This window comes from Pelecanus crispus, chromosome 7 (genome assembly GCF_030463565.1).
Source record: "Pelecanus crispus isolate bPelCri1 chromosome 7, bPelCri1.pri, whole genome shotgun sequence".
NCBI classification, from domain to species: domain Eukaryota; kingdom Metazoa; phylum Chordata; class Aves; order Pelecaniformes; family Pelecanidae; genus Pelecanus; species Pelecanus crispus.
In genome coordinates, this window is record NC_134649.1 from 19024015 (window position 1) to 19096103 (window position 72089).

A 72089-nucleotide genomic window follows, 5' to 3' on the forward strand; every position below is an offset into this window, starting at 1 on the left:
CTGAAAGTCACTCGGACTGTTCATAGTGTTTGCAAAAACCATTTGCACAACCTGTCTTTTCTTTAATATGCATTAATAGCCATCAGATTACAGCATTAGAGTAAAAAAAAAAAATCATGTTCTAGAAGCACAACCCATGAACACAAAGGGAGAGTCTCATGAGAGGTGGAGGAATCATCTCTGGGAAGACAGATCAGTTCAGTCCCTGAAAGGCAAAATGCAGTAACATTTATTCAAACAAGACTTTGATCTTTTCAGCTGAAGTCTTGTGAATTTTTCCATTTTTTTCCCCAAGTATCAAAATATTTTCATTACAGCCTGGTTCCTTGAACATGGAGACTACTGAGAACTCCAGATTATGAAGACCTGTGGGCACTGGAATTTCAAACCACCATTTGCACTTAAGTCACTCCCTGGCAAAATCCAGGAGTTCTGCATGCTCCATTTATCCTTAGCTTTATTTATTGTAGCTGGCTTTTCTCAGCAAGTGTACTACATATCCACACTGAAAATATAAATGAATGATGAATATTTATGGTCTGAATTAATTATCTAGGGGTTTTCTTAAATAACCATAGGGAGGAAAAAAGCAAAAAAAAATTATGGCAGCACTACTACATGGAATGCAGAGAGAAGCACATTAGATGTGAGGAAGCTGCTCTCAGTGGAAAAGAGGAACCAGCCTGAACTTTCTTCAAACTTAACCTGCTCACGAGTATCTGACCAATCTTCACTGTCTTCTGATGCCACCTTGGCAGAAAGCAGAAATACTTTGTCTCACTGGAAAGCATCTCAATGCAATCTTTAGTCCAATTTTGCATCTGTAACTGGGCTTATGTAGCTTTTTCTATTTGTTGCTAGTCCATGCCTGTGGACACGCACTCATGACCATTCTTGAAGACAAAGGCAGTTGCAGGTGAATGTCAAATGAAAGAAAGGGGCTAGCTGCTAGCTTAAAAAAGTGTGCTCAAACATGCAAGGGTTTTGCATAAATTGTCAAAGAAAAAGCACAGACAGCTCTCAAAGCTGAAACCCAACAAAAGGAAAGCAAGTATTTCTTCATGTGGAAATGCTGGTCTGCAGCCCAGCAGTCAGCAGGAAGATGGGCCATTTACAGGACCAACATACTGCAGCAAAGTGCACCACAAATTTGTACAGTATTCTTAAGCAAAAATTGTCAGTTGTGGCCAGGTTGAATCAATAATTTCACTGTTGAAAAGAACTTCTTTCCATAGTTTCTTCCGGAAAACTCCTAAAACAATACCAATTAACTTCAGAGAGGGCAGTTTATAGTAACAAAGATCCATTTGTTTTAGTGCTTAACAGCTGTACCATCAGCATCAAGTATGTTCTTCTTAAAAGCAGATCTATTACACACAGCACACTGTATAATGGTATGATGTACCTTGCTCCATGAACAGCAGTAAATTCATAAGACATCTAGAAGTACTTTTGGGCCTTTGAACTAGGATGTTAGGGATTGCCATTTAGAATAACTTGATGCCAACTGGGGCTGAAGACATATGCCTTATTTCTAACTTGCTTCAGCTCTGGGGAATCATAAATTGTAGTTGAGAAATATAGAAGAGGAAACAAAAAAAGCAGCAACAAACAGATTAGTGGAAAACAAAAGTAAAGGATCACGAATCAGAAAGCCGCGTAACACCTAAATGGGCAAATACTGGCATCCTGGTGAGGAATAAAATGAGAGCAGATAAAAGAAAGATCATTAATCAAACATGCAGCAGCTGGGCAAAAATCTCTTTCAAATTATAATGGAGTTAGAGGAGAAAACAGGTAGGGGACAAAGTAAAGCTTTAAATGGAAAAATGTTTATGCAGATGAACTATTGCAACAGCCAGTTACCACCAGTTCTGCCCATCCCATCTCTCCCATGTTCCATCACATCTTCTTGGGATTCAAACACTAACTTGCACAGATCTGTCACGGATAGAATACAGGTGCACACTGTGAGAATATATCGAACTCTAGTGACAGTTTTGAGAGACATTATTCCTGCAGGTCACTGCTGTGAAATGGAAAAAAAAAATTGGAAATTATTATAGTAGTTGCAGAGTATTTGGAATAGCAGAATGTCTAGCTGAGAAGGTGTTATTCTGCCTTGGAAAGTTTGCCATTTCTGACACAGCCTTCCAGTAAGGAAGTAAAAGTTCATGTTTTCTAGGGCACACACCATATGGATATTTGCCCCGATGCAGTCTGGCCTCTGGGTGTAACTAACAAAACAAAACTACATAAAAGCATGCATGAGGAAATGACAGAACGCTATTAGCACTCCTTACCATGCTGCTTTGCAAATATTGAAACAATGAGTTGGAAACACACACAGTATTTCATCAGCAAGTCTCCAAGTAAAGTAACTGTTCAAATACTTTCTTTCCCAATTAATCTAAACCTCAGTAAAAGGAAGAGTGTTGCTGAGCGGCTGTTCAGCATCCTTGCTTGCAGTTTTCCTTGGGCCTCTGAGCAGGAATCAGACTGTGCAGAGACAGAGAGATAGTTTACTGAATTCTCAAGGACAGACCATTCTCCCAGATTAAACACTATTCACTCTCTGTCAAAAGCTCAGCTTCAAAACTGCCAAAGCATGAGGAGAATGAGGTGCTGCTTAGACCTTTCTGTGCATGACAGGATAAAACGCAAGACTTCTCTGCCTAAAGGAATCCAGATAATGAAATCATATTTAATCTTTGTCCCTTCAAGGCACTCTCAACACCTGTTATTCTTGATACTATCACAGGCAAAAAAGTGTGTGAATTCATCTCAAGGCTGGTAATTATTTCAGCTAATTACTCATTTTGATGTGGGGTGATTACCAATGCTCCTTCAGGTGCAACACTGGCCACTTTTATTCCAGCTGATGTTTCACAAAGCAGGAGTGTTGCTGTTCCCCCCTTCTCCATTCTCACAGAAAGATGAGCTCCCATGCTGTTAAAAATCTGTACTGCAGTGAAACAGCCTGGCCAAGTGGTTAAAACCAAATCTTCAGCAATTCATTTTACAGCCAAACATTACTGATTTCATTCAACCTTGTTACTTGCAGCAATATCTTGGTGTTCAGTATCTTTCTGGATGAGTACTTTTATTGTACCCCATTCTCAAACCACCCTTTTCTCAAGCCAGAATCGCCTTTACTTCTATAAACATGAACCAGATGTCTAACTAATGTGTTTTAATTTGCCTTTTTTTTTTCCTAAATCACTGGTGGTTGCAAATCACAAATACTCGTGATGAACAGACAACAAATATGTGCTGGAATCAGGCATTTTGGTGCAGCTCTGCTAAGGCACAAAATGTGGGAAGTTCAGTTTTATGAGCACAAAGATGCCAAGACAGTGACTCTTCTTCTTAACTTCAAAACTCTTTCAGACAAAAATTCCTTTCTAGGCCCTTCTTGGGACCACATGCTAAAACCAGCCCAAGTTGTTTTCTTGGTCTGATGAAGAACTCAGACTGCTGCTCTACTACAAGTTATGTCTTCAATAACTGCTTTACCTCTATCCACCCCGGCAAACATCGAGCAAGTGTTTCTCAGCCTTCAGCCAGGATGAAAGTATATATAACCATATTGTAGTGTGGAGACCGCTCATTTGTCTCAGCTACTAATTTCCAATTTGCAGCAGTTCAGATGAGTTGGTGGTTGTTATACCCGCACCCAAATAGAGTTCAGTGCAACCACAGAAGTATTTATGAAGACCACTACTCATTTCTGAAAGGTGATGTTTGGTACTGGTCTTGAGGGAAGATTTTCTTTTTCCAAGTTCTTAAATTCTGGCAGACGCAACATTGAATCCAGACTCTGAAACAAGTGTTCATGTAAGAGGAAGAGCACAAGAGTTTCCCCAATTATCAGACTCTCTGATACTGTAGGAAAATTCACAGATCCATCTAATGCAACCACAATGAAAGACGATCCTCTTCCCTCACCTCACTGCCATGGAACAAGGAATCCTCCCTCTTCCCTCTCTGTGCCAGAGGAGGGCTGTGGAGTTTCCAACTCTAGAGATATTCAAAACTTGACTGGAAAAGGACATGAGCAACCCTATCAAGCTCTGAAATCAACCCTGCTTCCAAAGGTTCCTCTCAACTTGAATTATTCTGTGGTATTCTGTGTTTATTGGAAGTATTGGTATTACTGGAGGTGCACCTGCCTCTTCTTGAGGCATGGATATAAATAAGGCAGTCAGTAGAAGGTCACGAGCCTCTTTTTCCAGAGTGTAACTGCTGGGGGCAGGAGGGAGTGGGCAGGAATATCCAGGCCCCAGGCAGGGAAACTACTCAACAACCAGATATTATTCTATCAGCACACAGCTAACATTCAATGAAGGAAAGGCAGCAGCAATAGTGGTTCTGCTCAGCTTGACTTTCCATTCATGTGTCTGTACAAACAGCAGCACAGGTCTTTCAGCACTGCTTTTCTCCACAGTAGGCCAAGCTTTTTAAAATTTGTGTCTCAAAGAGAAATAAAGGAATAGTATATTCACCATTTCTGAGTGAAATCTCCTTAAAGTTTTGTTCAAAATAATAATAAAAATATTTTTTTCTTGGAAATAGGAGAAAACAAATTATTTTTTATTTATTTAATTGTCTTTAGTTTTCTAAATGTTAAATTACATAAAAACACAGTACCATAAACCAATCATTTTAATGCACAATATAGCACACTGCTTTGATTTTTCTTTTTAATACTCACCGCTCAGAGACTGCTTCAGGTTCTTAAATAATTGGAAAGACAACTGTAGCCCCTCAGAATCCAGTGGTCATTAGCAGCTAAAGATTCTAAAGAGCCGCACTGCTCCAAGCAGCAGAGTGGTTTTATATACTCTTAAAGAGGCAATTAATACTTCTGTATTGTTTTGTTCTCATCAGTTTGAGAACTGTCTGTGCTTTGGCAGAGGGCATTATTTATGGTCTAGTTTGCTATCAAGCGGGATTCTTTGCTGGCTGATTGATGTCTTCTGACATGTCTCATACAGAAGGGATACAATATGGGAAGAGAAAAGTAGCAAATAGTCTCTAGGCTCTAGTTCTGCTCCCCGTAAAATAAAAAAGTCCTTTGAGAGTCACCAATCAGATTCCCTCATCATTAGCATCACTGCTACATTCTCTACAGCACCTAGTTTTGCCTGGAAGATAAGTATACAAGGGTGGAATTCTTTATACTACATTTAGGCAATTAATATTATACTTATATCACCACATATGTCTTTTCAGGACATGATCTAAAAAATGATCTCTGCTGTCCCCATACTTCCAGCTCACATTCTGACAAGACCACAGGAATTCCTCCTTTTTTCTGCTTACTTTCAACAGTATAGATTCACTGCCATTTGATCCTCTGGCTATTCTTCCAGTAATACTAAACACATTCATCACACTGCTTCTAATGGTTCTTCATCTGTTAGCGGGTCAAACGAGTGAATTGTGGCCACTGCCATCCATATCCAATTCTTTCCTCCGGAAATTCTCTCCAACCTGCTAGTGCCTAGAGTATTCCTAGGGACCCTCAATCTCTTCGTGTAATTATTATCCTTATTCTGGTCTGCTTTCTGCTCATCTGCCCGCTGAAGAAGTACCTTGGGACTTATAAGGGAAAGGCCTATTTATTCCTTGCCAGGAAACCTGTTTTCTCTTTTCTGATCTCACAACTACAGACATCACAGGCTTTCAGTTCCAGTGCCTTACTCCCTGTTCCTTGCTTTCAATTTTTATTAATCAGCTGGGAGGATTTTCTGGAATCCAATCTCCCAGTAAAAAGTCTACATTTTCTCAGTATCTTACCTCAGAAATTGTCCCTTTTGTCTTCTTCAGCTGTCAAAGATTTGGTTGGTGTCCTCAGGATTCTTTAACCTGGTCTTTCTTTGGATGTTACCTTGGTCTTATTTGGTCAGAGTATTAATCAGATAGAACACTTATCAAAAAGGCTTTGTTTAACAATGAGTAACTTACTAGGGGGGACAGCTCAAATGTAAGTGTAAACCAAAGTGGGGGCACCTGTTCATGGAAGATAAGATAACACCTTCCCTGAGTAACATGAAGACAAGGCTAAAGTGAGTCCTGTGGGACACCAGGAAGATGGAAGCAAGTGTACAATGCTAATCTATAGATGTCTGAAACAGAGAAACAGTCAGTTCTCTGCTCTATAATGAACAGTAGGTCCCAACTGCTGTGTGATGAAGCCCTTCAGCATTGTAATTCAGCTGGAAATATCCCAGTTTTCAAATTAATATTCTTCACTGACTGAATGAACTGAGTGACTGAGTTCTTATTACGTCAGTTCTACGACTGCATGGTCACAGCTCCTCATACATCACACAGAAAGGTGTCAGGCAAGTTACTAACAGGGGATGATCCAGATGTGGAAAATGTGTATGGGTCAACTGAAGATATTCCTCTATGTATTAAAATCTGGGACGTGTGTATACACAAATACATTTTCCTTAGTTTGCTGAATAAACATATGAAATTCTGCTTGGGGTTTTGTTTTCCAAATAAAAGAAGCAACCTTAAAGAGAAAAAACACACATAAAAAAACTCATCCTAGATTACTACACAAGATCTCAAATGAAGACTGTAATATTCAACCTGCTAAATAATACTCTTTGCGCTATAGGTTTAAAATTATGAGATTTCAGGGAACTGCTTTACTGACTTCTAAATTATTACAGTAGCAGAAAAAAAACATGAGGTCAAGCTGACACATGAAAAATATTTACAGCTTCTGCTTTTTGCTTTTACCATCAAAGAAATTATATGACATGTATAAAAATCCTAATATAAAAGTTATAATCCCATAGTCTCTTGAGATGACTTATAACATGCAGGTGCACAACACCACTCTTATCAGCTGCTGCCTGCAATCTGTTGATTGAGATACATAGAAAATACTGCAGCAATATTGCCTGAGTATCTAAAGACAAGTTAAAAAAGTAGATATTCCCCATTTCTTGAGCCTAGTGACAACGCGTTCCTTTTCTACCTACAGTGCTGCTCCTCAGAAGCACTCTGCATCCTTTAACGTCAATCGACTACACCCCTCAGGATATTACCTTTAGCACTTAAGTGAAATTTTAGTTTTTCTTTCCAGAAAACTTTTCTTGGCTCAGCTTTTCATTGCAAATTCTTACTCTGTTTCAACTGCAGTTCAACAAAGCAGATGGATGAGAAAAATTTGGGGTTTTAAATACAAGAACAATTTTCAGCTTCCTGCTTAGGACTCAAAATCATTCATTCCAGTCCAATTGGTTTGAGCCTACAACCCAAACCAAAATCCCAAGCAAGGCACAGGAGGTAGTACGGCAAGGCATGAACTATGCTATGTGCTATTCCAAAGCTAAGCAGTGGCTTTTATCCATCAAAATTAAAAGGAGTCTTTAAGAGATTTATGAAAGGAATAAAGTTTTCTCCCCACAAAACAAGAATCTAGGAGAACAAAATACATGAAAGGCCAGGTGTGTCTAATCAGGCTTGTTCTCCTAACATGGAAAAAGGCATTCTTGGATTTAGGTGAATTTTCAAATGAGTAAAATGAGGGGTTTGACCCATCTTTTGGCTCATAAAAGGCTCTCAAAATCTTGAAAGCATAAGGCTCCAAAAAGATAATGACACTCATCTCAAACAGGCCTTTACTTTGGAAGCTGATCCCACCAACCCACAGTTAAAGGCAACTGTAAACCACTGACAGCCACAGAGCATTGGAATATGAGGACTGTAAGCAAACACCATAATCTCTTTGTTCATACAGCAATATCATAGCCATACACTCATGATACCACAGAAGTGGTTTAAACAACAGATAATCTCCTGCTTACACTAGTTCTCACAGAGCCACAAAGATATGTTGTGATGGTGTTAATGTTTCAAAACTGTTTGCACTAACAAGCACAGTAAGATGATTTAAGCAGATATTTTCACAAATCTAATGGGGCTTTTTTTACTCAAACTGTCACACTTCCGTAATTCAACTTTCAGCTTTCTGAACTCAGGTACCTTTTTTCTTTTCATATATCAATACAGTCTTTCTGTCCCTGGATATATCTATTTGTTTCCCTCACCATCTTTCACTTAAATCCCTTTTTATTACCAGCATGTAAACAAAAAACATTGAGTTGCTGATTAACAATAAGACAATCTATATTACTTTGCTGCCTTTTATGGAATTACTTGAACTTGTAGAAAAATCTGAGATCATAATTACATAGCAAAAACAGTAAAAGAGGCAGTGTCTGACTTGACTGCATTAATTAGACTAGACAAATAATAGTATCTAATTTATTAATATTTTGAAACCAAAGTTTGCTGTTAGTAACTGCCAAACTCATAATCCAGACGCAAACTGCCCATTTAAAAACATCTGTGTCTGATACCTTTGTAAACCAGAATACTGAAAACCTCATTCACCGCAACTTGTTAACGTGATACACTGGTGTTACAAATTGAAAATACTTTGACAGCTTTAATGTGTCCTTTTCCAGTGTAATGGCTTGGTGCATAAAAATGAATGTTTTTCTCCAACATGATCCCTCAGCTCCTTACTGAAGATTTCAACTCATTTTACAACACATGATGAAGCATCTTCCTTGTTATAATGTGACAATGGCACTACTGAGCACAACAATTTGAGTCTGAATGTGCCACTGCAAGACAGAAAAAATCTGAAGAGGCAATTCCACCTAGAACTATACAGCAAATGCATAAGAGGAAGAAGAATGATTAAAGATGCATTAGCACAGTCTGAAAAACAATGCTCTCGACAAAAGAACCCTTGGTACGTCTGGTAAAAGGGGAACAGCACAGAGATTAGGTGAATGAGAGACAGACGAAGAATTTGAGCGATTCTGACGGAATCTCTGGAATACTTGAGATGTAAATGTCTCTGTTCAGACAAAGTCAATTTTAAAACAATCTCGCTATAAAATAAATCACTTCTGAAAAGGTTTTTAAGTCTAGGAAAAAACCTTTTCCTAATTAACCAGCTCAAGCATTAAATTTGACATGTGGAATAACCAAAAATGTATTAAGTATGACCCAGATACTTTTATTTCAAGTAAATTAACATACAACACACTGAACCTCCCACACACACACTACCGCTTTTTTTCCCCCTACAGTGTGGTTGCTCTGAAAGTTTGGAGTGAGGTTTTGTAATCTGTGCTGAAATTATTCATTGCCTCATACCATCTCACAACTTGTCACTTCTCCTGCAGCTTGTATGTTCGGTCTCAACTCCTGGTCAGAAAAAATCCCAACCACAAAAATCAGCAGCTAGTGAGATTTTGATTCAACCCAGATCACCCCCCTAACAATTAGTGTGTTTTCAGAGAGAAGCAGCTGTTTGGATCTTTTGTTTTAGTATAGACCAATCTTGGCTTACAAAGTACCTTTAGAGAGACTGCCCTCAGGAAAATACAAGTAGAGCCATATCTGTATTTGACACATTAAACCCCATATTATTCCACCCCCACCCCACCCCCCCGCCAAGTTCTCACGTCCACTATTTTCCAAAAATAAACACCAGATTGAATCTCCTCTGCTGAACAGACTAAACCATTTTCTGTATTGCAAAACTGCAGGAGAACCCATATGTGACCTCATAAAAGGACCAGTCCTGTAACCTTTATTCATATATTTGACAGGAGCTAACCATCACAGTCACTTGTACACTGGTTCCTAACATATTTGGGAGCAGCCTTATTACTGTTTGGCAGCCTTCATTTAAGTCTCTGGACTTTCAGAAAGGAGTACATTACTGACTGCTGAACCAAGTTAACTATTTCTTCACAGTTTCAAAATGAAATTGAGAATTTTTGAAGATTCAAATTGTGAAAGACACCTGCTTTAATAACATATTCTAATGAGTTTCCATAAAGATCTAAAATAAAAAATTTTGATAAAAGCACACATTTTAAATCTGATTTGAAGTTTGCAAATTGACCACATTAAGACATCACTTGCTTTTGCAGGGTTTATGGACCCTTTAGAGTCATAGAATCGTTTAGGTTGGAAAAGACCTTTAAGATCATCAAGCCCAACTATTAACCTAACACTAGCAAGTCCACCACTAAATCAATCAAGGGTAGATTAATAATTAATTTCACGTTTCCTGGCTTGGTGGCTGGATTATTTTTTAATGAAAGTAAAACTAGGAATCATTAAGGTTGGAAAGGACCTCTAAGATCACCAGTCCAACCATCAACCCAGCACCACCATGTCCACTAAACCATGTCCCAAAGTGCCACGTCTACACTTTTTTTGAACATCTCCAGGGATGGTGACTTCACCACCTCTCTGGGCAGCCTGTTCCAATGCTTCACCACTCTTTCAGTAAACAGATTTTTCATAATATCCAATCTAAACCTCCCCTGGTGCAGTTTGAGGCCATTTCCTTTTGTCCTATCACTACTTACTTGGGAAAAGAGACCAACACCCACCTCACTACAACCTCCTTTCAGGTAGTTGTAGAAGGTGATAAGGTCTCCCCTCAGCCTCCTCTTCTCCAGACTAAACAACCAGAGTTCCCTCAGCCGATCCTCATAAGACTTGTTCTCCAGACCCTTCACCAGCTTTGTTGCCCTTCTCTGGACACACTCCAGCAACTTGCCCTGGTTTTTTGGTGGTGAGCGATTGCATTGTGCATCACTTGCTTTGTATATCATTATTACTATTATTATATTGTTACTATTATCATTACTATTTTACTTTATTTCAATTATTCAATTATTAAACTGTTTTTATCTCAACCCAGGAGTGTTTCTCACTCTTACTCCTCCAGTTCTCTCCCCCATCCCATCGGGGTAGGGGGAGTGAGCGAGCAGCTGCGTGGTGCTTAGTTGCTGGCTGGGGCTAAACCATGACACAACTCAATGTCTTTCTTGTAGTGAGGGGCCCAAAACTGGACACAGTATTCGAGGTGTGGCCTCACCAGTGCCGAGTACAGGGGGACAATCACCTCCCTGCTCCTGCTGGCCACACTATTCCTGCTACAAGCCAGGATGCTGTTGTCCTTCTTGGCCACCTGGGCACACTGCTGGCTCATGTTCAGCCGGCTGTCAACCAACATCCCCAGGGCCTTTTCGGCCAGGCAGCTTTCCAGCCACTCTTTCCCAAGCCTGTAGCATTGCATGGGGTTGTTGTGACCCAAGTGCAGGACCCGGCACTTGGCCTTGTTGAACCTCATATAATTGGCTTTGGCCCATTGATCCAGCCTGTCCAGGTCCCTCTGCAGGGCCATCCTACCCCCAGGCAGATCAACACTCCCACCCAGTTTGGTGTCATCTGCAAACTTACTGAGGGCGCACTCAATCCCCTCATCCAGATTGTTGGTAAAGATATTAAACAAGACTGGCCCCAAAACTGAGCCCTGGGGAACACCAGTTGTGACCGGCTGCCAAGTGGACTTAACTCTATTCACCACAACTCTCTGAGCTCAGCCACCCAACCAGTTTTCTACCCAACAAAGAGTACACCTGCCTAAGCCATGAGCCACCAGCTTCCCTAGGAGAATGCTATGGGAGACTGTGTCAAAGGCTTTACTAAAGTCCAGGTAGATGACATCCACAGCCTTTCCTTGATCCACCAGGCGGGTCACCAGGTCATAGAAGGAGATCAGGTTAGTCAAGCAGGACCTGCCTTTCATGAACCCGTGCTGGCTGGGCCTGATCCCCTGGTTGGCCTGTACATGCCTGTTGAGCGCACTCAATATGAACTGCTCCATAATCTTTCCTGACACCGAGGTCAGGCTGACAGGCCTGTAGTTCCCCGGGTCCTCTTTCCAGCCCTTCTGGTAGATGGACGTCACATTGGCAAGCCTCCAGTCATCAGGAACCTCCCCTGTTAACCAGGACTGCTGATAGATGATGGAGAGTGGCTTGGTAACCTCCTCCTCCAGCTCCCTCAGTACTCTCAGGTGGATCCCATCCAGCCCCATAGACTTGTGAGCATCCAGGTGTTGTAGCAGGTCACTAACTGCTTCCTCCTGGATTTTGGGGGCTGCTTCTACTCTCCATCTCTGTCTTCCAGCTCAGGAGGCTGAGTACCCCGGGGATAACTGGTCTGACTATTAAGGACTGAGGCAAAGAAGGCATTAAACAGTACAAAGCACTCACATGCATGATGGAATCATTCTATTTTAAACAGAACCCAGTATTCTTTCAGTTTTTGTAAACTTGAAAATCTTACTGCCACTCCAAATCTGTACTGTACTTTGCACATAGCCACACTGAGTACCCCTCTCAGTACAGGGAAGCAGAACCGTGCAGATTCCCAGCCCAATTCATTACTAAGTTCTGCATCGTTTACTTGTCTTTTCTACAGAATTAGCTTGCAAAAAGCGTGGGAGATTTCAGGAGTGATGAAACACCACAGCTATCCCGGTTCTGCTGCAATGTATGAATGCCTAGCACCCTGGTGTGTCTCACAGGGATGCATAGCCCAAAGAAGGCAATCTGAACTGATCAAGATATTCCTGAGGGAACTCTTCATTAAATCCTAGCCATTTATAACACTAACTCATTACAAGAAATAATTACCATAGCAACCACTGCACACCATGCATTTGCTAGCATGAACAACAGTGTGTCTTCTTGGGGGAAGAAGTGGGAGGGAAACAAAAACCAAAAACTTCTAGAGATGTTTAGCATAGTCAGTCACAATTAAATTATGTTTCTATTTTCATCAAAAGAATATTTCCTGTATTAAGTATACTGTTTCAAACAAGCAGCAAACATTTCAGAATGTATAAATACAACAAAGTGTGTGAAACATTTCACAAGGCTTTGTGCCAAAGCCCTTTGGTGCTCTCACTTAAAATAGCACTTTACATACTCCAATCCATCTGATTTCACTTAGGATGCAAAGGCAAGGTAGTCTCCTAGCTGAAGACTCGAGGAACTGGCTCTGGGTTTTTTTTTTTCTTTTCCTCTCTGTATCAGAAATCCTATGTAACTCCCATTTTAACCTAGAAGCTCAAAAACATTTAGATGCCTAAGTCCCAGTACCTTAGAAGACCCAATCACAGAAAACCAAATGCAATTTATCGTCCATAAAAATGGAAATGGCACTGCCCTAACTGCTTTATTGCAAACATGCTATAGACTGTGACATGGTTAGATGCTCAGAGCAGTGGAATCACACAATAGCATGATAAAGACTGATGCAGAACCAGGGCCAAAAGAGTTGTACAGAAGACAGATTGGGGGAGTTCAGATCTAGACAAGACACCTTCACCGATATGACAAACAGAAGTAGAGATAAACTGGTAATAGCTCAGTTGCCTTAAGCTACCTTAGCCATCATCACGAAAGATCCCTTTATGCTCCTATGGAACTCACTGAGAGCTTTTTTTATTACCTCCTAAGGGCCAAATCTGTTTCCCACTGGCCAGGATTTCAAAGGCTGCAGGACCAACTGTGAAAGGCCAAACTCTAATACCTTGTGAGATATTTAAAGTGTCTAAAGAAACCTAGACAATTCTAGAAAGCCAGTTAAGCTTCCATCTGCTGTTTTTAATGCCTAGTTATCTCAGAATTGGTAACAAGACCCAGGATTTGTCAGGATGGTGCTTATCATCTGCACAGAGGAGTGGAACTGCTCAGCTGAAGGTTGCCCAGCCAGTTCTAGCACATTTTTATACTTGACAATTATGAGGCTTGCCTAGGAAGAAATGTTAGCAACATAACTTTGGAGGTTCTGGCCTCTGAAAAGACCTGGAAGAGTGTCTTTCATCAGGAAGTTTTATAATATCAATTACAGATTTCAAAGAGCAATAAAGCAAAAGGTTCTGCCCCCTTCTGAGCTCCTCCCACTTGTCAGGCTTTCCCTTCCTTTCTTCAGAGAAAAATCACTATTATTTTACTTTACAGGATTAAAAGAAGCAAGAACGTGAAACCCTGGGGGCTGGGAGACTCGGACTTTAAAGGACTCTGTAATGAACTGTTTCATGGTAGTTAATCACTTTAATCGTGCTTCCTTTCCTCAATAAAAGTTTCCCTGTCTGTACTCTCCAAGTGCTCTCCAGTCCTTCTCTAGTACAATGCCCAGAGGGTTAGAGTGTGTTCCAGCACTGGAACCTTGGCCTGGGCAAAGAGCAAAAATCCCTTACTCTTCTCGCTGATTTTTTTCCAGATGCGTTCCAGGATTACCACCACATTTTAACTCCAGCACCATGCAGAACATGCTTTTGCTAACAATTATGACAAGATCTTATTCTATCGCTTTTCAGTCATTAGCCTTCCATTTTGTATCTAGGTTTTTCAGTTAAATTTCACAAATGTAATATTTCTTTAAAACTCTGGATAAAATTCTGGACTTCTTTCATGGCTGTAACTCTATTTTGGAAAAATAAGCTTGGGATAAAAAGACAGAAATATGGATTTCAGACCCACTCCAATGGTTTGGGCAAAAGGGAGAAAGGAAGAAGAAAATGTCTTATGAGTTTTGATTCTTCTATCCCACTGAAAAAGAATATGAAATTCCTAGTTAGATGCTACATGCACCTACCCAAATTTGATCATCAGTGCTTTTCTGTAATGGGAAGAAAGGGTTCCCGACAGTACTGGAGGCTTATTGGCCTGGTTTGGCATCTTTCTGACCTCCTCTTCTAAAGTGTTTGGTTTGCACGCAATTACAAAGCATGATCTTCCAAGCATTTCTTGGTATTAAAAAACAATTAACACTGTGTCTATTTGTAAGTCAGTGATAATTTGAGGGGTTGCTATTTTAAAAATGTGTTTCTTTTAAACTCTTCCTGTCTTCAGTCCTATTTTGAATTCAACTTTTAATTTATTATCCCATTGAAATAAATGCATCAGTTCACAGCATTGAAAAGAAGCCATTTCCCTCCAAATGCTATGAAATAACTGTTCACATAGAAATAAACACTGAAACTTACAGCAATGTCTTACGCCTCCACAACCCCTTCCTCCCCCTGCTTTTGCTTCTTGCCAACTACTAACAATAAATGTAAAAGTAATCCTAGTTTTTATTTGAAGCTATCTCAGCTTTAAAAGAACCTTCCAAGAATGATTGATGCTATGATTTAAACCCATAGGTAACCCCTGAAATCTGCTTTGAATAGCAACAAATGCCTAACAATATCTTGAGCGCTTGTAGCAAAGAAATCTAATCTCTGAACTCCTAAAGGTCAAGATTTACTGCCTGGTAACATGGCTCAAGTGTAAATGCTCTGTAATGCTACACTAGGTGATTGCTTTGCTCTCTAGACAATGTCAATTTTGTCCAAGTAGCAGCAGATGTGTCTAGCATTAAGTCAGAATGGTGTCAAGAGCCCTTCTTGAACAGTACCTCTTCTCAGAGAAACTGGTCCTAAAGCCCTAGTCTATTAAGACCATACCCAAAAGACAGACATTTAAAACTTAAAGGAGGCTGGAGAATCAAGGTGCATTAGAGCTCTAATGTTTCACAGTCAGAAAGCCCAGGAGAAGAGATTCTCCTGTGATACAAATGCATATCCTCAAAACGCACAAACCTTCCTAGCTTCTCCATAACCAGTGCAGCTAAGGTAACTTACACCAAAAAAGTATTTGGCTCCAAATATTCTTCTCTCCAAACTTCTTCCTCCTGAATTTCCTCAGTAAGGTGCTGCCATGCTGTCACAGTTCAGTCTCCTCCCACACAGGGTGCCCCTGCTTCCCCTGGCTCCTTTACGCAAGCCATTTATGCCCAATACCCATGGCAGCTATGCAATCCTACTCCAAAACTATGTTTTGAAACCATTCATCATTGCTCTGACCTCTCCAAGCTACAGAGACACAATAATCAAAGACTTCATTAAATTAAATACTACGTATTTTATTATGAAACGTCCTATGTCCAAGAATAAGAAGATAGGGGAAGCACATCCCATTTGCAAATAAATAGCTGTTATCACTCTGCAGAGGATCCAGTGCCCTTTAGTTCTACTTCTGCAAAAGAAGCAACACAAAATGGTTCTAAAAACAACGGTGGAAGTTCCTCACACACTTTCCCATTTCATTCTGCCATCACTTGTAGTTGTGTAACAAAGCAGGCTGAACCCTGTTCCCAGCAGAGCTTTTATACACCTGATGACAGCCCTTCCCACGTTGGTGTTGCAGACCAGAGCAGCGACTAGCAAGATACCAAGAAGGCCTCAGGAAACACAAAACAGGCCTACAGTATTTTTCATGTCTGCAGTGTCTAAAGAATATTCATGGAGGAACTTAAGACAGCCTGAAGGTTAGCACTAGCTAGCTAAAACTAAGGACAGCATTTCCCAAGAGTCTGAGTTTCAACAAAGACTGAAGCATCCTAGTTAGATGTCAGTCCCTGGGCCTGTAGTTATTTTCTACTTATTTTTCCCCAATGCTTACTAACTGTATCAGAAGGACTGAACCAGGAATTTCCACTTTACAGGCATATTGTCTTTATGACAGTAAAATAGAATGCTAATAATAAGCACTTTAAGCCTTTCCCTCTTTCCACAATCATTTCTCTAAGGGTTTATCTAGCACCCACCTTATTCTGCTGTACTAGAGCTGGGCTTTCATTGATCACAAGCATTGCTAAAACCACTCCAATTTCTCAGCACCAGGAGACAGAGGTTCCTTTATCTCCTCCCTGAACACATTCTTCCAGGGATCATCAAGCGCCAAGTCTCCAAGAAGACAAAGAGTAACAAAAAATGCATAGAGTCAATTTTGAGGAGGAGGCAAAATAGAAAACCAAGATCAAAGTCAACTCCTTCACTGTGGTGTGCACCCACCATTCCGACTGCCCAGCACAGAGGGCACTTGCTGACCATACTGTGTTCCGCAGCCGGATGATTTCAGCACTCCACTGAGCGTTGTGGTACAAGCAGAAAAGCAGTATAACCAATGTAATAGTGTAAGTGGCAAAGCAGGAAGCCAGCTGAATTCAGAGGAAAGAAGAAACCTCTCTGAAATGTCTGAAGGGTCAAACCACGGGTCAGTCAGTCAAGTGGCCCAGTGTAGCTCTGTGTCTCTAGCTAAACCAGCATGCTCAGGAAATCAGGTATACATGATAATAGTATAGGCAGAGCCTCCAGACACAAATGATCAAACTGCTCCAGGGGAAGGTAACTTTTAGCTGCCGGAACACACACCAATGAATTTGGTCTTTCTTGCATTTCAAAACAGGTCAGTGAAGGTAAAGAGGGAATGCAGGTATGAGTCTCAGATGTTGCTGAGGACATTTTCCTTCCATGCCTTGATGAGGACAGATGATTTTACTTGCCAAAGAGATGGTACTAAATGCCTGCACCTGGGTTGAACAACACAGAAACAAATTGGCTGCCAAAATAGAACTTAGCCTGTTGAGCACGAATTTGAGTGGAATATTCTCTGCTTGTTACAGAGATTAAGTTGCCTTGGATAACTTGAGTTTTTCATTTTTCCTCCAAGAATATTTAGAGGAGGTTTTCAAAGGATTCATACATGATTAATAAATATTTTGACAGCTGTATAACTACACAATACATAGTCCAACGAATCATTTAGCCCATCTCTTATTTCACTCAGCTGAAAATTCTTTGAACTTCATCATAATACATAGTTTCCCAGATGGGGCTTCTTTGTGCCACAATTCCTGTCTGGGGTGCTTTGTGCTGACTTAGCATACACACACTTCACATCTGTAATATATTTCAGATATCTAGTAGGCTTTTACACACCAGTTATACATGAAATTCAGTATTACAGTGACTGAGGTCTTTACAGAAACATTGCTTCTGCAAGTCTGATGCTTGTATTTCAGGATTCCCCAAGAGCAGAAAATGTTCTCTCTCTCAAATTAAGCTTTCATGGAGGGCAGTAAGCAGAATTTTGAAAAAGATCTGACAGAATCAGACTCTGTTTACGTGCAGAAGTCATACTGGGGTAACTAAAAAAATCAATGTAAAATCCTAGTGCAAACAACAGAGTTCAAAATTAATTACATTGGCTGAGTTTCTGGCTTTAAATCATACGAGTAATTTCACCAGTGCTACTAGAGTAGGCATTCCTGCCAGACCTCACTGTGAGCTTACTCACCTATATCATTTGAAGTAATCCTTTTGAAGTCTTATTTATGGATGCGTGAAAAGCACGATGCCATACAGCCTCATGCTGGGCATGCCATCATTAAGCCCTGAATGGCAGCAAATGTAATTTAACTTCTCTGAACGGCATCATTTGGAATAGGCCCAGGAAAACCTAGTATAAAACTAATTTCTAGCAGCATCAGATATGTAAGTATTTACAGAGCTCTTTGTAAACACACTGCAATTAAAAACATTTAATAGAGAGCAAACCCACTTTACCATATGGCAAATCATCTTCAGTTAAGGCAAGAGAGCCTTAGTGTCTGACAAAGAGGGCAAGGGAGACAGACTGTAAATTCCAAAGACCTGACAGAGAAGGGGCCCCCAAAATAGCTTATCTATGTTGGAATTATGACAACGACGACACAGAAAAAGTAGCCCCATGTCTCAAATCTTTGCCATGGGATACAAAGGCACCTGTAAAAATGCCTGTGTTAGGACCAACACATCTTGCATGAAAAATAATTGCTTCAAGCAGCAGGAAGTATGAGGTGCAGCATTATCCTAGAAGAGCACAGCCTGTTAGTGCTGTCAAGAACTGCATCAGGAGATTAATCTCCACCTATGCAAGGCTTTCTCTTGAGTTAAAATTTCACATGCAAAGTCAATATGGAGGGTAAAGGCTAACAGTGGAATGGAAAATAAAGCTGATCCCTAGAGCAAAACTCTTGGAATCCTCCTTCAGGATCCGTTTGATACAAGGTGAAGAAAAGGGGACTTAACAGATTTAACCGAACTCTTGAAATTGCTAGGAAATAGATTTTTCCAAAGCACATACTTGATTTTTTTTTTAAGATAGAAATGTGATATAGTAGCTTAAAGAAAAGAAACATTCCTCTTCCTTTGTTGCCAAGTTGCTTGCAGGAATCCTGCCTGCAGAGGCCACCAAGTGACCCTAACTTTTCAAATTAGGCCTCATAGAAGTTAAATACAGAAGTTTTCAGGGAGAAGGTGAGATACTTACCATTCCCTGAAAACTGCTAATGAACAGAAACATCTAGAATTATAGTAATGCTGTGTCCTTCTTTCCCACAATACAATTCTATGATTCTATGATCTCTCCAAATAAAACTATCCAGAAAACCTGCTTCAAATAAGGCAGCTTGTGAACCAGGGTAACTGCACCTCCAGCTGCTCAGTGCTGGAATAGCTCTCCCACTGTGCAACGGAAAGCACAGGAAGATATCGTCAAGGCTAACACACAATACAGTCAAGCTCTGGAACTCCCTGTGGCAAAAATTCAGATGATGACCTCAGTAAGATTCAAGTATAGACTGACAATGCAGATGGGGAAAGTACAGTAAAGTACAACAGAAAGAACAAACAACAAGAACAAGTCTCCTTGGCACAGGCAGGTCATAAGCCAACAAAAGAAGAAGCTGCCCCACTTCATGCAAATGCCAGCCCACTATTATGGAACTTTTGCATCGGCAGGGAAGCACACCTGGGCAAGGCTTGGCACAGCAAAGAAAATACCTCCAGAAGCCCAGTTTAGAATCTGCAGTGATCCTGGTGATCAGAGGTTCTGTACAGAGTCCATTTTTTACGTAGCTTTTACAGGATGTCAGACACCAGAGTAATCAAATGGCTCAGAAACACCTGAGTAGTCTTCAGTGGGTTAAATGCTGTCATAACAGGTCAAAGTTGAGTGGCATTTTTAAGCTTCAATTTGTCCTAAGTGAGCCAATATGCAAAACTAATGAGATCATAAATTCTTCCTCCAGTTAATGTGCTAGGTGGAGGATGGAGAGCAGGGAGAGGCAGGAAGATGAGAGGCTGCCCAAACTCATGAACTTGATTAAACTAATTTAATCTGCAACAAAGAATAAGACCCATAAAAGAAGAGACATTATTCACTGGGATACAATATTCACACAGAGGATGGCTTCAGCTGCTCTGCCTGCCCAGGATTCAGACTAACCTAGCCCTTTTAAAGTTACAGGAAGAAACTAACACACAACGTTGTTTAACAAGAAAACCACATGGGTTTACAGCTGTTTTTTTTTTTCTTTAAGGTTCAGTACAATATGTGCTCCTGTCACAACCCAAGAACTGTAATTTTCTCAATATACCATCTTTTTAAAACCATAGGGATGGTCTAGCAACAGCTGTAACTGCATGAAGGCTGACAAGTTACACATGTATACATCGACTGAACTGCTACTCCTACAACCACAGCAGAGCATCATCCTGCAATAAAGCAACATAATCTCATACCTTATCTCTATTAGCAGATACCATGCATCAACAGGTACAGAGGAAGACTGAAGAAACAGCAGGTAGATATGAAGAAACCCAGTCAGAGAGCAAAGCTTCAGCTTACCTTATTAGTTACAGTCATCACATATACTGAAGCATGAGACTGTCTCTCTGCCAAAATTCTTGGGGTTTTTATTTTTTTAATCCTTGCAGCTCTCATTTGAGATTAATCTGATTGGCGTTTTCCAACCAGAAAGTATTGTTTTGATTATATGTACATACACACACACCCCCAATCTAACAAAATTAAACCTATGCACATCAAATTGCTTAGTTTGATTTTTTTTTCTAAATATACCTTATCTTAGTAAAAAACTAGCTGCTTGTAAACTAACTGCTTATTTCAAAATTCAAGTTCATTATATTAGCAAACAGTTGTGAAAATCAAAACAATATATAATTAGATTTTTTTGTAAACTAAATTCCTACTTCCTTTTGCTTGAATTTGAGAGTGGATAATAAACATGTCAAATGTATATCGACTCAAAACTGGATAGCAGGAATATTATTTACTCTAAACTTATGAGCGTTGCTACAGTAAGCCCAAATCTTGTCACGTTTGTGACAAGGCTATATGTCCAGCATCCACCAAAATTCTGCCTTATCTTCAGGGCAGAAGCACCAAGCACTGCCACAAGACTGAAAGCCTGACAACGTAGGGAACAGACTGGCTTTGCGCAAGGTATATTGTGGCTGCTGCGAGACAGGCATACACAGACTTTAAATGATCTATCTGCCTTATACTTTCGCTTGGAAAAACTCAACAGCCCCTAAAAACCTGGAGTGTTCAGGTTGGGACTTACTTACCTGTTTACGGGTTTCTCCAGTCATGGGATAGAAGAAATATTAAGCATGGTGTAATTCTGGTGTTATTCATATGGCAGCTGGGGAGGATGATCAGTTTGTGGGTTCATCAGGACTTCAGACATGCGTAAGATAAATACAAGATAAACAAATTCCATGTTTATTTGAAAGCTAATCCAGTTTCCTCAAATACTCCAGTATGGGCTCATGCCCATTAATGTGGAAACAGGCATGTTTACTCACTGCAACATCTTCTTTTTGGACTTTTTCCTTAGGGACAGACAAGGTGACAAGTCACAAGGAAGCTGGAATTCTCAACCAGCCTGAATTGAATACTTGGATCTTTAAGTCTGATTGTGAGAATTGCTTTTCTGAATCCCCCTCAGCAGATTTATAAAACCTCCTATGTTTCTTGTATTTCCTTACTAATTTCTTATTTACTTTTCACAGTTCAGGACTGAAAGAGCATTACGCAGCACGCTCTTCATCTGCTCCTTCTTTCCCTGTTAGTTAATACTGGTTTGAGTTTCCTTCCATGACAAGGTTTGTGTGCCTCAAATTCATACTAAAGACAGAGAAAGTCCCCTAGCTGGCATGCAACCTCAGAGCACATGAAACCAGATCAGTCCCAGATTCTTTCATGAATTCTAGTAAATTAGATACGGCAAGATTCTCAAAAATCTAAGCTCCAGCCTCTGTGTCTCAGCTCTTCCTTTTTCTTTTAAAAAAACACAGTGTTTTCCTTTTTTTGTAGTGGGGTTGGTTTTCTGAGGATTACATTGAAGAGTGCAAGGTCCTCAGCCTTTAGTAATGTGGGCAAAGTACTTAAGAGACAAAGTTAAGGTAATAAGACCTTCCAGGGGGGTAAAGCTAGAATACATATACTGCTAGCTGATGAATGACATTTGTTAGCCTTCACTTCCCCCATCGCCCAAGACATATGATTTCACATTTTTCATAGTAACCCAAATCTTACCTTAAACATACCTTTTCCCTGATAATGCCTAAACTCTTACATTGCCCACCTGTAAATCATTTATTTGCTTTGTGCTCTGCATCACTGACTATTAAGGATTGAAAGCAGACCAACCCATTTCTCTTATATCCTTTGATTTGAATCACAAAAGTGTTATAACTCCCAGCATGTGATCACCACTGAAATGACCTAGTCCTTAATTAAACAGAGGTTGAAGCTCGTTGTTTAATTAAACAGATGTAAATGCCTAATCATTCAACTATTCCGAGCATACACTGCATAACATTTAGTCTCACCACCCACACGATGAAGGCACAGCTCTAAGACTTCACTGCAATCAAACTATTTCAAATAAGCCGGCCTATGCTTTTAACAGAGGAATTTTTCTGATGAGTAGATAAGCAGGTAAAAGAAGAGCGAACGTGAGTTTATTAAGAGAGCCATTTCCAGTAAAGTGTGTGTGAAATGAGAATCTCTGTATGGAGCAGGAAATGGCCTTGCAGCACACCCACACCTCTTGCTTGTTCTGACATACAGAGGCCACACCATGAAAGGCTTTGTAACACCCCGTATGCTTTTCAAACACCACTCCCGTAACATGTAGGATACTGCATAGATCCTTGTTTGGGCAAAGAGGGTAAATTTTACTTAGAACACTTGAAGAAAGCCTGAGCTGTATCTTCATACATACAGTCAATAATTCAAATATCTACGAGATGAACCTACCTGCAATGCTAGACAGACCCTTCCTTAGACGTTCGAAGCGAGATGCCTGATATCAGAGGAGGCAAATACTTTTCTATATATCCTTTTTGTGTACCACTCATAAGATAGCTACTTCCTGGAGCAAAAGAGTTTATCTGAAAGGATTTTGCTGCATGAAGGGAAAATAAAGACAGCAGTCGGCTTTTTACCCATACCTGACAGATCCAATTGTTTATGAGGAGAGCAGGCGGAGAGACTGACAGATTTCTCCAGATTCCTCAAGCCACCTGGCAAAACCAGGACAGATCCCAGCACGGATTAAAAAACGTAGACGGAGAGTCTGAATTATAATATTTAGCAGTGAAAGGAGCTTAAGACACGGGCAGAGAAGCTGTAGGTGCACTTCTATGTTTGACAGGATATTCACCACAAAAGGACCCTGCTGACTTTCTGCCTCCAACCACCTGTTTCCATCCTTTGTCCCAGTGGCTACTGTCCTCTTAGACTGCACTTAATGTCCTCTTAGACTGTACACTGCAGGTGGCAGTGCGACAGGAAGAGTAGCCCCTTGTCTCCCTCATCCAGTGATTTCAATGTTAAACCTGTGTTGCCAGCTGACATCCCAGCACAAGACTGTTTGTTAGCTGGATCAGGAGGAAGGTTTGGCTGAAAATAACTCCCTCACCCAAAAATAAAGGTCCCCTCACCCAAAAATAAAGGTCCCTGGCCTTGTCTGCAGAAATGCCTACCCCAGTAAAGCACAGGGAAGGTGTGAAGATGAGGAAGGTGTTGGGGATTGGTTTGGTTTCTTGTTTTTGTAAGATGCATCCATGCAGACTTAAATGCACGTCAAATTATGGACTCAGTTTTGTCCATTCCACTGCTTGTAAACTGCAGCTACACAATAAAATATATTTTTAGTGTTATTTTAAACAACAGTTAATTTTAAGTGATTTAAAAGAAAAGTGAACAATCAAGTTAATTTCTGCAATGTGGTTCAGAGAACAGAGGAGATAGCAGCCTCACCATAGCAGGAACAAGAGGCAAGAGTAGGAGAACAAGAACTTCTCAGATTAGCTTTACCAGAGGCTTCATAACGCAGAATTGCCAGTGCCTACCGCAGACTAACACCTTGACCCGAAGATTCAAGTACTTGCAGCCAGAGAAACTTTGTTAAGTTTTTAAAATGAGATAAACATGTGGCCTGTTTGCTGTTTTCTTACAGGGAAGGCTGGATCATACCTTTTCAAGGGAATAGAAGTCACTTACTCAGCAAGTATCAAGCTAGTAGCCTAATGTACAGCCTGGTGGTGCTGAGACAATCCAGTAGTGAGCAAAGCACACACTCCTACATAGAAGAGAACGTGCAAGGATTAATCACACCAGGAAGGAGTGGGGCCTTTATGCTCTTATTGCCCCACTAAGCAGTCCAGGCTTTAGGCCTTACAAATGTCTACAAATTGTCTGAACTTTTACGGATACCCAGCTATGAAGCTGATTACTGAAAAAGCACAAGACACACTTGCAGCAATTAGTTTTCTGAAACCACACATCAGTGGGAAATAAAAACATGGGAGCTGTTACAAGGGGAAGAAGCAAAGACATTTGGAAATTAATTGTTCTAGCTCAGCTTTTCTGTTCCTCGTGACAGCAAGGTTACACTTGCTGGTGTGAGTCTCTCCACAACAGTGCAAATTATTTTGAATAGGTTTCAAAGTGCACAATGCAATCACACTGTTTTTTTCCCACATGTATAGCCTTCGGGGGGGGGCGGGGGGGAAGGGGAGAGAAAGTGCCAGTTAAGAATTATTCCACAGTTGTAAATTTACAGTGGTTTTGTTGGGTTTTTTTGCAAACCATAGAGTAAAAAGAAAACCAGAAATTTAAACTTCACATCAGCCACTGTAACAAATTACCTTGTGCTACCAGTAATGTTACAAAGTGACAGGATTCCTGTTGTTAAACTTGATGATCAGCAGCATCGCAAAGGAACACGTAACAACCAGTGAACTTTCCACAAAGACAGTTTGCTTCCCATAGATCTCCATACATAACCTTTACTGGTCTCAGTAGGATCATTACATCCATTAGACTGTGGACTCAGCACTGCTTTAGCTCTTAAGTTAATACAACTGAGACTTTTTTTTTTTTAACTTTCCTATTGGGAAGTAGCATGTGCAATTTTAGTGATTTCTTAGATCATTCCATAAGTAAATCAAATACTCTTTCAAGCCTAGTTATCAAAATTGTGTCCTTTGATACTACATCCTCCATCAAACTCCAGTAATCCAGATCAACACATTTTAAACCTCTACTATCTCTCCTAATATCATTCTAGCAGATAGAGTAATTAAATTTGTACTTTTTTTTAAGTCCTACTCAATAAATCTGAATAAATTAACAACGCATTACTAAGGCTGCTACATTAAATTTGCATAGTGCATTTAATGAATATGCAACTGCAAGTGAAAAGGTCTGCTACTGTGAACCTTCCACATTAGCATAACTACTTCCAGCATGTTTCTTAAATAATGCACTCATTTGCACATCACTGACTTGGCTAATTCTGACTTCAGTCAGGGTAGCCTTGTAATTAAGACTCTTGCTTTAATTTTTAATGAAGTTTATGTTACATCAATCCTGACAGTAATGAGGGGACATGGAAACAAAAAGGCTGCTAATAATTAAATTCACAAACCAGTTTGAGGGATAATAATTCCTGAGGAGAAATTACATGACTAATTATTAATTAAATATTCATACTATTGCAGGGCCATCTCCCTTAACTGCTCCTTCTTGTTGGTAATAATGCTGAGATGTGGATGCCTTCCTGCAACCATTCTGATTTTAAGGTCTTTGGTTAATTTTAGTGCACCATTAATCAATATGACACAAAAAATAAAATTGCTTTAATTGGTATCATTTTATTGTTTCTAAATATTACTACAGTTGGTTTAGTTGTGTAGAATTAATCTAGTTAGTCGGTGCCCATTTTATGGGAACATAAATCCAGTTTATATCCATAAACTTCTAATGGCAGGACAACTTGACCTTTTTTTGTAACATTACTGTTTACAGATAATTACACCAACTCTTTAAAAGGTTGTTTAATAGCTTTGCATTCATCATAGTAAAATGAAAAACATGCAATATTATTTAACTCCAGACTATTCTAAGAAGGTCTCCAAGACCCTAATTTACCCCTGCTGAAAAGTAAGCAATATTAATTTGTGTGTTTTTAAGAAATCTATGAGAGCTTTTCCTCAAATGCATACAAACAGATTGAAAGTGTTTGTGTATGGATCTCTATCATCTTTTACACAATTTAGATTACACATATACCAAAAATAACAACACTGCAATGACATCTTTCTGTGAAAGAAAGATATCAGTGTGTGGCTTTCTGTATGACACAGGCCTTTGAAATGATAGTTTTCCAATCTCTCGTACACAAATACCATAAATTCACAGAGGAATTAGCCTGATTAATCCTAATTTACATCGACATTTATATCGGCCAGGATTCTGCCTACTGAAAGTGTCATAATAAACCTTTAGGATTACATGTTTATTAAAAGAAGTCCAGTTTGTTGGAAAGTTTAGCAAGAGGAAAGAAATTATTTAAATGAAGCTTATTAGTCACCGAACTCAGTTGCACGATGAATTTGTTTCAAAATTTATGTTAGTGCTTGAAAGAGAGAACATTTTGCATAGCATAAAATTGATTCTCAAATTATTAAAAAGACATAATACATGTCCTTTTATCCTGAAGGGGCATTTGGAAATTCTGAACCAGGGCAAACATTTCATTTTTCTAATAATTCAAACCAGTTGATTCATCAAAGTGAAACAAGTCCACCACCATACATGGGGCAATGATTCCCTTTAGCTAGTGCTTGTCACATTACTACAATCTGACAGGTTTGTAGGGCATTATTACTAGGTCTGATTTGTACCACTCTATCCCTTTTACTAAATCTTAAAAATCTTTTTAACTTTTCTTTTTTCTCTACTCTCTTAAACTAACACCTGAAGGCAATTTAAATATACCACTCCATAATGAAATACCACTTTCATTCTCTCTAGAATTAAGATGTCGTTACCAGCCATCTGTTCCTGCTCTCTATTTCTTCCATCAAAGAAGTAATTCCAGGCATGAAACACCTCATTGGAGCAACAATCACCTGAAACCTCTGGAGTGCTGCAATACAAGGGGTGGGCCTGGCTTACAGGGGGAACAGCAATTGAAGAAACTTTTTCAGATAACTTGGTGTCACTGTATGCAGCAGGTGAGGCGACATCCTCCTTTCTTTTTCTTCCTTCCTATCCTGTCATGGTTTAACCCCAGCCAGCAGCTAAGCACCACACAGCTGCCTGCTCACTCCCCCACAGTGGAATGGGGGAGAGAATTGGAAGAGTAGAGATGAAGAAAAAAAACTTGTGGGTTGAGAAAAGGACAGTTTAATAGGTAAAGCAAAAGCCACGTATGCAAGCAAAGCAAAACAAGGAATTAATTTGCTACTTCCCATCGGCAGGCAGGTGTTCAGCCATCTCCAGGAAAGCAGGGCTCCATCACATGTAACGGTTACTTGGGAAGACAAACATCATCACTTTGAACATCCTCCCTTTCCTCCTTCTTTCCCCAGCTTTATCTGCTGAGCATGACATCATACGATGCAGAATATCCCTTTGGTCAGTGTGGGTCAGCTGTCCCATCCGTGTCCCCTCCCAACTTCTTGTGCACCCCCAACCTACACGCTGGTGGGGTGGGGTGAGAAACAGAAAAGGCCTTGACTCTGGGTAAGCACTGCTCAGCAGTAACGAAAACATCCCTGTGTTATCTACTCTTGTTTCCAGCACAAATCCAAAACATAGCTCCATACTAGCTACTGAAGAAAATTAACTCTAGCCCAGCCCAAACCAGCACATTCCTGTTTCTAGAAGCAGTATCTCTTCATTCCTCTACTTGCGCTCCCTAAAGTACAATATCTGGTATACAGGACAGAAGGCATCTGAAGTGTTCTCATGTTGAGGATTAAAGTATCGGTTTAAGGGCCAAAGATATAGGGCCCATACTGAAGCATCTTGATGAAGTTCAGTGGATGCTGAACTAGGATTTGATGCTAGCAGTCAGAAAAGCACAGCTCCAGCTGTGCTACTCTGAACATCACCAGCAGTTTTACAGACACGCACAAGCTGTAGCAACAGCACATAGGTTTTGATTCTTAACCATATTTCCACAAGGTGTGCTGAGCTTGTTCCAATCCGGATTTCAAAGCGGGGCGGGGGTGGAGGGCAGTGAAGAAAAAGGAGGAGGGGAGAGGGAAATACAGGAAGTTATTGCAGGGTCCACAGATGTCCCAAGTGGGACCCCTCCCTCAGAAGTTAGCCACCAGGCAGCATATGACCGGAGGTGTTAGGCCTCCACTGTTCTGACCAGGAATTTTTCAGGCAGGTGCATGAGTGCATAATATTGTGTGAGCATACACAGTAAAATTGGATGCACCTAACTTACAAAATGCATCAGACCTACCTGCCTACTTAGATGATCCGTACCTAGGCAGCAAGGTGTGTTATGTCTGCCACCACAATAGGTACAATACAGGGCGTGAATGAAGCAATGCTTGTACGGTGGATCTGATGCAACGGACACAGCAAACCTATGCATACCTGCTACACACTCAGTCCAGGACATTGCAGAACCTAGTCTGAATTATACTGTTGTCCTAGCTGGATATAAAGATGTCTAGAAATCCTGAAATAAAATGTCAAAATTCTTTAAATTCTACCAGCCTAAGATTTCCAGGAAGGAAAACAGGGTTTGTCTGGGAAAACCTGGCCAAAAGCCAGCCCTATTAAATAATACCCACTAGACTAAACTAAACCAAAACTGACTGGAAGGTTAAATTAACTTCTTGTTTTCTCTCAGATGTGTTGGCATTTTCGCGTATTTTCACTTCCCTTGCTCTGCAAGTTACGCTGCCACACTATACTATTGGTTTCCGTTCACTGCCTCCCTGTGCCTCCCTATTATAGCTAATGTTTCCCACCTCATGATTATTTTCAGTTTGGGAGATTTCCTGACAGATCTTTTGGCTATATCCAAATGAACCCATTTTTCCATGAAATTATTGACAATAGCTAGCATCACTGCTGAATTTTACTTGTCTCCAAATGCAAACGTCATTAAAAAAAAAGTTAATGGAACATTAGAAACTACCCCATCAAAGCCTAAAGTTGTGATAATGGAGAAGGGGTGAGCACATATAGCTGTTGTATTAAAAAGGACAGACCTGGGAATTATAGACCAGTGCACCTCACTTTACTGCTTTAAGAAATATGGCAACAGATAAGCACCAGAAGATAACAGAATAACATTAATACCAGTTTGACATGATTTGCTTTTCACAAATCTAACATTCTTCTGCAATAGGGTAATCAGTATTGCAGATAGAGGAAAGGCAGTGGATGTCTTAAGTCTTGACTTTGGTAAGATACATCATCTCTTACGGCATTCTTATCGGTGAAATAGAAAAAATATCCATTAAAGCATGAACTCAAAAATGGGTGGAAAACCACCCTGGAGAGCAATTTTTAGTGTTCCAGTGTCAAACTGGAAAGTTGTCAGATTGGGTTCTGGATGGCTGAATCCTGCATTAGTATTAATCAGTACTTTCACTGCTGACCTGAAGGACAGAAGACAGTATGCCTGTAAGTCTATTGCAAGATGGGAAGGATTATGAATATTCTCAAGGATAAGAATAGAATTCAAAGTAATCTTGTCAGATAAGGGAGATGTAGACTAAATGGAGATAAGCCCAGAGGAAGACAACCAGAGAGAATGTAACATTAGAGCAAGCAAGTCCCATTAGGGAAAACTGAAGAAACTGGGGTTGTGTTTGTCCCATAGAAGAGGTTTCAGACAGGAGAGAAATAAAGGCTGCTACTTAGGAAATTATTTTTCCCCATAAGCATGATGATGGTAAGAAGCAAAAGTAGTAAGGTACTTCAGCAGGAAAGTTAAATACTAGCATTAGTACTGGAATATGTTGTGGCATCTTAATTATCTAGGTTTAAGAACAGTGTAGACAAAAATCAGTCAGGAATGATTTCTGTATTGCTGATCCAGACTTAGGAGAGAAAACCGACTACATGACAAGCTCTCGGAGTTATACCAGTCCTGATTCTTGAATGAATTCAATTTTATGCAAAAGCTGTGGTTGTGTATGTACCTGTATATTATATGTACAAAGGAATCAGTGCGACTAAATAACTATTGGTGGAAACTTGAGGTCGGTTTTTGGGATTCAGAGGAATTACAACGTTTGAATGAGATATTCAGCTCTTTAAGAAGACAAAATTATAGGTGCTGAGTAGAAGAATGTAGGTCATCCCCATTAGGAATGGAAGTGAAAAGGATGTGAAGTGAATTGGAATTGAAGGAAGGGACTGAGGGGGCTAGGAAGCAAAAGCTTCCTTGCAAACAGGACACAGAGGGCTATGGATTGCTTGCTTTCTCCGTTCCTTTTCCTTTCTTTTTGTGCTGTTTCCCTCAGAAAGTGAGCACCTGTTACTGAGTTGAAGAGAAAGTAAAATTCTGAGAAGCTCCCATCTTGCATTCCTGAAGCTCAGGTGTAGGCTCCAGTGGCTGAGTCCTCCCTGTGACAGAAAGCATTACTGCACAAGCACAGAGATACATCTTTAAATCCAGTCAACTATGCATTGTAGTTTAGGTTTCCAAGTCTTAGTGTCTGGCCTCTTTGCTGAGTTTGCCAACAGAAATAGTGACTGAGATGGTATTGTTGAGATTTACCAGCATTTCCCCATCACCGCCCCGCTACCCCCCACGTCATAAGATAACAACATTTCTGCAGCATTTAACTGGAAAAGATTTGAGGCACATCTGAAAAACCCTGAGCCAATTAATCTAAGTCACATTTCCTGACAATGCTTATTTTAGTTATTACTGTAGTCTACCATGGTAAAAGCACTGAGAGGTAAACTAAATAAACAAACTCAATTGCTTGGCACCAGTACGCAAAGTATGTCGATAAATATAGCTGGGTCCAGGTGAAGCTTCGAATCTACAGTTTGAGTTTGGAATTGCAATAATTCCAACTCTAGTAAATGGGGAAAAAACTGCCATTTCTACTTTGGAACTATTGTACAAATTTCAAAGTATATGATGATTCCCAGTAGGAACAAAATACATACCTTTTCAAATATTGTTGTGAATCTTTTTTCTTTTAAACAGGTTTGTCTCAAAGTGTTTTGCATAATTAATGTAAAAAGGAATGTTTCAACTGACACTTCACTCTCCAGCTTATATTTTGTTTACATGAAACAAAATATTTTTAAAAAAGAAAACTTAAATGTTCCATTTTGTTAGAGCTCTTTTCTCCCAAGCATACCTTCATTAAAAAGAACACACTTTGAGAAAACATTTCCACAAAAATATCTTCCAACACACTGAACATTTACCAGAAGTTTTTTACTAGCCTGCACTAAGATTAGTAATACTTTATTTTGCACAAAAAAAATACTGTAACTGAAATCTAGTCTTAATTTCATAATTCAGTCATTCTTAGATGTGGAGCCAGGATGAGTTCTCCCAGTGTGAGAAGATACTGGCCTGATCCTATGTGAAAGCAACAGCAAGAATCAAGACAGAATATAACATCCTCTAAAAACTCTTTGGGAAGTGAATAATTATTTTATTGTATTTCTTTTAAACAACAATTCAATAAGAATGATAAGCTGAAAATATTTTAGTAGCAGGATGTTTTTTTATATTGGAACATGGTCTCTAACCAGCTGTTTTTATCCACAAATCTGCATAGCTCTTATAAAAGGCAGAAAATATAGATGCCTACTAGCACTGAGATGCACAACTGGAGTGTTAACAGTATGAACTGCAGAGTGACAGAGTAGGATAATCATGTTACTGTAAATCTGATGAAAGAAATGGCACATGGTACAGAAAATAAGCATCCAAACAATGCCACTCAGCTACAATCACTTCAGCAATCAGTTCCTCCAAACACCAGCCTTCCATGAAATAATTCCATGTAAAAGGACTTTTTTATATGTTCATTTTTCAGCAGCTGCCATGTCAGTTAAGCTATCATATTAGTGTTCAATCCTGCAAGCTGTCAATATTTCCTAGAGTAATAGCATCAGGCACTTTGCTAACCATCAGCAGCTACAGAATTCTGGCCAATCTGGAAGCAAGGGCTGCAAGTCAGTGAGCCCAAGAGTGCCTGGAACAAGAAATCAATTTTAATTTGATGCACCCCTAATACACTTCCCTTCTAAAGCTTCTCAGTTTTGATAGTGCCATAAAAAGCGTAAGAGGATGCAAGGGAACAACCATACTTGAAAACTTGTGTACAGCTTTTTTAGGAATATACAGACTCAAATTTAGCACATGCACAAAACAATCTGAAAAAGTGAGATGGCTTTTTAGCACATGGCGTTCAATATCATTTCATAGCTAAAAGATTAGTGTGACCTATCAATTCCTAATTCCATGTATACTGTAATGCCTAAATATTGCTTCATTATCCTGGACACCACACCTGCAAAAGCCTACAGAGTTCATTAGACTGAGCATGCTGCCCAATTTGTTTATTTTTAATACACGCAAGTAATTCTGGAGATGCTTGGACTACTCTATCAATGCATACTGAATAGTCAATGTCTTATCTGCACGAAGAATATGTAAGCCACCCACTAAAAGGAACATTTTTTGGCAAAAATCCCTGTGCTGATTTTCCTCCACTGCTCAGCAAAAGTTGGGTGCATTCAGTATAGGCACATAGGCTTAATACAGATTTCAAGTTAACCCTCTGTTCTGCTTTTAAGCAGGAGTCAAGTGAGATAATATTTCTGGAGCTATGCTGGGGCTTCATTTAGCAGTACTGAGTGAACCTTATAAAAAATAATTTCCTCCATAACAGTTTCTCAACCATAAACAATAAGCAATGCAAAGGGACTCTAACAATGCAGGACAGCACTGACCATATCCCCAAATCCCAGTCGTACTGGTTTTGGTTAGGATAGAGTTAATTTTCTTCATAGCTGTCCATATGGTGCTGTTTTGGATTTGTGACCAGAACAGTGTTGATAACACACTGATGTTTTAGTGCTTACACAGCATCAAGGCTTTCTCCCTTTCGCACTCTGCCACAGTGAGCAGGGCAGGGGTGGGCAAGAAGCTGGGAGGGGACGCAGCCAGGACAGCTGACCCCAGCTGACTGAAGGGATATACCCTACCCCATAATGTCATGCTCAGCAACAAAAGCTGAGGGAAAGGAGGAGGCGGGAGGGACCTTCGGAGTGATGGTGTCTGTCTTCCCAGGTAACAGTTACGTGTGATGAAGCCTTGCTTTCCTGGAAACAGCTAAACACCTGCCTGCCATGGGAAGTAGTGAATTAATTCCTTGCTTTGCTTGCATGCGCAGCTTTTGCTTTACCTGCTAAACTGTCTTTATTGTCAACCCACGAGTTTTCTTACTTTTGACCTTCCAACTCTCTCCCCTACCCTGCTGGGGGGGCAGTAAGTGAGTAGCTGTGGGATGTCTAGCTGCCTACTGGGGCTAAACCACAATGCCAGTCAGTACAAAACAGTAGGTGCATATTTATATTTTTGGTCACGGACAAGCCTACATTTAGCCTGTCCAGTTTTGCTAGCTGTGCAATGTAGAGCTGGCTGATGAAGCTTTTGAGTCTGCATTTACAAGAACTACAGTCCATCCCTCCATGCAAAACTGCAAGACTTTTAACCCCAAATACTGCGATCCCAGATGCCACTGCCCACTTACTAACAGAGGCATCCCAATCGCACAGCGGTTCACTTTCTTACCCTACAAAACAATGTGGAAGGCACAGTATGTCCCAAACTTCTCTTCTGCCAGGATTTGGGTCCTTTGTAAGAATAAATGAATACTCTCTGACAGTCTTTTCTTCTCCGCTCACCTCAGACTCTGACAACGTTGAATTTTGGAAGCTTTCTACAGTCTTAAGGGGAACAAGTAATAACTTCCCAGTATTTTATAACCACCATTTCCAATAGCTCTATGTCCAGCAATACCAAAGTTCTAGCTAGTTGTTCAAATTATCTTGTATAGAGAATTTCCCCATATAGGGAAACCTTGATTATCCAAGTTTAGCTGTGGAGTTACTGCAAATGTCCGACTTAGAAAGTTGCTAACACCCAACTCCATTTTCATTCTTAAAGCCCAGAAATTTTATTGCTTTCTCAAAACAAAAACTGAAGAAATATCTTCCCACATGGTGATAATATTGAGCAGACACATGCCAGTACCAATGGATACGCATCAATATCTAATACTCAGTCTCATCTACAATGAGCCATTCAAAAGCAGGTGATCAGAGGTACTTTCGAGGAATGAGAAAGAACAAAAGTAAATCAGAGTTACTGTAAAGTCATCCTGAATTCTCAGTGGAGTCAGAAAGGGTTAAAAATAGCACTTTTAAATCTCTCTAAGCCTGAATTCAAATATAAAGGTAATTCAGCAAATTACTAAGTGCAACATGCATCTGACTAAACTATAGAAGGAGCTCAAATGCCCAAGTGTCTCAACAGAACATGGAAAATGTCTCAGGGAACACCTGCTGTTTAATACAAGGAGATTCACTCCGAAGACAGGAACAAGACACCAAACCCTGTACAGAATTTGTTACCTACTGAAATAAAGTCTCACAAAGGCAAAGTGATCCACAACTCTGACTCCATGTTCAGTTTATCCTGCTCACTCTGAAACTATGGCAAGCATGGTACAAGCAAAACAAGCAGTTCCGGCTATGTTCTGCGTTGCAAATGGGAAAATCAGTTTTAGATGTGTACTGCTCTGTAGGAAATAGTTGTTTTTCTTGATATTAAGTCTGGGCCAAAGCCATGCCTCTCTGTAGCAAAACTCCACTTTTAAAGATTGTCAGATGGGGAATGCAGAACTGATTGACAGACGGACGCATCACTGCATACGCCACTGCACTGCTTCACAAGCGAGAGGAGAAGCTCAAAGGCACCTTCCAGAAAACTACTGAGCTGCTCAAGTTCAGCACAGTACCTGCTCCAAGGCCAAAGAAATGGCAGCTCTTTCTCTCTGCTGGCCAGCCTCACACCAGCAGGTGTGAACAATGCCCAATATATTGGGGAACTGGATTGTTGGCAAAATATTGCATTTGCCCCATTTTCACTTCAGCTTTAATCATAGCTCATAATCTGTGTAAACAATCATGAGGACTATTATTGATGAGGAAAGACTAGACAAAAATTTGTTTGTTCAATGTGTAAGAATCATTTTTTTAAATTGTGAGTATCAGACAGATCTAGAAACAACAAAGATTATTTTGCGGGGTTGGTTTGGTGTTTGGTGGGCTTTAGGGGATTTTTCCCCACTTAAAAATTAAGATTTTATGGAAAAGGAATGAGAAAATCGCCAGATTCTGGCTAAAAAATGTTTAACCAAAAGCTTAGTAGAGGTTGAGTTTCAAACTTTAAAAAAATGCGCTTTTTTAAAGCAAAAAAGAAGCAACATACGAGATACATACTGTATACCTATAGTTGAAAACCTATGCTTCCAACGATGAAAACAGTAATGAATCACTCAGATCTACTTGTATTTTTCCACCAAAGTTTTCAAGCCCTGGTGTTTACTTGGAATGAACTAGGAATGGAGGACATTTGTTATCCTTTTATTGAAGTTTTTCTTTATGCCAGTGCTGTACCGATTATAGACTCCCTATATTTCATTAGGAGACATTTATATCAAACAGGAAGACTGGCTGTTTTATTGGCAAGGCATGCTGAAGGAATCAAAGCTTTGTGTATTCCATAAAGTTAGCTGTATAATTAGTAATGGAATAAAAGTTAAATGAATGTTACTCTCTATTTCAGATTGTCTGTGTAGTTTCTGCTAATGACTAATTCCACAGCACTTTGTGCTCAGGATTCAGTAATCAAACACTGAAAATGTGGGCCATTTTGACAGGATATTTTAATTACTCTACTTTTTTTTTTTTTTTTTAAAAGAACAGGTGAAGGCAAGACTTCATCAACTGTTAAGTTGAAAAACCTAATGACAATGAATGCAGATTTACTCACATAGTCTCTTGCCATTGTTTAAAACCTGCAAGTTCAGTTAGCATTCCTGCTATTTAATGTGTTTCCCAAAAAAAGAACAACAAAAGATCCCAGGGTCAAGTGCAATGAGACCTCTAAATCCACACAAGAAACTCCTGGTTTCCAAGGGGATCTATATTACTACAGAAACTGGCTTGTAGCCTGCAAGATGCAGATACTAACAAATATGTTATTTTAAAAATATAGTTTGATTTTGACTTTTTCCATCAGTAATGCAGAATTTTTGTCATATTTTATATGAACTTAATCTTGAGGTTTGTTTTTTATACTTACACTAACAAAGCAATAATGGGAATTTCTTTTACCCTTCAACATCATGAGCTAGTCAGATGAGAACTTTGTATTGCATAATACATGATGCCCTGCTTTACATGTGATATGCTTTACAAAAATCTTAGTCTAATTGTGAAAGACTACTGTTACAAAACATTCTCATCACTGGCATGTTTAATTGAGCTCCTGAGAGGCAGTATCAGTAAGACTTAGGGATAAATAACCAGTAGTCCCATTGGTCTCACCAAGAATCCATTGATGTTTCATAAATCCTAGTCAGTACAAATCTAATTGAGTTACCATGCTGAATTAGCTTACATCTAAATGGCATTCATGTCTACAAATGGAATAATTAGAGTCTAGAAAATGGGATATATCAAGTGCTATCCCAAGTGACAACAGCAAGACATTTGTATTCATTCAATCAACTGCTTTAAAAAAGCAGATGTAATACTTGATTTGGGATTGATGACGAGACAGCGTTATTGAGTCTAGCAATGATATTAGACAGAGAATGTTAACTATTTCTTCATATGTATCTATTCACATTTATTCTAAGAGATTCTTCACTTTGATTCTTTCAGATTTTGCTTTAGGATACAAAGTCATTACATGACTACATACTCCCTATTTTATATCTAGGGTAATGAAATCAGCTACACTCATTAGTGCTCTTCTTTCCACTACTAGAATTCTAAGATGAATAGCAAATAAATCAATAAATAACAGGGTTTGCAACAGAACTTTCAAAGCTGCTAGTATTTTTAGCCTCAGTACCGAAGGAGTCTTTTTAGACAGAATAAAGCAAATAGGACTGTTAATTTTGTCACCTTGCTTAACCACTTTCTTTTACGTACTAAATTAAATAAGGTACCATTACACTCTTGCCAGAATCCAGTGTCATCCTGCCCTACAGGCTGAAATCTATCAGATGCCACTAGTTGGCTGGTTCAGGTTTAGTTAAATACCATCTGTTTATTTCAGGAGAAATATAAAACACGGCTATCTCAAACTGTATATAAAACCACTATTAAATTAGGATGAATCTTTGCAATGCTGGATAACAGATTCCTTTAATTCAGAAAGTAGTCTAATTTGCATGCATATTTTATTTATTACACCAATTAAGTTTTGCAAATAGTTTGCAATGAGGTCCCTATGACCTAATAATTCACAATTACTCCTGGGATATCCTGCCCACTTTAGCACGTTTTGAATAATATTGCTATCTCCTTGAGAAAAAATAATGCATTTTTTACATGATGGATTTATTAAGAATGTGCACACCTCTTTCTTAACCAATTTTACTCTAGGCAGGGTTACTGGAACTACTTCATAGGCCTTTGTCGTGTTGGTTAATGAATGCCTTCCTTCAGCTTCCTGTCTTTTCAGATACTTGCCTTCTAAGCTCATGTGGAAATCCCACATATATACAATCTAGATGAGCACTCCGGGTGGTAACACAATATAAATGAATAATAACCATTTGAAACTGCCAGGATGATATTCTGTTTCTGCTATAGCATTAAATAATAGAGCATAGTTGAAAATGGACATTGTGGGGCAAACTTACCGCGGTCAAATCTGCTCAAGTCTGGTAAACTTGCTTCAGATTCATACTGCAGAACTTAACTTCCACAAAACTGCATCAGAAAAAATTTTATTTGAGAGTCACTTGGATCTATTCAAATAATGACAATTTGTATTGAGTTGCTTTATAAGAACAATCTACCATATAGTTTGCTCTGCTTTAATCAACGTTATAAGAAAATGCTTTATTTATGAGAAAATGCTTTATTCTGGTACAGTGTTCAAGCACGACTGGTTTTCCTTGTACTTCATATGCATAGCTTCCTCCTTTAAAGCATTCAGCTAGTAATCTACATTTGTAAATTTAGTTTTCAGTCCACTACAAACAAACAAACCAACCTCCCTCTTTATAAAAATGAAAATCCCTGGCTTGCAAAGACGGTTAGGGAAGATGCAATGGTCTCTCAAGGTCCCTTCCAACCCAAAGCATTTTATGATTCTATGATTTGCTAAAAAAAAAAAAAAAAAAAAAAAATCAGACATCATACATGTGACTTTCACATACAGACTTGAATATCTGCCTATGTTTTTGGAGGAGGTGATTCCTATGGGAATAGAAACCTGTTCAAGAAATAAGTACCCTGCAACAGAATGTAATTTTCTTTTTAAATCGTCTATACCGGTATGAAGCATTCTGGTATTCCTACATCTTTTCTCTAAAAGCATACTTGGACACACTCAGATAAAAAACCTAAAACTGATATGTCATAGTGAAAAATCCACCTTCCTGTGTCCTTTCAGTGCTTTTGCTACCAGGTGTGTTTTCCCACACTGGGCTAGAGCATGAGGGAGCACTAGAGGCCCAGGCTTCCCTCTGCCCCCCACCAGAAAGGCTGGTGGCCACCTACACAGCCCCCCTGCTTGCCCCTGGGTTCCCTCACTGCCCAAGAAGCCCTTTGTTGAGAAAGCCTCTCTGGATATTCCCTTTTCTTTGGTTTGATGTGCTCTGCTATTTCACTCTACTGAAGTACAACACTGAGTAAGCACTCTTCTTTCTCAGTGCCAATAGCTGCTAAATATTTGTGAACACACCTCGGTTTCAGTCTTCACAGGACTCAGTCCTTTTGTCAAAGTTCACACACCTCATCCCTTACACTGTCGGTCAGAGTTCTCTCCCTGCAGCCATCTTTGAGTTTTGTTTCCCTTTACTGCTTTCTCATTTTACACTGACTTCTGACAATGAAGTGCCGAGCGCTATACTCCATGTAGAGCCAGATCCTGCCTTCGTGCAGAGACACTAGCTCTGGTGCACACAGATGGCAACATCTGCCCACTTTAACACACTAGATCCTAGCCAAAAAGCAACTGAAATCCTTCCTACTGCTGACTTCAATCCACTAGCTCAGGCTGAGCCTTTGCAATAGACTACGAAATTTCCTGTCCAATCACCGACCCATGGCTAACCACCATCTTTTCTTCAGTCATTTCCATAAGTAAATCTCATTTCAGATTATTTTCCCTAGCTGATTTGATCTGATCCTATTTTGCCCAGCAAAATGGATTCATTGGTACTTCCTACCTGTTCTGACACACCTTTAGATGCTTTTCTTGTATGTCTGAAGTTCCTCTTGATAAAATGCACCTAGCAATGTAAAAAATAAAATTAAAACGGGCAATTCCCAAATAGGCAACTACAGAGAAAATTATTATGCTTTAATTAATTTAAGAAAAAAAAAGTAGCCGCTTCCTTATCACCAGCAAACTGTTTCAAAAGGGAATGCTGCAAGAGGCGTACATCATGCCTTTGCTTATAGTGGTACATACGCTTTGCTGATAGCAAGATAAAGTAATGAGTTCTGCATTTTGGTCTACTGAAATTTGGTTTTAAGCAAGTGGGAGCTATACTCGTGTGTGAGAAAATAATCCAAATCAGAAAAATTGTGCAGAATAAAAGCCTGTTATGCAATGTAAATCTCAAATGGTTGCATTCATTGGAGCAATGAGGACTGAAAACAAACCCCTTGCTGAATGATGTGTATAACAAAAGATCTTACAAAATGAGCTTAAAATAAAGCATGTTTACAATATTCATAATATGAAATAGTCACAAACTGCATAATATTCCAGCTCTCTGAGGTTTTTCTATTTTAATTCTGTGCAATTTCATTAACCCCCTTGCAAGGAGATGTGCTTGAAGGAACTCTATAACATAGGTCATTTTTAGTAGACATTTATATTCCGTTGTTAATTGGCGATGCAAGGAGGAATGAAACAGTCTAGGAAGTATACTACAGGGAATAGCTTGCATTGGCAAACAAAATGAGCGAGTAATCTAGCAGATCTGTTTCCTTTTCTAAAATCCATCTATGGCACTGCATTTCCAAGTACGAGCATGAAATGCAACAGATTAGAATTAGTAACAAATCATTTTTTGATACGCCAACAGTTAAGTGATGTGCAGGGCAAATGAACCAAACCCCCATTTCTTCTGTGCACCAAGCTAACAACTGGAGGTGGCAGACGCAGATTAAGACGTCAACCCAGAAAATGCTGTAGTGACCACATGAAACTAGAACGCTTTGTTTCATTATGATGGTGCTAGATTTTGCGGGACTACATTTCCCATCATGCAATGTGTAGGAACCTGATTGACAGTTTTAGTAGCTACATTTTCATAAGATAGAATTGTGACTCAGCTACAAGAAAAAATACTGTGTGAAATTGCTTAGTGTTATTTAAAAGGACACAGACTAAATGATTGTTTATCAGTATACAAAATACTGAGCGAAATTTTCCCACAGGAGTAGCAGCCTGAATAGTATTAACAGTGCTTTAAACTGTAATGAATTCCCAGTCTAATTCACTATGAGGTTTCAATTTATACCACATTTAGAGTACTCCAGGTTCAAGTAATCACTGCAGTAATTAGCTTACTTCCAGTCCTCCAAAATAAACCCACTAATTTTTGCAATCAGCCTTCATTTGGTTAATCACCAGTTTAATTGATTTAATTAGTTTGATCTGCAAAATTAGTCAAGTGTAAATACTGTTTTGTAAACAGAGTTTAGCTCCAAGCTGTAATATAGGGAATTCTAATTCAAAGCTAGAGTTAATAATAAAAACCAATACACACATGATTTTGTTGCAGTATCCAGCGGTTTTAAGTCTGCAAGACACAAATTTACACTTTTAATAGATAATGCTATCTTACATTAGTGACAAAACTAAAGATATTGCCTCTCAAAGTTTTATTCTTGACTAATGATTTTTACACTGTGACAACTGACACTAGAACAGTGGTGTTGCTTTCTCTAGGTTAAGAGCAGAATTTTTCCTTTTTTATTTTGCTTTTGGTTTCAAAAGGTGCTAAAAGGCATTTATTAATGAGCTAGACCAAAGGAAAAAAAAAAATAAGGAGAACTTTGCTTACTCCTAAACAAATATTATTTTAGAACATTTTAGAAGGCACAGGAATAAGAAGCAGCAAGCCAAGCTGCAAACCTGGGCAGTAACATACAAGGCAGAGGGGATGTCTGAACAGAAATAATGCCCTGAAATCACAAATTGAACAAAATTTGAAATAGCACTGGAATCAAAGATTTAGTATTCTAGCACAGTTCCATCAGTTATTAATATTAATCATCATAAAAGTACATTTGATCCTCTGAAAAATGCTCTTTATTTCATGACAAACACCCAAATTCACCATGTACACATTAACCTCTTTAAAGTTACCCCAGAAGAGGCAGAGCATGTGTTCTGAACAAGGCAAGTCTCCTCATGGTAGGCAGGCTAGCAGAAGGCCAGAAAAACTTGCAAACAGAAACCCGCCTTCCATTGAATAGCATTCAGAGAAAGGAGGTGACTGGGATTTACCACATAAACAAGACGGACAGTAAGAGATAAAAAAAAAAAAAAGTAGTGGCCAAGACTATATGAAAAAATTATTTCCAAGGAATGCAAGCTAGTAAAAGCATAAGTCTAGGATGCAGGTAAGTGTATTGGGTTTATATGGCAAGGCTTTGGTAGCGGGGGGCCACAGGGGTGGCTTCTGTGAGAAGCTGCCAGAAGCTTCCCCTGTGTCCAACAGGGCCAATGCCAGCCGGCTCCAAGACGGACCCACCGCTGGCCAAGGCTGAGCCCGTGAGCGACAGTGGCAGTGCCTCTGTGATAACATATTTAAGGAGGAGACCAAAAAAAAAAAAAAAAACCAAACCACCCAACCAAAACATCAGTGCACAAACAGCAGCTGGAGCGAGAATATGTGAGAGGAACAGCTCTGCAGACACCAAGGTCAGTGGAGAAGGAGAAAGAGGAGGTGTTCCAGGCACCGGAGCAGAGATTCCCCTGCAGCCCCTGGTGAAGACCATGGTGAGGCAGGCTGTGCCCCTGCAGCCCATGGAGGTCCATGGTGGAGCAGATATCCACTTGCAGCCCATGGAGGACCCCATGCTGGAGCAGGTGGATGTGCCCAAAGAAGGCTGTGACCCTGTGGGAAGCCCACGCTGGAGCAGGCTCCTGGCAGGACCTGTGGACCTGTGGAGAGAGAGGAGCCCACGCTGGAGCAGGTTTGCTGGCAGCACTTGTGACCCCGCGGGGGACCCACGCTGGAGCAGTCTGCTCCTGAAGGGCTGCGCCCCATGGAAGGGACCCACGCTGGAGCAGTTCATGGAGAACTGTAGCCCGTGGGAGGGACCCACATTGGAGAAGTTTGTGGAGGACTGTCTGCTGTGGGAGGGACCCCACACTGGAGCAGGGGAAGAGTGTGAGGAGTCCTCCCCTTGAGAAGGAAGGAGCAGCAGAGACAACGTGTGATGAACTGACTGCAACCCCCATTCCTTGTCCCCCTGTGCCGCTCGGGGGGAAGAGGTAGAGAAAATCGGGAGTGAAGCTGAGCCTGGGAAGAAGGGAAGAGTTGGGGGAAGGTGTTTTAAGGTTTACTTTTTATTTCTTATTATCCTGCTCTGATTTGACTGGTAATAAATTAAACTGATTTTCCCCAAGTTGAGTCTGTTTTGCCTGTGACAGTAATTGGTGAGTGATCTCTCTGTCCTTATCTCGACCCACGAGCTTTTTCATTATATTTTCTCTCCCCTGTCCAGTTGAGAAAGGGAGTGATAGGGTGGCTTTGGTGGGCACCTGGCATCCAGCCAGGGTCAACCCACCACAATAAGGGATATGTTCTCAGCTCTGCTGGGCTGCCTTTGTAATCATGGTCAAGTCATTCAGATTTTCTGAATCTCGCTTCAAACTGCAAATATAAAGAGTGTTTGTCCCTAACTTGTACAGGCATTGCGTCAATCCATTATAGAGAAGGGGGGAAAAAACCCTTCAATTGAAAAATAAGATTCTATCAACAAAACATCAAAAAGTAATCTCAGATTATTTTTCTCCCTAAAAAAAAATTATATTTCAAATTGTTTTAAATGAAATTTTTATTCTATTTTAGTTTATTTAAAGGTTTTCCTTTTTTTTTTGGTACCAAGTCTTACCCTGTCTCCCACCTCAATCTTGTCCCTGAATATAAAAAGTATGTATACAACTCCTTTTCCTCTCATTTTCCCCCACCCCCTTTTTCCACCTGAACCTTTCAAAATTATTTCAAATCAGTCATTTAACCACCATACTCAAACACTGCAAGATTTCCTTCATTGTCTGAAAAATTATTTCCTCACAGCAGAACATTTTTCTAACTGCAGAGATATTATAATTTCAGAGAAGAAAAAGGAAAGAGGGAAGAAGGAAAAAAATGATAAATCCAACTACCATTTTTTTCAGTTACCTTCACTGTAAGAAGTGGAAAACATCTGAGAAAAGATACATTTAGGGGAAAAAAAAGTTTAAAAGTGAAATCAAGTTTCTGTTCATTCTGGTTTGAATTTCTCACACTGTGTTTCCAACTTCCTATCAAATATTTTGTTCAAAGTATTTCACAGGGAAGGTTTTTTTTTTTCTTTGATTAGCCACTTGGGAGGGGGGGCAGGGGGAATAACAACAAACCAGCAGCAACTCATCTGAGCCTTTCAAGCTTTAGAAAAACATTCCTACAACTGTGGACAAGACCAGAAGCCTGCCAAGAGAGCTGCAGGGCGGAAGCCTGCACCCCGCCACATGCCTAAGCTCAGTGCCAGCCTTTATTCCACCCACTGCATTGCTGCTCAGCCCGTGTTCCATCACAGAAAGTGAAAACTTGCAAGATCTAAACTGAGAAGGAACCGCTACATCTGCACCAGTTCTTTCCTATCATTTCAAAGCCTTATTTTTCATATCTTATGATGTATTAATTTGCGCATTTGCAAAAACAACTGTGAGTTCTGTTTTGTACATGTGGTGTGGTTATCACTAAGGAGGATTTGGGGGATTCACATTAAATCGAGTCCCAGATGTTTTTTGTCCTTGTGATTTGCATTGATCTGTTCTTTGTCAGTTCTAATTATCAATCAAAATGACTGAATTAAGTCAACCACTCTGCAGAAGACCTATTTATGCACATGATCAAAAGCACAGCTATGGTACAAAGCCTGAAGAGGTTCCCCAATGCTCCATGTAACTTCAGTGATAGGTCTCTTCACAGAAGACACAACCCTACCCCTGCCCCATCTCCTGAGCTAGCACAGTCTGTTTAAGTCTCTCAGTGTCTCTGCAGGACTTTTGTGTGAATAAATAACATTTGCTGGATGAAAATAAAACCTCTAATCACCAAGCCCTTGAAGAACAGCACCCTGTGGAATAGATTACAATATTTTAGCATGTTCGTTTCATTTGGCGTTTCCACTAGTGCTCTTTTAACAATGAAACAAACTGCACATTGGGTACTCATTAGACCACACTGGAGAGAGTAAGATATCTTGTAAATATGCATTAAACTGTGGCTAGATTTTCCTTCACTACATGCTGTGTCTGAGCTGAGACACAAACATGTATACTTCAGAGCAATAGTTGGGGTATATTCCTGGCATGCTGCCATTGTCAGTGAAATATGTCCTTTTTACAGATGTTTCTTACACTGTTGGGAACAAATTGTTCATCCATTCACACAAAGACATACACAGATAGACATAAGGTACTATGAAGAAAAAAATTTATGTTTGTACAGCCTGGGAAAAATGGGCTTAAACACATTCAGTTTGGAGAGTACGAAGTGTGTGCATCTTAATGCAACAGCCAGCTTCCATTTTCTTCAACACAAGTCAGAGATAAAAAAAGCATGCTGCATTTCATAGGTTGGCTTCGAAATGCAGATCATTGAGTTTAACTAAATGCAAAGCGCAATTGAAACTTATTAGCTCTGTTGGTATATATAAGCAACATATTAACTAGTTTTACAAATAAACTGCAATTTGTACTTTTGCTTTCTGTTGATTCGAAACAAATCTCTCATCCAACTATGAACGCTGGGAAAATTCCAGAGTTCCTGAAGCCAATACATGCAGAAGCTACAGCATGTTTCATTCTTCTGAGAAGTGAAAGGTGCCCCAGATTGTTCAGACACGGAAAGATCCATTTGATGAATGAACTGATCAAGAGCTTCAGATTGCACAGGTGACTTGACATCAAAGAGCCCTGCAGGCAGGACAGGGGGACACCTTTTAAGACTTTTAAATGGGTTTTAGCTTTTACATGCATATAATAGAAATACTCCTGAAACTTTAGAGGCTGGGAATCTCTATTTAATTTCAGAGTACCAGCTCCATGATCACTTGCATGTTGTGAGGTTCTCCATCACCACATTTCTGTCAAAGGTGGCAGAACATAAGATATCATGGTTTAAGCCCAGCTGGCAACTAAACACCACACAGCCGCTCGCTCACTCTCCCTCCCGCAGTGGGATGGGGGAGAGAATTAGAGAAAGGAAAAAAAAAAAAAAAAATTAAAACCTGTGGGTTGAGATAAAGGCAGTTTAATAGGACAGAAAATGAAGAGAAAGTAATAATAACAATGATTAAAAAATATACAAAACAAATGACGCACAATGCCATTGCTCACCACCCACTGACTGATGTCTAGGCACTCCCCGAGCAGCGATCGCTGTCCCCCAGTCAGGTCCCCCCAGTTTCTATACTAAGCATGATGTCACATGGTATGGAATAGCCCTTTGGTCAGTTTGGATCAACTATTCTGGCTGTGCCCCCTCCCAGTTCCTTGTGCACCTGGCAGAGCATGGGAAGCTGAAAAGTCCTTGACTAGCATAAGCAGTACTCAGCAACAACTAAACCATCAGCGTGTTATCAGCATTCTTCTCACACTAAATCCAAAACACAGCACTATGCCAGCTACTAGGAGGAAAATTAACTGTCCCAGCTGAAACCAGAACATGAGAAGACATTTAGTCTGGATTCATGCTCTTAGTTTTATGCTATATATGGGAAGATCCTACGTAAGCCTGGAGTGGTGTGGATGTACGATACCTGGTCCGGAGTAAATATTGCTAGTACAAAGTTGTATCATCAATATTCTCAAATTCAGACCAGTAGAATGAGCTTATGGTGGATTAGCAACAAGTATTAGGTAGAAGCAAAGTTTTTGCTTTAGTAATTAGAAAGCTTAAAAGAGCATGATTTACTTTATCATTGAACTGTGGCTCCAAGACCCTATATACCCTGACCACATTTTAACTAACCTGCAAGGTTTTTTTTTTTAATTTATTTTTATAGCAAGCCCAGTTAGCTTTGCTCTCACATGAACAAGAAATTGAGAGACTGAAATACATTCTGTATTCTTATTTGTATGTATTATTCAAATTCATGTTTTGTAAGAGACTGATGGATAATTAATTTTCTAATTTGTAATATTTCTTAGACAATCAAGAGCAACTCTGAAACAACAATGAATAGATAATGATCATACTTGCTATATTTGATTTAATGCATTTGGCTAGGGTTAACTTATTTGTGTTTGTTTCCTTTGACCATATATTAGTAAAAGTTTCATTAAAATTAAAAAGGGTTGTATATATTCCTGCAAAGCATACTACACCTTCTTCAGCAGCTTTTAGACCAGATCATTTCCTGTTTTGAAGGAGCAAACAAGCATCAACAGAAGCTTCAAAGCTTATTTGACTTTTAACAGTCACATTAGCTTACATTACACAGCTCTAATCATGAAAGCGCCGAGAACTGCTTGAGTTTGGTCCATAAATATAACACTTAAGCAGGAAAAATAGAGCTAAACTTTGTAAGTAATTATTGCTAGAGCCACAGCAAAGATTCCCCCCACCCCCCTTAGATACCGGTTACCCTTTTCCTCCCTTTCCATATAATCTGTGGCTTGTGATCAGAGGGAACAAGAACAAATTACAGAAAATATACAGCATTACAGGCCACATATATAAAGGAATAAAAGACAGTTACTTCATATACATTCTGGCAGCTCTCAGAATTTCTAGCAGAAATTTAAGTGACTTCAGGCACAACATGGTCACATCCAATTGTTTAATTACCACTAAAAAAATTAATATAGCCACAGGCATAGGCCCACTCTCAGATATACACCCTAGTTTCAATCATGTTAATTCCAAAATGAAATTACTCACCCTCTGACTCTGATCAAGGCCTCAAACTTCTCACAAAAGAAGTCTCTCCTTGGAAATGAGGGCTGTACCAATACAAATATTTCTTTTTAGATGCTAGCTGCTTCCCTCATGAGCTGAGTATATTTTATTCCTAGACCACATGCTTTCTGTATGTCAGATAGACATTTTCTCCAGGGAGGCTAGCAAACTCCTGTTACTACAGCACATTGACTTCAGAGTGCTACAGACTCACACCTGCCACACAAACCTATGTAGTATCCCACCAGCCGTATCCTACAAAGGTGATTACACATTAATACAATCTCCTTTCTTCCTATCACCATCACTAAACCGAAGACTGTTCCAAGTCACTGCACTGCTTAAATGGATGGCTCCAGGGTCGAGAAAAGTTTAAAAAAAAATTCAAAAGTAGGCGGGAAGAAGAACAGTGAAGAGAGAAAGACTTATGAATAAGTCTCCTAGAATTGTTTTTAATAACTGCTAATTATGACCACCTTACTCTTCTGAATGCCTTTGAGGTCACACCTCCACAGCAGCTTTCACAAATGCTGACAATTACCTGCAAATGCAATCAGCAGCCTTCTGCATGGGCATCCCCTTGAGTACCCTGAGCATCAGGTGCCAGTCCTTATTTCTGAGATACCAAGGACACAGCAGGAATCCACACAGAACTTTTCCTTGGCATTTAAACAGGTTTTTAAACAAGTGAGCATCACCTCAGTTTTTATGATCTATAGCATCCCTATACTCATACGTTATTGTCCTGATTTATTCCTCCTATGTCATATGTCATCCTTCACTGATCTATTTCTGTGGCTATAAGACTGTTAATTTGCCATGCAGCACATGGCTACATTGGATAACATAACAGCCAAAATGGACAAAGAAACACTTCTGAGGATACTGCACAATACTTTGAATTACAGACTTTAGCAAGAACACACTGGTTTTAATGATGAATCTAGTCCTGAATCTCTCCCCTCAGGATTTTTTAATAACTAGGTAACATCACATGACTGTCATCATCTTCAAATGGAAATCATTATGCTGAGACCAATAAGCCACAAGGAGCAAATACTGATATTTTAAAGACTATTAATGGAATCAAGGCCTGCAAATTGCAAGAGTCAGACAGACACTTGTAGGAATAATGTAATCCCAATTAACAGCAACAGGTTTATACAACTGTATCTGAAGATAGCAAATGTCACTCATGAAGGGAAACGTTGTCAGAATAAATTTGCAAAAAGTAAGGAGAATAAATTAAGATATTAAAGCTACCTGGAGATTAACACTTTGCCTATTCCTCCACCTTCAGTCTGCACCATACAATGCAAGTCAGCTGAGCAGAGGTATAGTTAATAAGACCTTTTCATGCAGTTCTGTGCTTTCATACGATGTTTATTTATTTGGTTATATTCCACCAACCTTAAGAAATTATGTTTTCATAAAACCCCAGAATTTGTTTCCCTTCTGTGAGTTCCCTTACTCCCCTTCTAAGAATACTAAAATCTAACCATTTAGTGTGACCAACCGATCAAAAGGAAGCTAAAATGCATACAGCATTACTCAAGATCTGTAACCAGAATTAAGGGATTAATCCACAAGAAAAACTGTAACAAACTCTGTTACAGTCTATACATTGGGACTCAACAGCATTTTTAAAACAATACTGCAGACACTTAAGCAATTATCATACTTGTACAACTGGCAGCTTCACTCTGTTTTCACTGCACAACAGTGGCACGTGCATTTGGTTTCATAGCTTCATGACGGCCTATTTAGCACATTTTCTTCAAACTGTTCTACAGAACATAGAAGCCCAAGTCCTATTTTCCAAAGTGACTTAAGTACCTCAAAGCCTAAGCTGCGTGACTTTGAGTGAGGCTGCAGGTGCCAACCTGACAGACAGGCAGGCAGACAGACAGAATAGTCCATGGTTGTAAACAAGCATCAAACTGGTATTTAAGGAAAGCAACTGAGACCCTTATTCCTAGTGAAATCAAAGGCACTAAGCTCCTAAGTGCACTGAAGAACATTGCTTGAAGCATATCAACATTTTAAGCCATAACCACACGTCTAAAAATCTGGATTGAAAACACAGACTTGGAAAACATTAGCCTGTTTTCAGAAGGGACAATCTGATCTTCCACATACTATAAATAACATGTGTATGCATTTGCATATGTACACATGTATATACATACATAGTACATTGGTTACACGTGAAAGAAGCTGTAAGACACTTCACATGGCTCTTGGCCCTCCCCATCAATCCCTCATCTTCCTGCAACAGAGTCGCAGGGTAACTTGGCAGACGCTCTCGCTCGCTTCCTCCAACAGCTGCACCTTTAGACCACCTGTGAGCCCCGCTGCAGAGCATGTGGTCAGCCCAGATATGAAAAATACCATTAAACTGATCACAAATCACTGCTGGTCACCCCTGGCCTGTTTGTACACATCGCAGTACACCCTTCGTCATCCCTTGGCTGGGTGGCTTTCTTGTTATTGCTGCTGCTTAACCTTCAGGAGCCTTCCTGGTCACAGAAGTCTTCATAGTCTCTGGGAATAGTTTTGCTCATTCTAGGCTCTAGCTCTTTAATCTCTCTAGTAAAGCAGCTATGTCAAATAAACATGTTTTACAAACACTGGTGTTCATTTAATGCTGAGGTACCACAACCACTTGAAACGCTAAACTCCAGTCAACCTTTTTAATGCCTTTTCTTCTTCTTTTTTTTTTTTTTTTTGCCTGGCAACATTACACATCCTTGTATAGCTACTGTGAATATTCAAATACTGTAATTGGAAATGATTTACTTTGTTTTGAATTAACTAAAATTCCATTGTTAAGCACAAATACTGCTTCACTAAATCATCAAGCTTTTAATAGGTCCACATGAGCAGGTTACTGAGCGTGTTAGGATTTATAATGCTCCTGGGGAGCTGACCACTGTATTATGCTTCCTGCTGCTAGGTAATATGCATGACACATTTCTGGACACTAATTCATTTATTTAATAGTAACAGTATGCAAAAACAGAGTTCAAAATGAGGCTGACAAAGAAGGTATAAAAGTTTTATTAATCCATAGCTAATCAAAGGCCAGAGGAAGGCATATAATGGTGGCATTTACAGACCATATCGAATGTGAATAAATTAAATTTTTGTTTCCTAAAATCTTACTAATAGGATATATGCAGCTTGAAACATTTATACTTTTAATTACAGTGGCAGCCAATTTAGAGCAGGTATCTGGTTGTACTGTACTTAAAACTTTGCATCAAGGGTCTTTACAAATCCTCTCATCAGCTATTTTTTGAATCTGATTTGTTACTGTGTGCGCTGTGTCCATGCTCAGAAATAGTAACATTATTTACTTTCTCATTTAATTATACAGTGACAGATTACTTGTAGGGGGAAAGGGCACTGAGGGAAAGTATCCTCTTCCTGTGAGAGAAATTCCCCTGAAAGGCTCAGCATCATGTACATACAATATAACTTTATGGCTCTATCCTTCAAATGTTTGTATGCAGGAATAAATTGATAGAACTACTCATATGGAAACAGTCATTTCTCCAGGCAAAAGTTTTCATAGGATCACACCCTCATTTCTAGCAAGTTATCAAACACTCAAATTACATTGCAAATCTTGTTTGAAAAAAATCTAATAGTCAGTTACTAATAAACATAAGTAATAGCCGACTCAAAAATATAAAGAAAAGAAAGAAAATTAAAAGGAAAAGGAATAGGAAAACTGGCAGCCATACTAACTTGATCTGTGTTTTGAAATACCCTTAAAATTTTAGATTTGACTTCAATCCCAATCTTCCAAAAAGCCAGCCAAAGAGACAATACTCTGATTTAGAAAGGATGGAAAAAAATTAAAAGCCACAATGATTCTATAAATCCTTTAGGTATCAGGACAAATTTCAATAACATTGTGTCGTGGTTTAACCCCAGCTGGCAACTAAGCACCATACAGCTGCCCGCTCACTCCCCCACAGTGGAATGGGGGAGAGAATTGGGAGGGTAAAAGTGAGAAAACTCATGGGCTGAAATAAAGATGGTTTAATAGGTAAGGCAAAAGCCATGCACGCAAGCGAAGGAAAACAAAGAATTCATTCACTGCTTCCCATCGGCAGGCGGGTGTTCAGCCATCTTCAGGAAAGCAGGGCTCCATCATGCGTAATGGTCACTTGGGAAGACAAATGCCGTCACTCTGAATGTCCTCCCTTTCCTTCTTCTTTCCCCAGCTTTATCTGCTGAGCATGATGTCATATGGGGTGGAATATCCCTTTGGTCAGTTGGGGTCAGCTGTCCCATCCGTGTCCCCTCCCAACTTCTTGTGCACCCCCAGCCTACGTGCTGGTGGGGTGGGGCGAGAAGTAGAAAAGGCCTTGACTCTGGGTAAGCACTGCTCAGCAGTAACGAAAACATCCCTGTGTTATCAACACTGTTTTCATCACAAATCCAAAACATAACCCCATACTAGCTACTATGAAGAAAATTAGCTCAACTCCAGGCAAAACCAGCACACACTGTCATTTCTTCCCATTCCCCACCCTGCCCCCCCACCCATCTGGCATTGGGAAAAGACAATATTTTACTGAAAATACAAAATTATCCTCTTTAGTTTACTTAGGAAGCAAATGCACATGTGAAGTTTGTAGCTCCATGCCACTGATGAGCCCTTACCCAGCAAAGAACTCAAGCATTTCCAAAACAAGATGGTAATTCTATGGAAAGCCAGGTGGCTACTTGCTGCTTAAGCAAAGGCAGATGCTTCAGTGCTCTGCTGAATCACAGATTTCCAAGCTTTTGCCACACGCAACCTTCTGGCAGAGCTGGAAACAGAACTCCCAGTGTGTTGACTACCAGCTCTATACTTTAAATATGGCTCTCCTGTGAGAAAGACCTAAAGCTTTCCCAGAGAAGTAAAACTCTACAGAATTAGGACACTTATTCTTCACTATGAGCAGCGTGGTGCATTTGGCTACTGCAACAGAATAGACACAACATTCAGAGCAGGATGCATCAGCTGGAGCTTAGCACAGCATTAAAATTCCTGTTGGTTTTGCATGGCTTGCTGCTCAGGCAGAAAAGCACAGATATGCAGAATATGTCCTACATACCAGCCACAAAGGGCACACCTAAGGGATGGATTATCAGTCCATCTAGTTAGGGCCAGACTCACAAAGGTGTCAATGCCTGGATCAGTTATTCTCCTTAAATACATTTGTCAATCAGTGTCTTGTTTTTTCCTTTCTGGTCAAGTCACCAACTCATTTCATACTATGCTTCCACCCACCTTTTTCCTTTGCTCTACTCTGTTTGTTGTCCATTTTGACTCCTCAAGAGGCCTCTCTCATTATGAGTTTGTAGGGCACCTCATACAGAAAGTCCTGATACTACTTTGTAATTTCACCACATTTCAATAACACAAATAAAATTATGTAATGGCTATGGACAGACACCTCCAACCATGCACAATGTAAAGTTGAAGCTGAGAAGACACAAAACTCAGAAGCCTAAACTTCCAATGAGCTTTGTTCAGCTCAGGAGGGGTGAGAAAACAAGTAGATTCACAGATGACCACAGTCCAACTTAGTTTAAGATTACATAAAACTGCCTCAAGGCTGTCATTTATACTAGCTAGATTAGCTCTTCATCAGTACCTGCATCATCTGAAAAAGGATTAGCATATTAGACATAAAATTCTGCCTCTCTAAATGATGGACACATTCACATACGTTCCTCCCAACTTCTGTCCCTGTATTCCCTCAGGAGCGGGGGGATCTGCTGGGTAGGAACATGCCACACACATCCAACTGAAAGGATGCAAACCTGGAAAATCCAAGTGAAGCTTAAAGTGGCCTCTAGGCTTGTCTGTTTCCCTTCTTACCAAAACTAGTAGATGCTATACCCCAGATGTAATCTTTTATTGGCTGTTTTTATAGTGCATGTCCCAAAGTGTGAAAGGAATGACTGATCTGTCTGTGATGATGGGTGGCAGTCAAGCACCATAACTTAAAAAGTAGCAGCCTGGAAACCGACACAGTTAATGATTTCAGACATTGTACTGGGGAAAAAAAAAAAAAAATCATTTACTAAAGCAATGGAAAGATTTGTCAGCCTCTTGAATTTGCTTTTAAAAACCCTAAGAACATTGTCAAGAATGTCAAAGACAGTATACCAAAATATCAAGAAAACAATGCAGAAATAAGACATGTTTAACACTTACACAAGGTCTCATATTTTACTAACTATGGGTAACTAAGCTGCAGAAGTATATTCTAGAAGCTGGGTTCATGTGACATGTACAAACTATTTCAGCTTTGCTCTCGCTGTTTATACTGCTGTAGAAACCTCAAGCAAGTATAGTCTTACATCAGCATAAAAACTGCACCCAATGGAAATTATACAAGTCAATCCGGGTCATGTGAGCTCTGCATGACCAGGGACGCTGGCTAAGCAGGGGCCTGACATACTCAAAGAAAAGGTTGGTCTGCTATATACACACAAACATATGTATTTTTTTATATATACATGTGTATATAAAATCATGTACTGAGAAACAGAGACAGTACACTCATCTTGCATATGCCTGCTGTAGCTAACTGGCTGCACTTCCTTCTGTCTCCGCTATTTGCAACCAAAACAGCTAAAGGCTGGGGATAAGCTCTGATGAAGTTCTGAAGAAACCTGAAGGATTGCAAGATGAGTCCTCAGGAGTTTCAGTTCTTGAGCCACAGCTTCAATTACATCAGTGTAATGCAGTTTAAAGACCTAGGGTAATCATGCATGTTTGCATTCTTAGCTTGTGGTGACAGTGAGGTAAGATATGCCATGGGCCTGTAAATTAATATTTAAGCAAACAAGTTTTACCTTGCATTAGTAACAGATAAAATGAGTAGAAAAACTTGTTACCTTGGCTCAACAGCTGAACAGTTGCTTATGAAGCTGCAGTAACTCAGCTGTGGGCCTAAGTCCCAAAGCAGCAAGCCTACACATCTATTTGTGGAGGAGGGGGAGGAAGTATTGTGAAGGACACTCACAATTTGCTGTTTTGTGATAGTGGATGAGAGCTCCAAACACTACCACACTTCATCTCCTGTAATTTCAAGAGACAGTAACAGTGAGAACAAGTGTCTGATGGGTCTCCCCTCCTGAAGCAAAATCTAAACTGAAGTCAGCTTTGAAGAAATTAATTTTAGATATTGCACTTTATATATTTATCCTCTGAATACAGGTAAGAATCACCCATATTAGAATTGCAGGAACATACTAAAAGTCAGAGCACACCCTAAATCTGTTTGCATGAGTACTGCTGATACACTGGGATACCTCATTTAGTGACCCTTCCACAGGGACAGGCCCAATCTCGCTGCATAAAATCAGATTAAGCTTTTTCAGTCTGCTTCAGAGGGACAGTGATTCTTTGAAATGGGACACAAAGTTCTCATTTGCACACCAAGGCTAAATAAAGGTCTGATTTTAGCTTTCATATAAGAAAGGCTAATTTAAATTGCCAATTAAATCATTTAATTTAGACTTTAGTGTCTAATATGGGTCACTTTGTAAAAATCTTTAGTCTTCTCTTAATTGAGATAGGCTTGCTGCTAACCGAAGTTCTGTCTTTATTTCTTATTTGATTTTGTTCTTTAAAACAAATTAATTATTATTTGTGCCACCAAATAAGCATGAGTCCACTGACAAAGGCTGAAGGCCAGAACAGGTTATTTTGATTTTAATATCCATTAGTGGAGTTAAAGTAAAACCAGAGTAAAATAGTGATCTTACTGTTCACATTATAAATACTATTGACTTGCATTCAGAGCAGCCTGGCTGTGTATGAGGAACAGCAGTCGCTGCAGGCTGTACCGGGAAAACCTAGGCAGTATTCACAACGGATTTGTTCAACATTTATGTGCAACAGCAGTGAATGTTTGAGAGATCAAGTTATCACTGCCTTAAATCCCCAATCATGTTAACATACACTTCATAAACCAACTGGACAAGCAGACAACATGGAAAGCCTAAAGGTTAAGTACACATTATTGACCTGAAGGAAGCTGTGTTCTACAGATCATTAAATATGTTGTGCTCTTCTGTTTCAGCTGGTCACACTGAAAAGTGGCCTGGGAACATTTTTTAATGCTTAGATGTTCTACCTATGTTTGGTATGACATAAAATCAATACCTTTTCCCTAACCTTACTTGCTTCGATTATTCTTACCTATTAGCTGCTTTTTAAACCATAATGAGTTAAATCATTTGCGTGCATGTGTATGTGTCCATTCATACATTTTAATGACATATAGACCCAGATAGGGAACTCGTCTTCCCTACATTGGGGTACAGCCTACTTAGCTCATGAAACAGTAGACCAGTTGGAACATGGGGGTTTTTTGTTTGTTTGTTGTTTTGCAGAGGCAACCAATGCTTTTTAGCTGGTGGGGATCCCATTTGTCGAGGGCCTCCACATAGGTGCAGCACACATCCTAACAAGTGCACTGTCCGTGCTTCCTGCAGGCGGGAAGCAAGACTCAGAATGAGAGGATTATAGAGTTCTGCTGGGGCTGGACCTCATGGCCTCCTTGTTAAGAGCCACCCCTGTCTAACTCCTAATGGATATACTGAGCCTCCAGACTACAGACATCTCGCAGTAGAAAGCTAACAGCTGCCCTTCCTGAACTTACTACACATCTCAGATCTCTCATCCTATGAGCCTCAACCCAGTGCTGGGATTTACACCATGACACATGCTGAATCTTCAGTCTAAAAGCTGCTTGGGGAAGATTCGAGCTACAGCCATCACATTGCTTTTGCAACTCCAACTTGAGCTCTACTCCGACTTCTACCACCACTCCGACTTCTCTTTCTTGGAATTCTAATCCTAGGCTGAGACTTATGCCATGGCACACTCCTAGTAGCCAGGCTAAGGCGTGCTTGGGGGTAAAATACTAATAGCAGCCCTCACTTTTCTTTGGTAACTCCTTCTGGGCCTTACTTAGTGTCTAGGACATTTCATTCTCAGAGCTTCAATCCTAATCTTGTCCTTGACTCTTGACTGAGCACTAGGCCAGGAATGTGGCCACATGCCCAGGTTACCCAGTGCTGAGGGGAATATCCCACCTGCAGTTCTCAGATTACTTTGGCAGCTCTTTCTCAGTGCCATTCTTAGCCATTTCTCAGTTTACTCTTTCTTGGAAGCCTGACCCTAACCCTAGTTCTAACCCCTAGACTAAGATTTATGCAATGGTACACACTGAGCTCCCAGGTTAAGGACTACTTAAGGTGAGTGTGGTTCTCACTTCATTTTAGCATCCACTTCTGAGCTTCCCTGTTGCTGTCATCTGTCCCAGTTGTCTATTTCCTGGAACTGTTTCCTATGGCTCTTTGGGACCACGACTCTCCTATTCAAAAGCAGACCAGAAGAGAATAGCCCATCTCAAACACCTGTCAGTCTCATCGAAACACAAGAAGTGATAAACAGATATCAAATGGGAACCACAGAACACCACTGACTATGGTACACCCTTGGCATACTCACCTACTGTTGGTTTTGTCTTTTTTCTGTTTGGGTAAAGCAGCAGTGAGCCATATTTGTGGCCCATAAAGTGCAAAAATTGCTCTGTGAACAGTGTCTGAGAGGATTTTTGGACATTTTTAGCAGTAGCATTTTTTTTTTTCTTGTGCGAATGACTTTCTCACAAAAAGCTTTTGCTTAAACCTACACTTCTCAAGAACAAACTTTTTCTTAGAGAAGTCAAAAAGCTTTGTCATATTTCATTTACGTAAGAAATTTAGAAATAACCAACTAGAGAAAATGAATGTACACATACCTCAGAAGCATGAATATTTAAAAAGCATAAAAGCCCAGATACTACAAGATCCACTTGCTGAAAGGCTTGATTTACCTACTGAAATCTGAAAACCTCAGATACCGTATCTAACCCAATGATTACACTTGCATAGTAACCATTTATACTACGGGAAACAGTAACTAAATGCAGAATTATGGCTACAAATTTCTGGGACAAGTCCAGGTAAACAAGGTGGGTGGAAATAGTGATGCTTCACTAACTAGTTAATAACACCATGCTGTTGACCAGCCAATGGCCTGGGAAGCATAGGGATGTCAGGGTAAGCTTAACACAGGCTCAGCAAATTACTACATTTAAATGTCCAATAACCAAACCCAAAGTATTTTAAATCTAGTTCTGCTCTTGTAAGATTAACTGTATTTTCCTTAAGATGTGTCATTTTGATGTCTTCAGAGTCTCTAAATACTCAGGGAGATTTTCACTGGTATTTTAAAAATAAGTTGAAGCTGCTTATTCCTCAAATCCCTTCAGTTTCTAACTATCAGACAGAAATTTGACAACACTGATTTGATGTCAAAAATAGGAAGACATTGAGCTTTGCACTGAAACTCCCTTGAGTCAGTACATTGCTCTGGAGATTAACATACGAAATCAAAAGCTCCCCATGCAACTAACTGTATGAATGGAATTGCCTGAATTTGTACTTTCAGATACATACACAGCTGCTCTTGGAAAACAGCACTTGGTCTCCTGGTGAAGGCAGGGCAGAGGGGGATGAGAAGTCAAAGCAAAGCAAACCTGAAAAATATTCAGCGCATGGGAGATATACCCACGTTTCTGACTCTTTTGAAAACCTCCACACTGTGAATCATTTTTCAGTTGTGGGAAAGCCCTAATTATCAGTTCCACTTCTCACCTGAAAAGTTATGATTTATTTAAGGATTTCTTTGAATACCAGCAAAGTATTGTCATACTTTTAGTCCTGATTCCTGTTGTCATTGTCAATTCTCAGATGATGTTCTGTGCATGGTAGGCAGACCTCAAACAGTGATAGTATTAAACATATAAACATACTTCAAAGTACAGACCTTGTCTTAGATCTTGAGGGAGGATCAAGATGATTAATAAACTTGAACTTCAGCGCATCTGTCAGTTCCAGTGACCCATGTTCGAGCTGAGTGAAGATATTGTTGTAACACTTGGGAAAAAATGCTAAAGGACAATTTTCACTGTAACAGTTGGCCTACAGACTGCATATTTGAGGCCTCTTAAGGAGTCTATGTATACCATAGCAACTTCCATACCAATCCATGAAAATCCATCACCGTTAATGCAGCATCAATTTTTCATAAATGTATGAAGGCATAAAATCTCTTCATGGAGGTTCAATAGGAAAAAACTGAAATCGTCTAACCCACAGGCAACGTGCATCACTTCTTTATAACCTGCCTGCATGTTGTGTCTTCACACTTCTCATTTTTGCCCTTCCATTCACTCCCTCCTCATTTTCTTTCTTTTTTAACTTCTATGTACAGAATTTATTCCTTGTTATTTTTCATGACCATCCTTATTATCCTTCTTTGGAAATTTACAGACACTGTGTATCCACTCTTTCATCCTTCACATTAAAATATCTCTTTTCCACATTCTTTCTTCGCTTCTCACAGAAACCAGTTTTTAACTTTGTTCAGTTTGTATTCCAAATTCCCTTTACCAGTTCTCTCCTCAACCTTTCTCCTATCTGACACTGAACAGCATCTTGGTATTTCATGGGACCTACAGTTCAGCTATCTCATGGTCCAACAATAGGCTAGTTTCTGAACATGTGGTCTAGTGTCAGTCATCCACCATTAAGTGGGGGTCCCCCATCCCTCAAAGCACTGTTATGAGCCAAACAGAAAAGAGACTCTGCTACACATTGTGGGAGAAAGTCACATCCAGTGAAGCACTGCCCATGTTGTGGCCACAGTCACAGCACCGTCATACCAAGTCAATATTACCCTGCCCTTTTACAGATTATGGCTGAAATCCCACTGCTGGAAAAATTGAAATATTTTTCTCCTGTCCATGGGAAATGTCAAAAATATTAGAAAGCTTATGGCAAAAATTGCCTTTTCAACCAATTCAACAAATAATGAACAAGTCCAGAAACTATCAATGCATAACATGGAAAGTTGTTTCCCTCTATTAACACTGAGCTCAAGAGTAACAGCAATTGTCTGTAGGGACTGCTTCTCTCCTACTGGTTTTAAGATTCACCAAAAAAACACTAAAAGCCCCTAGAATAGTGATCTAAGAGTGATTATAAATTGCACTAGACAATCCATGGCTATTTACACAAAGATATTCTATCAGTATTGACAGCAAGATGATAAATCATTTGATATGTCTACTCAAAAAGATTGCACTACAAAAGAATTAGAAGTATATTACTTTATAAGAAAGTGTATTCCATTTCTTGGCTCCAGCTGCAGTGGACCTCTGCTAGGTGTCCAGTATAATTTTAAATTTACAGAAGAAAATTGTTTCTTATGGCTACTGACAGATTTTTGCTTTTAGTTAAAGTGTTAGATACAGTGCTACCAGATACACTGTACGAGGACATGTTTTGTTCCACAGAACTGTGTAATTGTATAAATTTTGCAAATAGGCCAGTAAGTCTGTATCTGTTATTGTCTAACAAAATTAGAGTGTCTACACTTGATCTCCTATGTTTCAATATCAGATGCCAGGAAAAACAACTGGAAACCTATTACCAAATACAACAGTTTCTAAATGATGACTATTAGACTTTAAATGCAATTAAATACATGAAACAGGTCAAATACAAAGAGATTTGTAAAATATTGGTGAGGACCAAGATTCTATCGAGGTGTCAAGTCTATATATATACCAACAACAAAGGATGTGCATCCCTGAAGAGTCCTGTCTTTTTATTTTCATAAATGACTGATTACTTTGCAGAATTAGTGCCTTCCCCCAGGTTCTGTGGGTGCATTTCTAAGGCTTGTGAGACAACATCCTGAATCCTAAGACTTCAATTTGATGATGGGTATCACTGGTAACAGAAACTCCAATCATGAAAATGCCATTTCACTGAATATTTATTTCTCATAGTAGTCGTTAACTTTCAGAAGTGCACTGTGTCACACAGCCAAGAAAACGCAGCCCTCCCTAAGGACTTTGGCATCTGAGTAGAGACATGATAAATTGAAAAAAGACAAAACAGACAGACAAAGTGAAGTGCAAAATGCAAGATATAAATACAAGACTTTTGAGTTATCTTAAAGTCATTATGCTGGTCTTGTTTCCATATCCATTTCTGCCGTTGTTTCTGTCTAAATAAGCATGGTGTGGAGCTGTGACATTTGATGTTACGTCAGTCGCTCTGTGGACATCTTGGTACTTCTATTTCATACACAGCATTATATTTAAGTATATAAATACCTGTACACTCCTATACACACATACATATACACACACATAAGCACGTATATTGATATTATCAGAGGATCTGGTAAATGACTTTTCTAACTAGGCTGCTTAATACTTTCAATTTTAGAGGACGTTTGTGACCTCGCCTTTGAAAAGTTCTCACACCTCCACTGTGTGCAGAAGGCCTTTGATATGCAGCCCTCCAGGTGGTGAAGTGCCTTTTCTTTGTCTCATGAAATTCCATTCAGATCTGGCAGAGATATAAAGTGTAGAATCACAGTTTCCCCTTTCTCGCTGCTTCTGCAAAAAGAGTTTGGCAGCTTGCCCAAACTCCTGAAGCTCCCAACACAGGCTTCTTATCATCACCAAAGGAACTGCAGCAGTTGATGCTGCACTGAATATACCTCTGAGCCACAAAGCAGAGAGAAACCACCGCTCCCTGTTCCCTCAACACAGCACTGACTTCTAGCATCTACCACTCCCCTACTCGAGGCAGCATACAAGGGCAGTAGGATCCTCAGCTTGTTTGGGAAGAGGAAGGAAGGTAAGCAGAGAAACATCTGGTCCCGTCACCTCACCTCCCCAAGTATCCTCTTCCACTGCCACGTAGTCCTTCTTCCCATCTTTGCATTCTCTTTTCTCCCTTCATCCTTTCTCCCTTCTCTTCTCTGAGCTCAGCTGCACATAGGAGGAATAGCTTGCTGCATCTCAGTTAGGGTTTGTTAGCGGGGGCACCAAAGGCAGGTGAAGTTCAGCCCCATGCTCATTGCGTGCTCTCTGGAAAATGACCAAGATTTCCAGACTGTTTCCAGATTTATTGTGCAGGAATTCCAAGTAGGCTGCCAGCTCCAGAAAGCAAAGACAAATTAAAAAGCCATCTTGGGGAAGTCTGCAAACAGAAAGTGATGGTATAGCCAAGAAAATCCAGAGGCACACCACTCCTAGCAAAAGGGCTGGCAGTCTTTGGAGAATACCTCTGCACAGCATCTGCAATTCAGATCAGGAGTCTTCAGTCTCCATGTTCCTTTGCTGCAACCACTTGTGAAATCCAGAGACAGTAATAATAATAAAGTTTCTCTTTCTATTCTGCTAGCTGGTTCACATGCAAGATAAAAGACAACTATTGTTTTGCTAGTCTGAAAACTCAAGGTGCCCAGATCTATACAATAAATTTAAAAGAATTGCTACTACCCAAATGAGCGTCAGTTTAGTTTCACATTATTTCACTTTTTATTGTGGCTTATTTATTTGAATTTTAATTGGGAAACCTTTTAAAGCAGCTTAATTGCAAAGTTAAGCACAGAAAAGCTGCCTAGACAGCCTTAATTCGGCCCCTTGTGGCTACACACTACAGTGTAAAGAAACAAGAGAGAGAGTGAACTGCAGAAATCACTACAACTGCATTTCAGTTCTGAAACTTTGATTTCAGTAGATGTAACATTAGTGACAACAAAGCAAAGCAAAAATCAAATGAGTTGCCTTTTCTCAACCTAACTCCAAACATACCATCTGCGCCCACAAACGTCTGATCTACTTTGTCAGGGCTGCTTAAATTAGACCTGCAACTTCAGGAGCATCCCTGCTGGGCTACCTGGGGCCAAGTCAGGGGTGAGGAAGAGCACATCCTCAGAACTTTGTGCAGAGGGTCAGACTGCTGTAGTATTCATAGCCTGTAGGTGAGAAGCCTTTATCTTCCTCTTTCTTTCTATCACAAGCAAGATGAACATCACTCAAGTATGAGGTTATTGCACATACTTTTATGGACTCATTTCTGCAGCGTAGCAAGCTTTAGCTACTGAGGATGAAAACCAAAGTGTATATTAATTTCTTAACTGGTTTTTGGCTTCATTTCAGGCACTGCCTACACAGATACTTACATTTCTCTTGTTACTTGACTCCGTGGACTTAACTTCAGGTACCTTCTTAAGAGCCTTTTAGCAAAGAGATTTTATGTGGTTTTTTGAATGGGGGCCATGAGAAGAATTATTTCACCTCTTGAATGAAAGCTACAGTTTAATGACATGAAACATTTCTGGGGAAATATCCACCGTATCACACTGTTAACACCACAAAAGAACAGGAGACAAATATCAATCCATACCTCTTAACTTCAAAAGGACTTCGGATCAGTCTGGTATTCATAACATTCTATAGAAACACTACCTAATTTATCTTTACAACCCCATGCAGTGGCAAGAGGTTAAGCAGGAGACTATGAAACAATTGCACACCTACTACAGAGTGAATGTGGGCAAATATCAAGTGATTGTGTGTCCTGTACCTTCTTACATAAATACGATCAATGCCGTTATTTTTGCTTTTATACCGTAAAAGCGTTGGGACACCGGCTCCATGAAAGAAGTGTTCATATTCATGAGCACTCTAGCTCCCTTCTCACCCTATATTTCCACCACTCACCTCACTTTGTTCATCACCGAAGCCTATCACCTATTCCCCTTGCGCTATGTCCAACCCCCGCAGAGATCTACTCAACGCCACTTCCCCAGGCACCATCCTCATATCTCAGACCATAATAATTTCTGCTGGGGTCTCTCACAGAAACCTGGTAAAACACTCTTTGTTTCTCTTCTCAGGTCCTCTTCCCTTTTCTTAATGGCTTCTCCTGGATATTCCTGACCTTTCAAAGGATCTGCCTGTTTGCTCTTCTTATGGATACAATGATCTGGCTCTAATCTCTCTCTCAGCAGAATCTTGGGCTGCTGCCTGCAAAGACCTACAGCAAAGTCTACCAAGGCCATCTCATGGAGTTCAGAGATACTGGTTAGTAGGTCAGATACTCTTCCACACAAACATGCAAACACTCAACCTCAGTTTTGAAAAAACTGTCAAAAAAAACCACACCAGGAACTGTCTGGACAAAGAACATTCCCAAAAGCAACAGCACTAAATAGGAAATGTTATTATCCAGACTTGGCCTTCCTGAGGCATCCTTCCCTTTCTGGGCAAATTCCATGGAAGTCTAAGCTCAGCAAAATCACTGAAACGATTTGCCTGGCTACTGTAAGAGGGTCAGTGAAGCAATAACTGTTCCATGATGCTAGATTGAAATATGTGCCCGCACTATACCTGGATGATTCGGAGACCCGCAATGCATGAATCCTCACAGAGGTCCATCCTTAAGCATAACCTCTAAATTGTAATTTTAAACCAGCTTCTTCTCCACCTGTTTTCTGTTTGCACTGAAATTCCTCCCCCTCAACTGTGAGCAGTGAATCTTCCTTTAGAACATGGTGATATTTATTGACTGTATTCTTTGTTCACATCTGTCAGACATGGGAAGTCACCACTGCTTTACAAGACTATCAGTTTTAAGTAATGCCATTCATCACAAAATGGAATAGTGTGAGCAACATTTCCTCAACTGCAATGAATTATACAAGGGTCAGCAAGCTGGAGTCGCGGTTGGCAACACAAACATTGGCCTCAGGTAGCAAACCCATCTTTCCAGCTGTTCTCATCCATATGGGTTCAATGAACTGCAGAGAGTACAGGCCTTTGCTTATTGAGAGTATCTGCTGGAACTATTTCATCTAACCAGCATCATAAAACAACTGTGAAGTAAGGTGAATGCTATTCATCTAAAGCTCATCTGGTAGCCAACTGCTGACAGAGGGGAAAATAGACATGGCAAAGCAGACAGATGTGATCGGGAAATGCAGGTGTTCCTGAATTTCAAAACTCAAAGATTAAAACTACAAGAAGTTGAAACAATACACCTGTGGTTCACAAGCATCTGGTCACCCCAACAGCACTATGCTTCCCGACAAGCAATTTTCAGGATTCCTCAGTGCGTTTACTCACTAGCATAATGCCCTTTTAATGTACGTGCTGTCAAGCAGATTTGTTTGGCAGCAACACAATTAGCCCTGTTTTTGCTCTGAAACAGAAGATTTTGTTTATGCACATGGTTTTGTAAGTAAGACTATTCTGTGATTAAACACAGACATTTTACCAAAAGCCTTGTCACTTGTACACAGCACACACAAGGCTCTAATTCCCCCTGCCTTCCAATTTATCTCAGGATTCTCTAAGATTTTACTTCTAGTAATGGGCCCTGCAATAAATTAGATTTTCTAGAAGACATTGTTAACACCATATTGCTTTCCTCAGCCCTGTCTTCCTCCTCACTTCCATTAGTGTAATCAGACTCGTAGAAGTTTTCGATTTAAAATAGTGATTGTGCAAACAAATGACCAAGAATGTCAGAAGTACTTACTGAATTGATAGCTGTTAATTGCAAAAATGCTACATATCTGGCTCAAACTAAAAAAGCAACAGATTTTCAGAGACAAGACCTTCAACAGAGATTGCTTCTATACATGAGAAGCACAAAGGAGCTTCAGTTTTCTTATCTTAATGGCATTCAGCCTAACAAAATTAATTCCAAGTTAAGCACTCCCAAGGAAAGAAGAAAAGAAACTTGTAATAGAAATATCAAAGCCTTAAATGTCAGTTACTAACACAGCAATCATTTTTGAGTAACACCATTGACCCAGTTTGCTTAGCCCACTAGCTGTAACATTTTGAACTGTTCACTCAAAAAAAAGTATCTTTCAGAGACACTCTCTTTCCAGTTCAGGGTTGGGCTAACGTAGCCAGACAACCATCCCATCTAATGGCATTTCCTTTGGAAACAGAAGTTGTCTTGTTGTTACATAAAATAAGCAAATCCCCCGAAACACAGAGCTACTGTACCGATGGATTGTAGCAGTGAAATGATGAAATTAAAGGCTGGCTTCATGACTATAGGTATATAATATTTCATTCTTTAAGATGTTTCCTGGGATGAATTAAATTATGTAAATATATGTTAACAATAATTCATAATATTTTAATAAAATCTTTTTATTTCTCTTGGCTTCTTAGAAGTGCAGTCCCAGGTGTCCTTAGGGTGGTGGGTGTTTTGTTTTTACACTTTAAGGACACACAAGGTTATACACTTGATAAGCAAGGAAGTGCTACTATTGATATATAATGCAGATAATGATACCGGGCATCCTTTGTCTGGTATGATTCCCAGTTTTTGCTGGGAGCACTGTTCATGAACAAAGTGACTTGGTATCAAGAAGGGGATTCACATTTTTCAAGTTTTCTGCCAGCTAGCTATTCTGGGAAAGAAAAAAGTATTTTGATTTTTTTTTTTTTTCCCCTCTAGTGGAAGATTAAACGGTGAAGGTGTTTTTACTGTTGTCAAATTTTGCATTAGTAAATGGAATCAAATCACTCTACCCAAGTCTCATGCCTCAAGTGAACTTACTCACTGAAAACTACATCCCCAGAGACATTTTTCTCCACACGGTCCTCCTGCCTGTTCAGGCTGTGAAAGTTCGTCAAGTTTAAGGTGACCCTATTTTCAAAATTAAAAAAACAGAATATTTTTTGTAACAAAGTTCTGTAGCAGCATTTCATAGCAGTTACATAAGAGAGACGTTTTTCAAGGCTGGCAGTTTCATTAGTGGCAGGATTATGGCACAGGTGGGAGGCAACTGTGCTTCCTGGAACGCAAAAAGTTTTCCCACAGCAAAGCAGTTCAAATAAGTTCATATGTAACACAGCACTTTAGCTTTTAAGCTGAGCAGAAGAGCAGCCTAGCTGGAGCATTTGGGCTTTTATCTCCAAGTGCTGAACATGCATGCCATGACTTTACTCGCTTTCAGAAATCACACAAGTATCCACCTCGAGATCAGACTTCGGATTTCTTTTCATTTTGGTATTTTTCCTACACACTGGCTCACTCCCTGTGACAATGCACAGAGTAGATTGCTCACTCTGCTGCTGCTCAGGTGTCTATAATAATGTCTATAATAATCTTGAACAGGTAGCGGGAGGGACAGAATAGCAGACATTAGGACAAAAAAAGAGAAATATCCATGGTCACAAAGGTTAAGACCATAAACACTACATACAGGGTCAGACTACACATCACTTTCAGTTCCTTGTTTCCACAGACTACAACCAGAAGCAGATAATTAAGGTTCAATCTTTGACAGGTTCTGTCCAATCATCTGAATTTGGTGAGATGGACCCAAGCATGAGAAATAACCTGTGTTTCCAGTTTTCCCATGATCTCATTCTTTGCTTCAGCAGAACTCCACAGGAAATATTTGGAAATAATGTTTCTATTTGGATCTATCTCTGCCTTTTGGGAAGGGCAAATACTCATTTTTAATTTATTTTTCCTCCTCTAAGATCCACCCCAAAACAAAAAACTATTGACACTGAAGGATTTGTCTACTGGTAAAGCTAACTGTCAGCTTGAGAGAGGTGCTGATATTACTGAACACTCACATTTTGTTCTTCCTTCTTTTTCTATTAAGCAAATATCTCAAAACAGTAACATCTGTAGCAACCATAAAAAAACCAGCAAGCCTTTAAATAGGCATTATATACTTTCTCTTTTTTTTTATTTGCAGCTTGTAAAAACATGCTTATTACAGCTGCTACGTACATAAAGTTTGCTTACAAAATCCCCATAAATTAATGTTCAACATGCTGTATTCAACAGCATGCATGTGCCTATTGAATCTGCACAGCAGGATCAGGGCCCAAAACACTACTAGATTGGCAGCACGTTCATTGAAAAAAACACCCAAAGCACAAAACATGCACACATTTCCTCAAGCCACGCTCTGTGTCACAAACTTCAAGGGCCGTTCTACCCTCGCTTTCTGTGAGGAGCTCTCATTGAAGTCAGTAGGAGTGCTGCACGTAGCGCTGCTGTCAGACCTGTCCCTGAGCATAAATGTCGCCTTGAAATATGCCCTGAAGTTGAACTCTAAGCTCCATGAGACAAATAGACAGGGAATTAATCCCAGAGCCAAGCATCCCTTTCTTCACTGCAACTGTCTTATCCCCAGCCTCCTTTCAATAAAAGGGGTGATAGTCAGCAGTGCTGCCTGCTATCGTGCCATTTGAAAGCATCAAGCACAACCAAATCATTTTCCTACCCATACAAAACCTAGGTACAAAATCCAACCATGAATTACACAGGGCGAGTCACTGAATCCTGTAGGGTACCAAACATCCACCAAGTCTGACTAAAACAACAAATACTGGTGGCGCTGAAACCTTTATTAGGGCTGAAAGTTTCATTGCTTAAAGCATGCAGGATCAGCTTGCATTAGGAAACAATACTGCTTTTCTTGTTTTCAACCTCTTTGGACCACTTGATGCTGGACTGTTTTAGAGGAACTGACTCTTCCTCAACATGAAGACTTTCTGAAGCTTCTGTAATGTGAGCAATATTTCTTCCAAGTGTTGATGCTTGGGTGACAATAAGCTTTGCTAATATGTGGAGTACAGAAATACAAAAAGACCACATCATTTACACAGGAATTTTTGTGGGTCTAAAAAATAGTCTAATTTTTCCATTGATACCAAATAGTCTAAGTTACAACTCCCACCTACAAACCTTGTCCTGCCACAGTCCTCAGATCACCATGGTTACAACCAAACTTCTGTTTCTGATTGTACTTTTATTATTTTTCCCTTACTGCAGAAAATGAAAACTCCTAAACAATTTGAAAATGCCAAATGCCATTTGGGAACATAACTCCATTTAGGGCAGCTAAATGTTTTCATCTCTAGGATTAAATTTAAGCACGTGTTTGCAAGTCACTCAACAGATGAGCTGAATAAGCATGACTCAAGTTCCTTTTGTGACCTGGGGCTCAGATAAGCAGTCACACTTTATGAAAATCTGTTTACATATTTCTCCTTCAATGTCCAATTTATATTATTTCTCTTGTAAAGAGTTGTGAGCTGCATGTGGCAGTCTGACAAATGCCAGGATGAAGACCATTAGCATGACAGGTTTGTAAAATAACTGAATCTGTTCAAGTGGTAAAACGGTAAAATGGGAACCTTCCTCAGAATGAGTCAGACTACCTCTACCTTGTGTTCTTAGAGCTTGGTGTGGACTTTTTTTATGAGAATTGATGCACAGGCTCTGTCATAACTTAGATATTTTGTCTGTATTCAAAAGTATTACTTTAGCATCAGATTAAATTATCTCCGTACTCTATCTCATTAACAAAGGATCCTTTGAGCACCAGAGGGCTTGAAGATAGGCTTAAATAGCTTTGTGCTATTTTCAATCCCTTGGCTTTTTAGGGCTACATTAACTTCTGTCAGAACATGATGGTGGTCCCAGCTCCAGCCCCCTCACTAGATGAACCAGGCACATGCTGAAGCAAGGCCTCACAGCTCTCTAGATAACAGGAAGCAGAATGGAAGGCAGATGGTTGAGGTGAAGGGCTAGAAGAGGAGGATACACAGCTTTTTCTGTGCCATGAAACCCAGGCCACACATGCCAATCTAGAAAATACCAACAGAAAGACTGCAGCCTCTTCAGCCTACTCAGCTAATCAACTCCTGCCACTCGGAGCCCCTGGAATTGCACCAGTGATACAAAGGGGACTGAAGAATTAAGGATTCTGGCCAGCTGAACAACCCCAGTGGTCACAAAGCTTTGCATAGTACAATCCCCAAATGACTGCTTCCACACCCACAAGTGAAAAATCAGCACTCAACACCTGACAATGGAGAAAATAAACTCGATTAGCATAATTCCCTAATATCAAACCAGACATGATTAACACAGTTCATTTTAGTGTTGCTAAATGTTAATACATCCCAAGCTCCCCTCTTCTTTTCCTGTTTACTCTCTCCTCCTCTCTTTTGCTAGAGGTTCTCATGGTAAAGCACTTTTCACTCTAACAAGGTCTCTCTTTGGAATCGCATCTTTAAATTATTTAAATACTCATCTGGTAAACAATGCAGTATTTTTAGCAATAAGGTAAAAATCATGTTGCTTTCTGAACTAATCCCAAAGGAAATGTTGAATTTTACGAACTGGTTTATTTCTTAATTGATAACATGTGCTCAAGGAACTCTGTGCATCATGACATTATGATTAAAGCTGTTAAATATCTAATTCTATGGAAAAAGAAATGCCTGCAAAAGCCCCCTGCAGTAACTATTACATATACACAAAGGTGCTTTTTCCATAGACTAAACGTGATGAAAAACACAAAAAGCTCCTGCCAAAAATAAGACCACACCTTAAATATCTGTACAATATTCCTTTACATTCCATAGAAAAAGGAGGAAGGAAAAAAAAAAGTGCCTAACCCCTTACAAGAGCAACCGAGAACATTTTTATCAGCGTTACCAAGGCAAAAACTGGGAATGTTCAGCTGACACATATCCCATCTCAGTAGTGGGATGCACCTCCTAGAGGTTCCTGGGATGCCACAGCATAGCATCTGATGAAACGGGGATGGTAAAGGAGCTTCCCCACCACAAAAATCAGCCCAATAAATGTAAGACTGTCATTATAAAGAAAAGGGGAAGAAACAAAATAATCTGCCTAAGCACACATCCTTGCCAAAGGACTTTGCTTGTAAATTATTAACATCACATAGAATCACAAAATCATAGAATCGTTTAGGTTGGAAAGCTTAAGATCATCCAGTCCAACCATTAACCTAACACGTTACAGTAGTGACCCTACTGCAATCATGCGATCCCTAAACTGGAGGCTGTGGTTCACTTCAAGTGAGACAGCAAGCCAGCGTCAAAGCTGAGCGACACCGAGGCCTCCCTCCCCTGCCTTACCCTGTTCCTACAGCATCTAACGCTGCCTGCCTGCTTCCGCACATCTGTCCGCATGCAAAACTCTCTTTCCCTGCCCTTCTGTCCCATTGAAGCCCGCAGGAAACTTTTGAGTGATGAAGAGTAATTTTATCCTCTTTCCCCAACAGTATCTTCTAACTGGAAACAGAGTGTTACAAAAGTTGCAGAAATTTGTCAAGGGAGGGCAGGTACACCTGAAGAGATGGAAGGGCTGTTTACCAGTTTCACTCCTACAACCACGAAAATAACAAAGACTTTAATTCAGTAAGAGAAGAAAACAGTTACTGCTCTCAGAGTCAGTAGCCTCTGCGTAGGCATAAGTTCACTTCTGACACAGCTGATTTAAAACCTTTTGCTGTGATGGCAGTGTTGGTAAAAGCTTTAACCATAGTTTTTATGATGCTATTAAGTTTTAGTCATTTGTGGGTTTTGCAGTATATGAATACTATAGATGCCACCTTAATTAAAAGGTCTTGTCATCTTGTGCAATTAAAAAGAGAAAATGTACTCTCTTATGAATAGCCAGGAACAAATTGAGCAAGCTGCATTATACACGCTAAGTACACAGCAATTTTGTGCCCCTTCCTGTATCACATATATTCTCAAGCATTCAATACTTTCTAATAATCCTGTTACAATGTTTTATGTATAATTGACTTGTAAAGTACTAGTGCCATGACATCTCTGACCATTAATGACAACTAAGTTAAACAAAGTTCTGCTTCGCAAATACCTACAAACTTTACATACGCCGAGTGCAGAAGGAAAACTGTGCTATACGTCTCAGGATTTTCATGTTACAAACACCTCTTACAAGAGGCGTTCTTTTTTGCAGAAGAAAATATCTAATGGATAATAAGACAGTCTCTTCCTAAAGAGCATGTAATAAGATAAACACCATTTAAACAGACTTTAATACCCATGCACCTATTTAATTGGACAGCATATGCATATAAAGTAGATCATGCATATAGCATTCACAGCCTACATGTGAAAATGTACTTCCACAGCTACCTACAACGAATCCCCAGCAGATGGTTATCAGCATGCGTCCGCACTTGTCAGCTGCAAACACATTCACCTTCATGAATCTGGCTCATTCTTTCAATTTTGACTCCTACTTGAGGTCTTTCAAGATCATGAAGCAGCAAGTGATTGGTTGCCTTGAGGTTTGTGCCCAGAGAAGGACTGCCTTCAGGATCCACTAGTAACTTTTGACCATGAGAAAGGGATATCCCACATCCATCTGCTGCTTCTGCCCTTAATGCCCTGGGGCATTATATTGTCAGGGCAGCAAGGAAGCCAGGCACTTCTCCCTGCGCCAGTTAGATTGAAGCACCCAGTTCACAACATCTTATCAGTCCAACACAGCTGCCAGGCCACAGCAGCTGAAAAGCTCTGTAAAAAGTAGAAGGGCGTGAGATTGTCTTCTCCAATGAGGCCTGGACTTTTGCTTGGACCTTTTGGCATTGCTACAATATATCTATCACACGGTCATTTAGAATTCTCAGGATTTGCTATAGACTACAGAGTCAGTAAGATTTATGGCAATTTTTGATAGACATTCCTGAAGGTCCAAGCAGCGTAACTCTTGTGCCTGGGTCATAAAGAAACCGAACATATTCTTACTCAGAAGTCACGTACAATTCACATGTGAATGAGGTATATCATTACCACTTGTAAAATACACCAATTCCGCTGATGTCAACTGAAGCAGAACTTCGTGCCTTTTGGCCTGTTTTTTAAGTTATATGGCTCCATTAGAGAACTTATCCTTTAAAGGTGCTAGGTAAGTTAGGCTCATAGGTATGGCCAAAGGGATTTTATCT